The sequence below is a fragment of the Echinops telfairi genome, unplaced genomic scaffold (assembly GCF_000313985.2).
Source record: "Echinops telfairi isolate 266 unplaced genomic scaffold, ASM31398v2 ScPeMD7_19;HRSCAF=73, whole genome shotgun sequence".
Lineage (NCBI taxonomy): Eukaryota > Metazoa > Chordata > Mammalia > Afrosoricida > Tenrecidae > Echinops > Echinops telfairi.
In genome coordinates, this window is record NW_022103916.1 from 4,505,751 (window position 1) to 4,563,460 (window position 57,710).

At 43.5% G+C, this 57,710-nt stretch overlaps 1 protein-coding gene and 1 non-coding gene across 4 annotated transcripts; both read left to right on the top strand.

The window, feature by feature from the left end:
• Positions 1–22,214: 22,214 nt before the first annotated feature.
• TFE3 (transcription factor binding to IGHM enhancer 3) lies at positions 22,215–35,705 on the top strand. 3 transcript variants are annotated; one of them, XM_045288315.1, is made up of 11 exons: positions 22,319–22,405; positions 24,184–24,229; positions 24,837–24,950; positions 26,736–26,974; positions 27,538–27,783; positions 27,872–27,976; positions 29,697–29,814; positions 30,178–30,234; positions 30,397–30,472; positions 33,534–33,681; positions 34,130–35,705. In XM_045288315.1, exons 4-11 carry the CDS (start codon positions 26,756–26,758, stop codon positions 34,568–34,570), a joined length of 1,410 nt encoding a protein of 469 aa, XP_045144250.1. In that variant the 5' UTR covers positions 22,319–22,405; positions 24,184–24,229; positions 24,837–24,950; positions 26,736–26,755; the 3' UTR covers positions 34,571–35,705. The 3 variants fall into 3 exon arrangements, with proteins under 3 accessions (XP_004713209.1, XP_045144250.1, XP_045144251.1); XM_045288316.1 differs by having other exon boundaries at positions 22,369–22,405; positions 26,671–26,974; XM_004713152.2 differs by lacking the exon at positions 24,184–24,229 and having other exon boundaries at positions 22,215–22,405; positions 26,671–26,974.
• Positions 35,706–47,971: 12,266 nt separating this feature from the next.
• LOC115869030 lies at positions 47,972–48,155 on the top strand. Its single transcript, XR_004045948.1, has one exon. It is a non-coding gene; the product is annotated as a U2 spliceosomal RNA (small nuclear RNA).
• The last annotated feature ends 9,555 nt before the right edge of the window (positions 48,156–57,710 follow it).

Genomic DNA, 57,710 nt, shown 5'->3' on the forward strand with positions numbered 1-57,710 from the left:
TGGAATTTTCAGCCAATTGACTTATGGGGTTCTGTCAACAGAAGTTGCTATTAAGTCAAGCTTTTCAGGCTGAACATGAGCAACTGATTTTGTAAACCTACCGGGCATAATTTATGTTTGTTCCTATTAAATTCCATCATGCTTGGCATCACCATTACCTTGGTGGTAATCATTGTGGGGAAAAAATGGAGTTTTAGTTGGTTCGGCTGATAGAACTTCACAACAAATAACACATTGTGGTTTCTCAATTCCTGCTGTAATTATTGAGGTTAAAACCATACTGCAAAAAATCCTCACCATATTTTCTTTTCTTAACGTTCTTCTTTTCTTCTCTACACGATCTATTGTCATGGGATGGTTTGCTAATGAAAATAATATATAGCAATAGCTTTAATAATACAAAAGAGGATATATGGCATAGTTCAGTCAATATAGTTCGTTAAAGTTTCCTATGATTTCCCATTCTCTGTTGTTGTTGTTTTACATACCTGTTACTATCACAAGGAGGCAGTATTCACATCAACCACAGCTGAATGTAAAAAGACCAATCAGCATCCAGATTAAGTTCCCATGGTACAGCTTTTTTGTGTGTGCAGTAGTTGATGATTTTATAGTACATGATTTTACATTCACCCAATAATTATAATTCATGAAGTGTCATTTTACCTCCAATACTGCTGCTTTCAACACAGTAGCTGCTTTTAACACTGCAGCTGCTCTCCACACAGTAGCTGCTCTCTACACATGTGTGACTGGTCCATGTAAGTACATCATGGCGCCAACCCTGTCACATACACCTGTTATTTGTACAGAGCTGTATGTGATGGGGTTAGGGCGATGATGTCATCACTCCAGGTACTTGTATCTGGGTGTATCTGCATGTAGGCAGACCCGCCTGGAGACGGATAGAGGAGCAGTGTCTCGGTTCCTAAGACCATCAGAAATATGTGTTTTCCGATGGTCTTAGGCCACCCCTGTGAAAGGGTCATTTGACCCCAAAAGGGGTTGTGACCCACAGGTTGAGAACCGCTGGCTAGAGGATGACTACATCTTAACTGCCAAACCATTGAGAATCATGATCCCACCAAGTTGATAAACAACCTTAGCCATCACAGCATGGTAGTACTAAGAGACATCCTAAGCTACTTCTTGTATTCCAGATAGTATCTTCTTTACCTCTATTATGTAACATCAGTCTGATTTCCCCCTTTGTAATCAGGATCATTCACACCAGCCAATATAGGGCTGCTAGTACAGGAAGCAAAAACTTTGTGAGTGGGTTCTAGGGGTAACAATGAGTTATACCACTCTCATTTCCAACTATTGGTTCTTGGACCAATGAATCCAGGCTATTAGAGAGACAGAGCTGCTTTAAAGCATAGATAGCCTCCGGGAATAAGGAAGACTGGAGAAGAATTGATGCATTGAGTTATGGTGCTGATAAAGAAGATTGAAAATACCCTAGACTGCCAAAGGAACAAACAGATCTGTCTTGGAAGAGTAGAGCCAGAATGCTCCTTAGAAGTGAGGATGGTGAGACTTCATCTCATGTACTTTGGACATGCTCTCAGGAGAGCCCAGAACGTGGAAGAGGACATCATGCTTGGTAAAGTGGAGAGGCAGTGAAAAAGAGAAAGACCATCGACAAAATGAATTGACATGGTAGCTGCAACGACGGACTTGAATGTGACAATGATTGTGAGGATGGTGCAGGGCAGGGCAGGGTTTCATTCTGCTGTACACAGGGTTGCTGAGAGTTGGAACCAACTTGAGGGGAACTAACAACACCGTCTCCTGGAGAATATTGCCCCAACCTTGCAAGGTATTGTCACTTAGCTGGCACTGTGATTGCATCTTTAGACTTCATCCTTCTGCCAAGCCACCTGCTGCCGGATAATGCAGAACATGATCATACCAGTGAGTTCAATGGGCACTGTGTTAGTCTGGGTACGTTAGAGAAACAAATCCACAGAAACTCATGTATAAGAGAGAGTTTTATATAAAGGGTAAGTGCACATCAAGAAAACATCCCAACCCAGTGCTGCCCAAGCCCACAGGTCCAGCATTAACCCATTAACCCATATGTCCAACACCAATCCACAAAGTCCTCCTCCATCTCACAAAACACACACTATGACGCCAACTGCGGGAGGAAAGCCGAGTCAGTGAATGTGTAAGCATCTCAGCACTGGCAGGGGACTCCACATGGCTGCTCCAGCACTCAGAGCTGCATCAGGGTAGGTCCATGTAGCTTCTCCTGGGGGATGTCTTGCAGGAAGTGAGCCTAGCCAGCTGAAGCTGGAACTGGTGAAGGCAGCTACACCCTGGTCCGACCATCACAAAGCAAGAGAACAGAGAACTAGAAAGGCGAGGCTCACCAAGCCATTATCTTTACGCCCTTCAATTAACCCCACATGTGTTTATTGGCCAGGTTAGCACAATAAACTTTAACTAACTCAGGCACGGAACCTTTACTGTGCTTCAATTGCTGTGAAGTGAGTTTGTTAATTAGAAGGTATGCTGTGTGGGAGAACACAAAGGTAGATAAAGGAGTCTACAAGTCCACAGGAGTTAACAGGAGTATTGCATGCATAGAAGGCAAATGCAAGTCCAGAGTAAGTGTCTATCCCAGTAAGAAAAAAAATGATACCCTCTCCATTATGGAAGTTCACTAATGTAATCGAATCACCACCACGCTGCTGGATGATCATCCCTATGAATGGTGCCATATCAGAAATTCTGGGTTGGTCTTTGGGAACTTGGTCACTCAGCAGTGACTGTAGCTAAGTCAACCTTCATGAGTGGAAGTCCACTGTGTTAGTCTGGGTTGACTAGAGAAACAAATTCATAGACACTCATGTGTATAAGAAAGAACTTTATATCAAAGAGGATTGTATATTAAGAAAACATCCCATCCCAGTCCAGATCAAGTCCATAAGTCCAAGTCCATTAGCCCATATGATCAATACTCGCCCATAAATTCCTCCTTAGACTCCCATAGCCATGCAATAATGCTGAATGCAGGAAGATCACAGGCCGGTGGGTGCAAAGTCTTGCGGATCCAGTAGTGTGGAAGCATTTTAGCACTGGCGTGGGTCTCCATGCGGTTCCTCCAGCTCCAGGGCTCTGGTTCCATCAGTGTGTCTCCATGTGGCTTGTCAACAGGAATGTTTCACAGGGAGTGTATCTGTGCCCCGCCTCCAGCGAGCTATTTATCTCCTTAGTGCTTCCAAATGAGATCATCAAGCTGCGACCTGATTGAAAGGCTAAACTCCACCCACCCCTTCACGCTTAATAGTCTCAAGTTGGCACCAGTTACGTAACTACCACATCCATATTGCTGAACCCATGCATAACTTCTATCCTTGCCATGATGGTCACTTGGTCATGAGTTCATTGGGCAATGGCAAGAATGGCTGGGGAAAGAAGTTGATTGGTTTCCACAGAACATGTCATATTATTCTCTTGATTTTGAAAAAATCCTCCTCTGCCAAGGTAACCCTTTGGTGAGCAATCACATGAGATAAAAATATCTTCATTTCTTTGATCCATTCAGAAAGGTCTATTCATATGCCTCTTCCCCATACCTCTGTATCACCAATTTTGCAATCACGTTCTTTCCAGGTCCTTGATCATGCACACAATTGACCATGATGCATAAATCAATAAACCATTGTGTACAACGGATCTGACCACCCTTCCTTGCAAGCACAATGAACAACCATATCCTCTACTCAAAATTCTGTCCATTGGAAGAATTTTCCTTCACCAATATCCTTCAAGGGGGTCCCAGAAAGGGTGCTGCTGCTGTCCACTTCAGAGTGATGCTGTATATTGTGCATAACCATTTGCAAACCAGGCATGCGTTTTATCTTCCTCAGTCAACTAATCATAAAGCACTCCCCATGAACTCATAGGTGCAGGCTTGGAGAGGGAATATGAGGGAGGAATGTGAGAGATGAATGGAGACAAAGAGCACCCAGTTTGCAGAAGGCCATGGATGATGGTGAAAGCCCCAAATCCGTTTGCAGGGTCCCACGTGGATTAAACCTCTGGTAAGTCCCCTCTAACCATTGACCTTGTTGTTGATAGAGTGCATAGGAAAGTGGACTAATGCAGACTTAGTTAAGTTAAAATTTAGCATCATTTGTTCTCCCTTTTGATCCATTTTACCTTTGTTCCAGTTTTTATTATTTTCTGCTTTCTTTTAGATTTTGTTTGATATTGTTGGGCTTTTTTGTTTTTACTTTGCATATTTTTCTTTGTATGAGACAATAACTGGATTAGTTGCTTGGGGCTGTGGCAATAGAAGGTTGGAGAAATGGGGAACTAATAATAACGAGTACAAAGAAAGGAGAAAAGGACCTAAAGTTGATTGTGGTGATGAACACACCACTTGCTTTACTCTGTTTAAACTATTGAATTATATGCTATGTGAATTATATGCTGATAAAACCGTTTTTAATTTTAATGGAGTCAGGGTATTTGGGTCACTCCATTATGTAACTTACTTATGACTTCAGGTCCTACTAGAACTCAGTTTTGAACATAACAGTTTTATTTAATGATGGAGCTCTGCTGTGCATGTCCAGCTGAGGTTCAGACAACAGCCAGCTCACGATGGGCAGCTCAGGCTTCATGGTGACTTGGTGGCCCATGGATAGGCATTCAGCCTCTACTAAGGCCAAGTCATAAGCAAAAAGCTGTTTCTGCAAAGGAGAGTAGTTATCTGCAAACGATGATAGGGCTTTGTTTCCAAACTCTGAGGGTCTGTGTTGTAATGCACCAATAAGGGCTTGCCAAAGACTCCAAACAACACTGGCCACCGACACTTCAGGCGCCACCGGCTCAGCTAGATCACACGTCCCAGGGGCAAAAGCAGCTTGCATAACCATCTGAACCTGTTGCAGGGCCTTCTCTTCCGACCTCCAACTCCAAATTAGCAGCTTTTCAAGTGCCTTGATCATGAGACCAGTGTAGCACACCCAGCTGAGGACGGGGTTGATTCCCAAATCCCAAAAGGCCCACGAAGCATTGTGCCACCTTTTCAGATACAGGAGAGTCCATATGTAAGAACTTAACCTTCACTTTAGAAGGAATATTTAGATATATCCTGTAACGTTGGACTCCAAGAACTTTTACTGAGGCGGAAGTTGAATTGTTTTCTGGTTAATTTCCCACCCTCTAGCACACACATGCCTTACCAATAACTGTAGAGTCATTGATATTTCCTCCTTACTAAGTCCAATCAGCGTAATGTCATTGGTGTAATAGACCGGTATGCCATCTTGTGGAAGGAAAAGTGATCAAAGTTCCCCGTGAACTAAATTATGACATATGGCTGAAGAATTGAAGTATGTTTGAGGTAATATGGTGAAGGTGTATTGTTGCCCGTAGCAGTTGAAGGCAAATCGCTTCAAAACAGGCATGGAATTGTCTTGTATCTATTAAATCATGAATGTGTAAATATTGTATCAGAGCTCAAATTCTGAGCACTAGGTTTGTGGAAGGCTGGGTTTACAGTGGGAGCTCTCAATCAATTGTTTGACTCCACATAGATTCAGTCTCTACTACATTCTTTCTGAATATTAGGCAGGTATGTGCATAGCTTTGCCCTCAGGCAGTGTTAGAAAGTGGATTACAACACTTCCCTAGCCAGTCCAGAGAGGGGCAGCCTGGCCCCTAGGGACCTGTTTGTATGTACCCTTGATGGAATTTAGGGTACTAGGGTCCACACGGTCATGAGTCATACCCTGACAACCTTGATTGAAAGCTTGAGTAAGTCTTGTAAGCTTTTCTATCTGCCAATAGTGTGCATATCCCAATCATGTGCTTGGGCAACTGCGATTTATTGATCCGCCTCCAATTATGCTTTTGTGAAAATTTCCTTGTATTCTCATGTCCTATTTATGTGGCCATGTTTATACAAATCCTTGGACACCATGAGGGTCTCATGCTGATGGCGTGTCTTTGCCTTTGTCCTATTTAAGACTTATTAAATATGTCTCTATATACTATATTTGAATCTAGGGTCTCTTTCTTCGACAACAATATCAACTAATCATAATTTTCTCCTTGCAAGTTCCTGCATCCTTTGCATTTAAGCTCTGTGAAATTTTCCTTTTGCAGCAGTGTTTTATTGAGTCCTTATAAGGTGGTGCCTGATCCAAAACTTGTTTGGGTCATTCAACACATTGTTTAAAACAAAACAAAACAGGCATGGAAAAAAATGCATTGGCCAGATTGATAGCTGTATACCAGGTACCAGGAGATGTATTAATCTGCTTAAGCAATGAAATACACATGGAGCAGCATCTGCAACTTGGTTTACCACCTGGTTAAGTTTATTATGATCCATTGTCAAGATCCATCTGTTCCTGTACAGTCCTAATAGGCAAGTTCCGAGGGGATGTGGTGGGAATCAGCATCCTTCAAGACCTCGGTAGTGGCACTAATCTCTGCAGTCCCTCCAGGAATGAGATCTTAACTTTTGGATCACAGCTTTTTTTGGTAGGGGTAGTTCTAATGACTTCCACGTGGTTTTTCTTACCTTTTCCTGCTGAATAGGTATTGTTTCTGTTATGCATTCTGGGACTGAGGAAAGCAGTGCAGGATGAGTTCAGGGATATACTAGACCTACTGAGCTAAGATCCCATTAATCACCTGACCTCCATACACCTCTATGCTGACCGGTGGGCTCCAGTGACATTTAGGGTCTTCTGGAATTAGTGTCAGTTCAGAGTCAGTGTCCAATAGACCCTAAAAAGCTTGATTATTTCATTGTCCCCAATGAACAGGAACTCTCATAAAAGGTTATAAATCCCTTTGGGAGAAAGGAAAACAGTATACATTTTTGACGGCGGAGTGGGGTCTTTTCTCAAGCGGCCCTGGTCTCCCCTTCATTGAAGAGTTGTGTAAACCGCCTCAAGTCTGGTATTTGCTTGAGGAGCCTTGACTCTCCATTTTGGTGATTCACGTTCGTTCGACTGTTTTTCACTTGGCCCAGAATTCTTCTGCTTATACAGATCAAGTAAAATTTGAGTATATTCCTCATCTATTTCACACTTAGGGAAACCATGATTAAGTCACCACCGCCTTACCGTCATAGAGCCAGATTATTCTGATTACTACTTTGATTGTGTTATCAATTACAGTAATCACAGTAACCTTGTCTTTGTCAATTAAGTGCTGCCATTAGCCTTCCACCACGACAGGGTCCAATCAGCCCCTATTGTAGTTCGTTGACTTAATTCAGTGTGGGCAGTTCTGACTGTCAAATCTGTTTTGCATCTAATAGCAATCATCAGTTTGCAAGGAGGCTGGTACTTCCTTGACAAATGTGTTCCTCCCTGTTGTGCTAAAAGGTGTCTTCTCTGAGCAGTCCAAGGCTGCGGGTCCAACCTGATAAATCTACTCTAACCTGCCAATTTCCCTAAGCCTTTGGATGCCCTCTTCTACACTATACCAAGAGATGGCTGGCATTTCCGCTTTATCTAGTGTAGACCACGGCTTACATCCATGCTTCAATGAACCAGCTGTGAAAGAGCTCCCTGTGCAGGGGCAAGATGAGCTCAATTTTGTTTCGACCCCTCAAAATAAGAGGCATTCCAATGGAACTCACAGTAATGGGTTAATCAGAGAAGATAAGCAGGAGATACAGAACTGCAATTGGACTCTCTCACCAGTCTTTGCTTCCAAGATGACAAAGAAAAGGCATAAAAACTGTCATGCCAAAACAAGTCGCCGCCATATGCAGCCTATTTGCTGCATGAACTGCATCTGGTGCGTGCCCCAAAACAAGGCCATTAAGAAGTTCATAATAAGAAACAGCCGTCGGAGACATTTCCAGAGCAAGTGTCTTCAACGCCCTACGTGCTTCCCAAGCTGTACATGAAGTCACGTTATCATGTGAGTTGTGCCATTCACAGCAAGATGGTCCAGAACTGGTCATGTGAAGCCCGGAAAGACCGAACCCCCACCCCCTCAATTTAGACCTGCAAGTGCTGCCCCATGACCTGCTTCAAAGCTTATATGTAAACGAGTAGAAGCTGATGAAAAACAAACCTGAAAGGAAACAAAATGGAAATTATTCTTTTTTAAAAGGGGGGGGGAGAGAAAAGACTACAATTGCTCTCAGAAAGAATGCTTTTGCAACAGCTGCCCCTATCCTTGAACGAAAAATCGTTTTTCCAAAATGTTTGTATAGGCTAGCTCCAGTGCAGACTGTCTGTGTTGTTCTATTGTTAGATGGCGTCCAGCCCAACAGAAGGAAACACAGCCGGTCCTGCACCATCCTCACAATGGTCCCCTTGATGCAGCCACTGGGTCAATCAATCTCCTTGAGGGTCTTTCTCTTTTGCGCTGCCCCTCCACTTTACCAAGCATGATGTCCTTCTCCAGGGACTGCTCTCTTCCTTACAAAATGACCAAAGTACATGGACCGAAGTCTCGCCGCCCTCGCCTCTAAAGATCATTCTGCCTGCCCTGCTTCCAAGACAGATGCGTTGGTTGGGTTGGCAGTCCATGGTACGTCCAGCACTCTTCGCCAGCACCGTCATTCAAATGCATCCGTTGTTCTTCTCTCTTCCTTCCTCAACGTCCAACTTCCACATGCAACGGAGACAATGAAAGATACCATGGCTTGGGTAAAGCACACCTTACTCCTTAAGTAACCTCCCTGCTTTTCAACACTCTAAAGAGGTCTTGTGCAGCAGATTTACCCAATGCAATGTGTCATTTGATGTCTTGACTGGTGCTTCCGTGAGCCTTGATTGTGGATCCAAGCAAGACAAAATCCTTGACAACTTCAACCTTTTCTCTACGTATTATGTTGTTACCTATTGGTTCAATTGTAAGCATTTGGGTCTTCTTTACACTGAATTGTAATCCATACTGAAGGATTAGTATGCAATCCTTGATCTTCATCAGCACGTCCTTCAAGTCCTCCTCACTTTCAGCAAGCAAGGATGTGAATATTGTAGGTTGTTAATGAGCCTTCCTCCAATCCTGATGCTGAATTCTTCTTCATATAATGCAGCTTCTCTGATGATTTGCTCAGCGTATAGACCTAATAAGTATGGTGAGAGGATACAGCCCTGACACACACCTTTCCTGATTTTAAACCATGCAGTATGCCCTGTTCAGTTCACACAGCTGCCTCTTGATCCATGTCTAGAGATGAACAGATATATGATATCTAGTTACTCTCAGGCTGGGTTTTCTAGAGAAGCAAATACCGTGAAGCTTAACTGCATAATCAGAATTTGATAGCAAGGAAATGGCTCACACACTTGTAGAAGTGGATAAGTTCCAAGTCAGTGGGTCAGATGTCAGGCCAAAGGTTTCCCCTGACTCACATAGCTGCAGGGGCGGATGGATTCAAGACTGCTAGGCCAAAAGATAAGCTTCTGGCTGCAGCGGCAAATTAATCCAGGGTTGGCAGGTAAGAGGGCAGTCCACTAATGACTCTCAGGATCCACAGACAATATAGCAAATTGCTGATTCAAGTCCCAAGAACCAGAGATCGGTAAGTCAGGGATCCAAATCCAGCAGACCATAGTGCCCACTTATATTGGAAGCAGACCACACCCTTTAAAAATCATTTTACTGAGGGGCTCTTATAAATCTTATAACAATCCATCACAGACCGCACCCTTGAGGAGGTCTCATCAAAAGGATTAGTAGGTCTTAACTCTTGAGCCATTGAGATTTCTAGCCCAGTCAAGCCAATACAAAACATTAATTATCAGTGTTAGTAACACACGACTAATGCTTACTGTTTCCCTGAACTTCTATATAAAAGCCCTTCTCATTTCTTATACTTTGGAGCAATTTATAATTTTTCAGTCGCAATATTCCTTCAATCTCGCTGCCATCGAGTCAATGCTGACTCATAATGACCCCTGTGGTCTTCCAAGACTGTAACTGTTTATGGGAGTAGAAAGCCTTTCTCCCGCAGAGCTACTGGTGGTTTTGAATTGTCCACCATGTGGATCACAGCCCCACATGTAACCACGACAGCACCAGCGCTCCTCATTCCTTCAGGGAATCTCTTTCTTTTTATTGTAAGAGAGAATGTGTCCTTGCCTTTTGGCATTTATGGTGTCAGATACACGGAATTTGAAGGAACATTATCTTTGGTGGCTCCTGGGACATTGAGGACACAGAAACTTTGGTGCCAGCAATGAGACCCTTGAGCACCTTCTGTCTCCAAAGATTCTCAAGAGACATCTCAGGGATAAACAAACAAGCTCCCCGCCATCTACTCAATGCCAACTCATAGCGACCCTACTGGACAGGGTGGATCTGCCCCCATGAGTTTCTGAGACTCTCATAGAGTGGCTGGTGGCCCACTATGACACAAGGGCTCAATTGTTTGTGGGCCTTGAATTCCCAGGTATGGCCTCTCAAATTGCACTCCCCTTCCTTCCATTGACCCTTTTTGAGATTTATTGTTGGATTATTTTCTCTCATTTTTAGTTTTCCTTAAAGTGCAAAATTTACATTTCAGAACCTATTCAGGTTCCAGTGCACATCGAGGTTTTAATATCCCACATGTTTTTTGTAAAATGGGATGCACTACCTCTACGTACTCAGCAGTGCTGTCTTTAGGTACCCTGGCCTATTTATTTATTTATTTATTTTTACCCTGGCCTCTAATATGAACACTTTGATCCTTGTTCCTGTTGATTTTTGGAACACTGGCATGTCTTTAGTAAAGACTGTCTAGAAAATAGGTAGCTATTTTAGTGTTCTTTCAAATTCTAAGTTACTGTACTTAGTATCTTAACTTTTCTGTACTGTAAGTTTGAAAGGGCTTCCAAATTAAACAAGGCAAATATAATGATTATTTTAATTGGTATTTTAAAATTTATAAAAGATATTATGATAATCTGTCAATAAAGTAGATGTATGAACTTTCCTCTAGCTCTTAAATGCTTCCTTCCCCCACCCCCACTATCATGATCCCAATTCTATCTTACAAACCTGGCTAGCCAGAGGATGTACACTGGTGCAGATAGGACCTGGAAACACAGCGAATCCAGGACAGAAGAACCCCTCAAGACCAATGGTGACAGTGGCGATACCGAGAGGGTGGAGGGAAGGTGAGGGAGAAAGGGGGAACCGATTACAAGGATCTACATATAACCTCTTCCCTGGGGGATGGACAACAGAAAAGTGGGTGAAGGGAGATGTCAGGCAGTGTGAGATATGATAAAATAACAATATTTTATAAATTATCAAGGGTTCATGAGGGAGGGGGGAACAAGAAGGGAGAGGAAAAATGAGGAGCTGATACCAAGGGCTCAAGTGGAAATCAATTATTTTGAGAATGATGAGGGCAACAAATGTACAAATGTGCTTGACACAATGGATGTATATATGGATTGTGATAAGAGTTCTATGAGCCCCCAATAAAATGCTTTAAATTTTTTTAAAAAGTAGATGTGTGGATAAAAATGCAGGGTGAATAAGGTATGGGAGGGGGTGTGGGAGAATACCCATGCATTAGGTTGGACAGGGGATTTTTGTATATCTTTATATGGCATTTAACTTTTGTATAGATCAATCTACTTGGAAAATGTATTGTAAGAGATGGATTGTTTCTCTAACGAAACCTTTAAAAAGGGACAAATTATCCTAAATTGTTTCTCAAAAAAGAAATCCTCTTTAAAAAGACAACTCAAAAAACTCACCGTCATTGAGTCCGTTTCGACTCATAAGACCCCTAGGACAGAATAAAACTGCCCCTCCAGGACCAGTAAACCAAGGTTTCTCAGGTGGGAACAGAAAGCCTCATCTTTCTCCTATGGAGCAGCTGGTGGTCTCAAACGGCTGGCCTTGATATTAGCAGCCTAATGAGTGTAACTTGCTACACCACTAGAGCTCCTTTAAAAAAAAGGATTAAAATATAATAACTTTAAAATGATAATCTATAAATTATCAAGGGTACGTGAGGGAGGGAGGGGGAAGAAATGGATATCAGGGGCTCAAGTGGGAAGGAAATGCTTTGAAAATGGTGATGGCGGCATATGTGAAAATGTGCTTGACACACTGGATGAATGTATGGATTGTGATAAGTGATGTAAGAACCCCAAATAAAAGCATTTAATAAAAAATGAATAAATAAAATATGATAATTTATATATATAATATGTTTACCTCCAGATAGTATTATTAGATTGTAATATTTATTTAAGGAACCTGTTCTGGTTGGATTTAATGGCAGGTGAGTGTTTATGAATTAGATAGTCTTGGTATTGTGGAGAATTCATTTTTACAGAGGACTTTGTGTTTATAACAACCTTCAAAGCAAAATCTTGGCAGGGAACTTTAGTTAAACATTACAGAATGTGTTTCATCTAAGGAGAAAGCTAATTTTGAACAGAAAACTCATCATTCCACAATGAAAAAGTGAATGATTTTTTTAAGGTAAGGAAAAAAGGAGACAAGATGGGAAAGAAAAGAAGATTTACATTTATATTGAAAGTCACAGAAAGTTAGAGAAGGCTAGAAGGAAATGAAATAGCATGATAAAAAGAGAAAGTTATTGTTTTAAGAGGGGAAATTAAAGGAGTTTTGTCTTAAGAGGGAATGTCTGGGTATGCCAGAATATGAAAAACAAATTTCAAGGCCATTCACTTGACAAAATAGGGGTAGAGTCTCTGTGGGAACAAATCTAATTACAGGTAAAAGTAGTGAAAGCAGTCCGGAACATGTCTGTTAGAAACCGTTAGTATTGACCTGAGCGCAAATCATGCTGTATTAGAGCTGGCTAATGTATTCTTTAGCATCACTCTAGCCTCATCTGCTCAGGTACCGTAGTGGTATAGTGGTTATGTCATGGGCTTTGATCTGAAAAGATGGGGCTATCTACTTCTATAAACAATTACAGTCTCAGAAATCCATGGGGCAGTGCTACGCTGTCCTTGTAGACACACTATGAATTGGCAGCAACTCGATGACAGTGACTGTGAGTGTGTGAGCCTCCGTCTGAGAGGTCCATCAATGGCCAGTCTTAGTACAAAGCTTAAACTTAAAGTTCACCGAACTTGGTGACCAGAAGTAGACAACTGTACAAGAGGTAGACAGTTCACTACATAATCATGGAACATAACCACAAAAAGAGAGGTAAAAGAATTAGACTTTGTGTGTTGTTTTTTTTATTATATGTACTATTTCATTTCTTTAAAGTTAGTGGACTTATAATCATCCCTGGGTAGATGAGAGTTATTACTTTGTTATTCATGCTTGGGCATTGCTGTGTCTGACTGGTTTTGAAATGATAAGCCAGTGTACCTTAAGCCATTTAGGCGTTTCACCTAACCTAGGTCATTCCTTTTTAAGAGCTTTCCTTTCCTTGGCATGGAGATGGTGATTTAGGACACACTATTAAAAAGGTATCTGCCATGGGGGATACACTGGAAGGCTTGCAAGATTAAAGGTAACAGAGGCAAATATGGTTACATATAGGTGTGAGAGGGCAACTGGAAGTATATCCACAGATATATATAGGCTTGACAGGCAATATTTGCACGTGTGTTTAGCTTTACTGAAAATATCCCTGAGTGTGGGAGAGCACACAGAGGGCAAAGTTGTGAAAACTTATTACACATAACCAAACATCTTGAACGAGTAGCTGGGCCTGATCGATCAGGACCATATTCTCAGAGGACACCAAGGTCAATAGGCATAACATAATTCACAAAGACAGTGTTCCACATCCTACTTTGGGGAATAGCAATTGGAGCCAAATAAGGTACAAATATTGGCCTCTATTGATCTGGCGGAAAGAAGAGTGATGAATATCAAAAGGCACATAAAAACAATTAGGCCAATGGGCTAATGGACCATGTAGGCATGTCTCCACAGCCCTGATAACAGAAGTACTAGAATCTAGATGGTACCCAGCTACCACTGCCAACTGCTCTGAAAAGAATCACATTAGAAGGTCCTTGATAGATCCCGGATAGAGTGGGAGAAAGATGTAGAACAGGATCCAAACTCTCATAAGAGACCAAGCTTTTTGGTCGGATAGGGACTGGTGTGAATCCCAAGATTACAGCCCTTAGTCACCCTTTAGATTTGGAACTGAACCCACCACAAGGTAGAAAAAGCCGCCATTGAAGTTCAAAAGGGCAGCATCTACCCAAGGACAGAAGGTGAAGCAAGAAGGAGTAATGGAAACAGGAAACACAGGGAGGAAGACGGAGAAGTGATGATACATTGAGGCGATCAAACTGGATGAGGTGACCCCAAATGTGTCTGAATTGTTTAATGAAAGCCCGGTGATTGGACTCTGCAAGTAGATTTTGGGCGTTGACCATCATCCATGGCCTTCTGCAAACAGGGTGCTCAGAATGTAAGCTTTAAAACCATCCAGAGAATTTCATTGTATTATACCTAGACCAAATGGCTGCCAAAGCCATGCAGCAGTCATGGCTTATCATGATGTTTGCATTTTCCTTAACATCAAATAAAAACTCTCTCTTTCCCCCACCAAAATGAAAAAGGAAAACTGATGATCTACTCTGTAAACCTTCACCTAAATCACAATAAAAATGTTTGTTGTTGTTGTTGTTAATGGGGTAAGAGAGATAGCAAGTCAAATTAAGTCTGTCGAGGAGCGGAGGAAGCTCAGAAGAGAGAAGGACCTTCTCCAGAGTCAACAGCCTTGAACCCAGACATCTCGTCTCCAGAACTAGGAGAAAATAAATATGTTTGTTATTAAAAAATGTATCTGCCACAATGGAAAGAATAACTGATGACAATTCTTAGCGTCATCATCATTATAATTAGAACAATTCAATGTTGTATAAAGATCACTCCCAATGCTTTCATCCAGAATACTAACAAACTACAAATAAAAGTGGCTCATAGATATTAACGATGCTTCTTCCATCAATGGATTTGAACCCTTGTATTAAAGTCTCCCTAGTTACATAACAGGAGCCCTGATGGTGCAGTGTGCTGCAGGTAGGGTTGCTAACTGCAGGGTCAGCAGTTTGAAACCACCAGCTGCTCTTTGGTAGAAGCTTCCTACTCCTGTAAGGATTCACCATCTGAGAAACCCACAGAGGCAGTTCTACTCTGACCTATAGGGTCACTCTGAGTTGCACTCGACATGATGGCCATAAGTATGAAACAACAAGTAGTTCCCCTAATGTGGCCCTACTCCTTATTATTCCTAAAGGGATCACTGAAGATTAGGAATTACAGGGAGGCATCGTGAAGAAATTAGATAGTTCACTTCTGGCTATCAAAAAGGATAGTGCCTGGGTTCTTAAAGGCTTGTCCTAAACTAAGCAGCCATCTGGGGACTGTTAACCAGTTCGTGCAGAAGAAAGCACACCAATCTAAGCGTGATCAAAAGATTTTAAATAAAATCCATAATCAAGGAGAGAGAAAATCTATCAAAGTCTAAATTCAGAGACACTTGGCGGGGGTGAGGTGAGGGGTGGAGAAGATTTAAAAGTGGCACCTTACCTTTGTTTTAGGGACTTTAGGGACATTGACTTTTAAAGACTAACTTTTCTAACAGTAGTACTCCAGGTTGCCCTACCCCCTTTCCCTTCCCCTGGAAGAGAGCCATAACATTTCATCGCTCAAAATAAATTAGTGAAGCAGTTGATGCCATTCAATTAATGATAGCATCAGTAGCTTCAGCCAAAGGTGGAAGATACACCATGTTCTACAGAGGAATGCACAATATTCTTCCAAAGACTTCCCCAGTGCTCCGGAGATAAAAGAAGCAACTGTAACTTTTTGAGAAAGAACAAAGAGTCAAGAAGTTTACTGATTCCAGAGATAGGTCATTCGCCAGTAATCACTAGAAACGGAGGCACCTGGAATTGACTGCACAGGGCTGAATCCAAACTTTCTTTGTCTTCCATTCCTTTTCCTCTTCTGCTGTCCGAATATGTACACCCCCTTGAGTAAATCAGGCTTACTGAAGACGAAGATAAAAAGGTTCTCTTCTGAGAAAAATGCCTGTAACTGAGGTTTGACAAAGCTATAGTTTGTGGTTAAATAGATGTGTTCCAAGAAGAGAATGATAAGAATGTTCCTTTCAAAAAGTGTTATAAGAGCCCCCAATAAAATAATTCTTAAAAAGGTATTTGTGTATGCAGTTTACTTGTGCAGAGTGTCTGTAATGAAAAAGAAATTAACTTGTGATTTATATGGAGCCCCTAGCCCTCCTGTATAAATCTCTCTCTCCCCCTGTCAGTCTTTGAGACACTTGTTATTTTAAAGTGTCACCTCAGCGTTGGCAGTTGCAAATCCAACAATCAAATTGTGCCCTCTGCTCCTCATTTCCGTGTGTCTTTATAGTTTGTCACAACCGGCAACACACCTGGCAGGTAACATCCTCCGAGATCTGTTGTGAGGATGAAAATGTGTTCATAAAGATTCAGTGCCTGAGAAACAACAAAGCCCACATGGAGGAAGCACACCAGCCTGTGTGATCAGGTATCTGGCATCAAAGTTCAAAAAAATCATATCATTGTGAATGAGGGGGAGTGCAGATTGGGGAACCAGGGTCCATCTGTGGGCAATTGGACATCATCTTGCAGAAGGGTCGCAGGGAGGAGATGAGCCAGTCAGCGTGCTGCGTAGCAACGATGAAACATACAGCTTTCCTCTAATTCTTAAATGCTTCCTCCCCCCACTATCATTATCCTGATTCTACCTTACAAATCCGACTGGACCGGAGGATGTACACTGGTACAGATAGGAACTGGAAACACAGGGAATCCGGGACAGATGAACCCCTCAGGACCAATAGTGAGAGTGGTGATACCAGGAGGTGGAGGGAAGATGAGGTGGAACAGGTTACAAGGATCTACATATAACCTCCTCCCTGGGGGATGGACAGCAGAGAAGCAGTGGGTGAAGGGAGATGTCGGACGGTGTAAGATATGACAAAATAATAATAATTTATAAATTATCAAAGGTTCATAGGGGAGGGGAAGTAGGAAAGGAGGGGGTAAAATGAGGAGCGAATACCAGGGGCTCAAGGAGAAAGCAAATGTTTTGAGAATGATGAGGGAAACAAATGTACACAAGTGCTTGACACAATGGATGTATGTGTGGATTTGTGATAAAAGTTATACAAGCCCCCCCCAAAATGATTTAATTTAAAAAAATTATCCTGGACCTAGGTAAAAAAATTTAATTGATCTAATTGAGACAGTCATCAATCAAACACCAATTGCAAGGAAAGTGTTATTCAATTGGAAAATCTTTCTATAGATTCAATAAAAATTATCTATATATTTTTAAAAAGATAAAATTCCAAGAATATATATCCATCCAGTCGGGAATAAATCTTGTTAAAGTTGTTGTTTGTTCTGTGTGGGAGTGGGGTGAGGTTGTATTTTGTTTGAGAAGGCCTTCCATACCCAGAGTCATTTTAAACTTAAAACAAATTCCAAAAAATTATTATTTTACTTTCAGATCTCTAACCAATGTGAAATACATTTTTCTGACTTGTGCAATTTATGGATGTAATCCCATCAAAAAAGACAATAACTTAGTCCCAAAGCATTTTATTCTCTCTGATAATTTGAAGTGTCATTTTTATAATTTATTAATTTGCATGAATAGCTAAAGCAATTTTTGGAGTCGGTTTTCTGTCCCACTGACATTGTTTTAATTACTAGAGTTTCATAATATATTTTTCATTTGGTAAGATAATGCTCTCTTCTTTCTCATTCTTTTAAAAATTACTCCTGAGATATTGCAGATGCTATCAATTTTTCAATTTAATTTTTGATGCACATATACACAACAAAACATATACCTGTTCAAAAAATTTCACACGTGTGGTTCATTTACAATGGTTACAGTCTTCACGTTCTGTCACTATTCCTCCCATCTCTGCCGATATGGGCCGCAGCCCGCTCAGACTCTGAAGTTCTTGTCCATGTTTTCCAGTTTTGTTGTCCACTTAATCTCATAGGGGTGAGTCTTTTAAAAGGCACACTGCTCAAGATAAAAATTCTTTGTTAAATGAACCACCTAAAAACCCCAAATCCAAACTCGCTGCCCCCCAGTCAATGCTGACTCATAGTGACCCCCTGTGTTTTATCAGAGATTGAAACTGTTCACTGGCGGTTTTGAATGGCTGACCATGCGGATCACAGCCTAAGGTGTTATCACTACACCACCAGGGCCAAATGGTTTAGTATACAGATTATTTCATGTGATAGTTTTGGTTCAAGGCTTAAAAGTTCTTTCCAGACAATAGGTTCAGGGGTTCCTCCAGTGTCCATGAACCCACTAAGTCTAGTTTCCAGTAAGAATTTGAAATTCTGTCTCATATTTTCCCCATTTATTGAATAAATTCTATTATGTCCTTGATCAAAACTCCCGTAAACCACCATGAGAATTTTAGCATCAGATATCTAAGTTCCACTTTGGAATTTATGGGAGCACTATACATTGGGCTGTTAAGTTAGCAGTTTGAAATTGCCAGCCACTCTGTGGGAGAAAAATGTGGCTTTCTACTCTCATAAACTGGGACCATTCTACTCTGTTCTACAGGGTCGCTACGAGTCAGCATCGGCTCAGTGGCAGTGAGTTTGATTGGGATATTTGATTTTTTAAAAACACTGATTTGTGGGAGAAATATCATTTTTATTACTGGAGTCTCACACTTTCCAAGACACTGTTGTGTCTGAGTGTGTGTCGATGAGTGTTTACCAAGCTGATAGACCCAACTCTAAAACCAAACTCACTGCCATCAAGTTGATGCTGGCTCATAGAGACCCTACAGAACAGAGTAGAACTGCCTCTGTGAGTTTCCCAGACTGTAACTTTTTAAAAAATCATTTTATTGGGGACTCATACAGATCTTATCACACTATCCATCCATCTATTGTGTCAAGCACATTTGTACATTTGTTGCCATCATCATTTTCAAAACATTTTCTTTCTGTAGATCTATCTAAATAAGATAGGCTACATGAACAATCTGGAGGAGAAAACAACAGGAACAACAGTTCCAGGGGAACATGGGAGAAAGGGAGATGGGGGGAAAAGGAAGTGGTGTTAATAAACCCAGGGCCAGGGAACAACAAGTGATCCAAATTGGTTGTGAGGAGAGTGTAGGAGGCCTGGTAGGGCGTGATCAAGGGTAATGTAATGGAGAGGAATTACTGTGACCCAAATAAAGGCTAAGCATGATAGTGGGACAAGAAGAAAGTAAAGAGAAATAGGAGTAAAGAGAGCTAGGAGGCAAAGGGCATTTATAGAGGTCTAAATAAAGGCATGTACATATGTAAATATATTTATATGTGAGGATGGGGAAAACAGATTTATGTGCATATATTTATAGGTTTAGTATTAAGGTAGCAGGTGGACATTGGGCCTCCACTCAAGTACGCCCTCAATGCAAGAATACTTTGTTCTATTAAACTGGCATTCCATGATACTCACCTTCCAGACACAATCGCTGAAGACAAAGCGGGTGCATAAGCAAATGTGGCAAAGAAAACTGATGGAGCCTGGCTATCAAAAGATATAGCGTCTGGGGTCTTAAAGGCTTGAAGGTAAACAAGTGGCCATCTAGCTCAGAAGCAACAAAGCCCACATGGTAGAAGCACACCAGCCTGTGTGATCATGAGGTGTCAAAGGGATCAGGTATCAGGCATCAAAGAACAAAAAAATCATATCATTGTGAATGAGGGGAGTGTGGAGTGGGGACCCAAAGGCCATCTGTAGGCAACTGGACATCCTCTTATGGAAGGGTTACGGGGAGTAGTTTAGGCAGTGAGGGTGCAGTGTAGCATTGATGAAACATACAACTTTCTTCTAGTTCCTAAATGCTTCCTCCCCACCCCACTATCATGATCCCAATTCTACCTTATAAATCCGGCTAGACCGGAAGATGTACACTGGTACAGATAAGAACTGGAAACACAGGGAATCTAGGGTGGATGATCCCTTCAGGACCAGTGGTGAGAGTGGGGATACCGGGAGGGTAGAGGGAGGGTGGGGTGGAAAGGGGGAACTGATTACAGGGGTCTACATATAACCTCCTCCCTGGGGGGTGGACAATAGAAAAGTGGGTGAAGGGAGACGTCGGACAGTGTAAGATATGATAAAATAATAATTTATAAATTATCAAGGGCTCATGAGGGAGAGGGAAGCAGGGAGGGAGGGGGAAAATGAGCTGATGCCAAGGGCTTAAGTGGAGAGCAAATGTTTTGAGAATGATGAGGGCAACGAATGTACAAATGTGCTTTACACAATTGATGTATGTATGGATTGTGATAAGAGTTGTATGAGCCCCCAATAAAGTGATTTTTTTTAAAACCATTTTCTTTCTACTTAAGCCCTTGGCGCTCATTTTTTTCCCTCCCTCCACTACCCTCCCTCCCTCCTGAACCCTTGATAATTTATAAATTATTTTTTCATGTCTTACACTGACCGATGTCTCCCTTCACCCGCTTTTCTGTTGTCCATCCCCCTGGGAGGGGGTTATAGGTAGATCATTGTGATCGATTCCCCCTCTCCCCACCCCCACCTTCCCCTTCCCTCCTAATATGGCTACTCTCATTATTGGTCCTGAGGGGTTTATCTGTCCTGGATTCCCTGTGTTTCCAGCTCTTATCTCGGTGTACCTGCTCTTGCCTAGCCGGATTTGTTGAGTAGAATTGGGGTCATGATAGTGTTGGGTGGGGGGGACGACGCATTAAAGAACTAAAGGAAAGTTGTATGTTTCATGGTGACAACTTTATGGGAGTAGAAAGCCTCATCTGCCTCCCACAGAGTGGCTGGTGGTCTGGAACTGCTGACCTTTAGGATCGCAGTACAACGCGGAACCATTATGCCACCTGGGAAACAAAGTTATTATTACATAATGGTGTAAGGCAAATTGGCGTCAGTAACGTTCTTGGAGGTCCAGCCGATGAATGAGTCCTTGGGAAGTTACGGGTGATACCTGCCACTATGTGCAAACCGGCTTCCATGTACCTGGCCCACAGAAGTGCTCAACAAGCATTTGTTTAATCAGTGAAGAAACGAGTGAATTAATGCATTTTTGGAGATAGTATTGTATCCTGACAACCTTCTAGCACTTTTCACTCGTTATCTCTAATCTTTCTAACAGCCCTGCCAGAGAGGTATTCTGACTCCCATTTTATAAGCTTGGAAAACAGAGACCTGTAGAGTGGCTCGGGAAAGTCTTCTGCCCATATCCCAACTCCAGTGACTGCAGAAGTCACTCATGGAAAGAGCCAGCTCTAATTCCCATCTGTGCAGTCATTCATCCGTCAAGGGTTTACTGAGCAGCTACAAAGTGGGTCACTAACCCCCAGGTTAGCAGTTCGAAACTACCAGCCGCTTCACGGGAGAAAAACAGGACTTGAGACTCCCGTGAAGAGTTCCCGTCTCGGAAACTCACAGGGGCAGCTCTATAGGGTCACTGAGTCGGCAGTGAGTTTGGTTTTCTATGTTATTTTACGAAGTTGCTGTAGATGGCAGAGAATAGGCAGAGTCCGTGGGAAGACCCGCTGAGTTGATGGGCAGCAAGTATTGATGGGGCGGGGTTCTTTCGAGCCTTGTAGTGCAGACTCTGGCTGAGGACGGCCGCTGGGTTGGGACGCAGTCTGGAGGCCGAAATTACGAATATTGGCCAAGAGAGGGCGCGGTTCTGCCACTGGAAGCGCGGAGCCCCCGGTCCAGACGAGCCTCCAGTGCGCAGGCACCGAGGCGCCTTACTCTTAGCTTGCCGGGGGGAAAAAAATTGAGAGGAGGCGTGGCTCAGAAAGTTACGCAAACCTGGAGGCGTACCTCGACTCAATTATCCTGAGTGGCTGTGCCTCCGCCTTTGAGGGCGTGGCCCACATGCCCCTTCAGCCTTCTTGGAATGAAGGTGGGAAGAATCTAGTTTTCCCTCGGCTCTGGAGGCGTGGTTTAGGGCGGGGCCTCTAGCACCGGACAGCGATTGGCAACAGCCTACAAGGGTGGAAACAGACGAGCTGTCACTCCAGTGCGGTCACTTCCTGTGGAGTTTCCACAGCGCAGGGAGGGGGAGAGGACAAGGGGGAGGAAGGCGGTCGTCTGGGGTTAGGTGGTGGGGTGGGGGGGTCGGTCAGTCCAGGGCGGGGGATGACTCACGGCCCATCCCATCTCCCCGACGCCGCCGCCCCGCGCAGAGCTCGCTCCATGGCTTAGCTGGGGAGGAGGCGGTAGCGAGCTGGGGGGAGGGGGACTCTTATTTTGTTAGGGGGACCGGGCCGAGGCCCGACCTGCATGGCAGGGCTCGCCCGGTGCCGGGCGTCATGTCTCATGCAGCCGAGCCAACCCGGGACGGTGTAGAGACCAGCGCAGAGGGCCCTCGAGCCGTGTTTGTGCTGTTGGAAGACCGCAGGTCGGCCGACTCCGCTCAGCTGCTCAGGTGCGGGGCCGCCTGGGGCTGGGAGTGCTTGTTGGGGTTCCTCTGGGCCCGATGTAAGGGCTACAGAGCTTCGGCCTAGGCTTGGAGGACGTTGGGCGCCCCGTCTTGGGGTGGGGGTGGGGGGTCACTCAAAGGGATTCGGCGGCGGTGGCTGCTTGGACTGAGGTTTAAAGGAGTCGGGGGAGTGCATTGGAGGGACCTGGGCCACAGTGGGGGGACCCTTGACTGGGTCTGGAGGGATAGATTCTGGTGATTGGCTGCTCTGAAACTGGCCTGGGATAGCCCAACTTGAGGAGATCCTGGTGAGGCTGAATTTGGGTTCCCTGAACCGCCCGGTTGCTAACCTAAAGGTCTGTAGCTTGAATCCACCAACAGCCCCTCAAGGAAAATATGACTTGTATGCTTCTATAAAGATGTAATTCCTTGGAAACCCTATGAAACCGGTCGATTCTGTCCTTATAGGGTCGCTATGAGTCAGAATGGACTCCAGGGCCAGGGGTTTGAGTCAAGGATGCATTTAAGGGGACATTATCAGGTGCGACACTGATTTTAAGGGAGCCCTGGAATCTCTTTCCTATTCTATTCCAAAGGAAAGGGATTCCAGGATTCCCTTAACAGTAGTGGTCCTGGAGCTTGGTGACTGCCGGTGGCTTGTTGTGGCAGGCAGTGTTTGGGGATCATAGTAGTCTGGCCAGATGTGGGGTATCTCCGGTATGCTGCAGAGACCAGCCTTGTGTGTGTTATGTTTGTGTGCACAAGAAAAGCAACAATCACCAGGACATCCCCTAACCCTCTGCCCCCCCCCCCGCCCCCCACAAGCTGGGTTAGATCCCAGAGGTAGTAGAGTAAAGTCCCCTACCAGAAGCTCATTAAAGACAGATTTGGAGGCAGGTACATATAGGGGATGAAGCTAGTGCTGCCTCGGAACTCAGACCTTATTTGGGAACCAGAGGAGGGTCTTTCTTGTTCCTGGCCCCACCAGACCTAGCCTCTTTGGCAGCCCTAGGGCCCTCCCCTCTATCCCTCTCCTCAATCCCTGTTCTTTTTCATTTTGACCTCTCAGTTGACCACTCTCAGCCACTGGCTATAATCTCGAATCTTTCCCTAGAGCAGAAATGAACACTGATTGTACCATCCTTCCTTGGGTGGGTCCTCTTCTTATCCTCACTTCCATCCACCACCCACCGTCTTGGGAGCCCTAGCCCTCCCTGCCTGCATCCTTACCCACACAGCAGCGCCCATCTTTTCCAACGTCTGTGAAAAGAATGTGTGAGCCTGGGAGGGGGCTTTGACTATTTTCTGCTGGGGTTTGTGCTGAACTCAGCAGCTCCTTGGGCTTCCTCTTCCCAACTTCCTGGGTGGTTTTAGGGCCCCATTTGAGGGTAAGAGGAAGGCAGGCAGATCCTTGGGGAGGGGAGAAAGAATTCTTGTCAATTTCTGCAATTTCTCAGGGTTCAAAATCTTTGCATTTAAAGCTGTGTATATCCACATGTGAACGTGTGTGTACATACACTCACAACTAGATTTCTCATGCCCAACATTGAAGGCTAAGTAGGAGCCTTTCTGTATATTGATCATCACAGCCATGGGATAGTTGAAAGGGAGGGATGTATGTGGCTTCTTATTTTGTGTCAGTGGGTCTTGGTGTTGGTGTGTGTGTTGATCTCTCAAAAAAAAAAAAAAAAACCCTGAGAGGGCTGGGAAGACTCCTCCCACTGAGAAAAGAATGCTCCTATAAAGTGGATCACCCATTCAAATTCTCCCTCTTGGCAATGCAGGCACTTGGAGCGAGGGGAGCCTTTGCTATTTCCATTTTGGATTGGGGTATGTGTTGGCGTCCCATACACTCGGGCTGGGGCTGGGGAGGAAAGCATTTTTGCAAAGCAGTTGACCCTTATTTTGAGTGAATCAGCCCTTAGTCCTCTTTGTGATGAATTCCGTTTTTGTTTTTTGAGGGTTTTTTTGGGGGGGGGTTTGTTTGTTGCTACAATAGACTGTTATGCAGGAGGACATCCCTACATGTTGTGTGGGGGGGGGCACAAACGTGGGCTCATGTTGAGCTATCAGGAAAGTGGTAGGATGTGTGGGGGCTGGGAGAGTTCTGAATGCAAAGTCCGGAATCCTGTAAAATGAATCATAGTTCCTAAATTCTGAATTTCTATTGAATTAAAACCTAGGTTCCTATTACATGTGATTGTTAGTATGGGGTGTGTGTGTGTGAGGGGGTGATCCAGATATTCTTTTTTATTTTGAATATTAAGGGGTGATGGGTGATACAGAGCATGTGGGAGTGAAGAGAGAGGATGTGGGAATTCCTGGTGATGGTACCAAGTGGGGTGGCCCACTGTGAGGGTACACTCTGTTCCCTTGTCTCGTCCCTTACTTATCTGTCTCTCTGACCACTGACCATCACTCCTACCTTCCCCATCAGCCTGAACTCTTTGCTTCCGGAATCTGGAATTGTCGCTGACATCGAATTAGAAAACATCCTCGATCCTGACAACTTCTACGAACTCAAAAGCCAGCCCCTACCCCTCCACTCAAGGTAAGCCACTCACTGTCTGTTGGACTCCCTCCAGTTCATCTGCCCACCAGTCCCCTCTTGACAATCACAGGCCCTTAACACCAGTCCAGCCCATTCTCCCACCAGCCTGCCTTTTTCAGCCGGGAAAACAGAAGCTAGAAAGAGCATTTTATGCTGGAAAGCAGGTAGCCAACCTAAGATGCCTTCCCGGGTATCTCTACCAGACCCCTGCCCCAATCTCCTACCTGAGCACACATTCATGTGCAAGTGTTTTCTCACCTAAGGTGTTCAGGGACTGGGCGGGGCCTATTCTAGTACTTGGCCCAGGTGGGCAGAGCCTATACCCACAACATCTGCTCAGTCTCCTCCCACACTCAACAAACACCCCCACCCCCACTCTTGAGGAAGCCCTGCTGCCTTCTTCATTCCCCTTGCTTTGGAAGTCTAAATGTGCTGAGTCATGGGGCCTGAACTCTAAGAGAGGGGAGGGGACCTGGAAGAGGGGCAGGAAAAGAGGATTGTGAAATCTCCGATATTCAAGACTGACTAGCAGCCTCTGGGACTAGAGCCCCAGAGAGGGGAACCAGAGGACCTTAGGGCAGTGGTTCTCAACCTGTGGGTCACGACCCCTTTGGGAGTTGAATAACCCTTTCACAGGGGTCGCCCGATTCATAACAGTGGAAAAATGACAGTTATGAAATAGTAACGAAAATAATTTTATGGTTGGTGGGGGGGTCACCACAACACAAAGAACTGTATTAAAGGGTTGCGGCATTAGGAAGGTTGAGAACCACTGCCCCAGGGCTTCCCCTGATGCCCATTCCAAGAATTCTGGGCATAACAAATGCCCTAAATTGGATTTAAGAACTCTTCGTGCAGGGTAGCAACGATGAAACATGCAACTTTCCTCTAGTTCTTAAATGCTTCCTCCCCCCACTGTCATGATCCCAATTCTACCATACAAATCTGGCTAGACCAGAGGATGTACACTGGTACAGATAGGAACTGGAAACACAGGGAATCCAGGACAGATGACCCCTTCAGGACCAGTGGTGAGAGTGGCGATACCAGGGGGTGGTGGAGGGAAGGTGGGGTAGAAAGGGGGAACAGATTACAAGGATCTACATATAACCTCTTCCCTGGGGGACACACAACAGAAAAGTGGGTGAAGGGAGATGTCGGGCAGTGTAAGATATGACAAAACAATAATAATGTATGAATTATGAAGGGTTCATGAGGGAGGGGGGAACGGGAAGGGAGGGGGGAAAATGAGGAGCTGATATTAAGGGCTCAAGTAGAAAGCAACTGTTTTGAGAATGATGATGGCAACAAATGTACAAATGTGCTTGACACAATGGATGGATGTATGGATGGATTGTGATAAGAACTGTACGAGCCCCCAATAAAATGATTAAAAAAGAACTCTTCGGGACCAACATTCTACAGGTACAGGCCCAATCTTGCTTCCTTCGACTTGTCTTCAAATAGGATAAACCCACTCACCCAGAGCTGAGCAAGGACATCCTCCCTCCGTATGTGAACAGACCAAAATCCGGGGCCCACCTCTAAGAACTGAGGGCTGGGACCTGGTCTGCTCCCTATGTGTCCCCACCACTATACTATAGCCTTCCAAGACAGCAAACAAGCCTGGGTCTTGTCTTTTCCATAACCCTATGTATGACTCCTTAGGCTTGGGCTGAGATTTTTAGCTTACCTGTGGCCCCATATTTCCCATCCACAGCCTCCCAATATCACTACAGGCCACACCAGCCACTCCAGCGACACTCTCTGCATCGTCTTCTGCAGGGGGCTCCAGGACCCCTGCCATGTCATCGTCATCATCTTCAAGGGTCTTGCTGCGTCAGCAGCTAATGCGGGCCCAAGCCCAGGAGCAGGAGAGGCGTGAGCGGCGGGAACAGGCTGCTGCCGCTCCCTTCCCCAGCCCTGCACCTGCCTCTCCTGCCATTTCTGTGGTTGGTGTCTCTGCTGGGGGCCACACATTGAGTCGCCCTCCCCCTGCTCAGGTGCCCAGGGAGGTACTCAAGGTAAGGTGAGATCTGGAGACCATGGGAAGGGTCTCTTGGAGACTGAGTGGCTGGGGGTGGTCTGGGAACTCTCCTGGCTTTGGGGTAAGGCCCTAGGGTCTCTAAGGGCGAGCTGAGGCCCTGCTACAAATGGATTGCGCTCATGTCCTATTGTGGCTAGAATTCCTAAGGGGTTCCTGTCAGGTCCGGAGGGGTTCTTGAGGCCGTGAAGATGTCTTGGGGAACCATGAAGGGTTGTGAACCCTCCGAATGGGTCTGGAGGTCTGTGACGTGGCTGTAGGAAGAGCTGCTTGTACATGGGGCTTCAACAATTGTGCAAGGACTGAATGAAAGGACTTTGAACTTTTCCGTGACTTTGGCGGAAGCCCCTCATGTGTGATATATTAAGAGTTCTTTTGGCACTGAGAGTACTCCATGGATGGTTCTTGGGAGTGAGAGATTTCTGAGAAAGGACTCTAGATCTTAGGAGAAACTGGGGACACGGGAAATGTGGGGGTCAGGTGGAGGCTCAGAGTTGTCCCTCTGAGGTTTGTTCTACTTTGCCCCTCCCCCTGATCCCTCAGGTGCAGACTCATCTGGAAAACCCAACACGCTACCACCTACAGCAGGCACGCCGACAACAAGTGAAACAGTACCTGTCTACCACACTTGGACCCAAGCTGGCCTCCCAGGCCCTCAACCCACCACCCGGGCCCACGAGTGCCCAGCCGCACCCTGCCCCTGAGGCTGTGCATGCTACTGGCCCTGCAGGCAGCGCTCCCAACAGCCCCATGGCACTGCTCACCATAGGCTCCAGCTCAGAGAAGGAAGTGAGTAGCCTTAGAAAACCCTCCTTCCCTCCTTCCTTCCCTACTCTTCCCTCAATATCTTCTAATCCCTATTTCCATTTTCCCCCAGATCGATGATGTCATTGATGAGATCATCAGCCTGGAATCCAGTTACAATGATGAGATGCTCGGTTACTTGCCTGGAGGCACTGCAGCCTTGCAGCTCCCCAGCACGGTGAGCCCCCAAGACACGGGCTTAGTCTGAAAAGTAGGGTATCCTTTTATCACGGAGACCTCATTTACTGCTGCTCATGTATAGATAGACCCTTGCTTTGGATTGTACTGAGGATAAGCCCTTATGAAAAGAATGGGGCCTCCCAGTGCTCTTGGACTTGGCATTGAACTGTATCAAGAGATAGGCCTCCTTATAGAGGGTGATATATACAAGGTGGAGAGTTCATGGAAATATTCAGGTGTCCCAAAGAACTTGGGAGGTACCAAGAAGTGGGAATCCTGTAGCAGTTTGAATGTACTCAAGAATCCAGATCACTTAGACATACTTAGACTATGTAGATGGGAACATTACAAGTCTCAAAACATGGTATGGGATATAACAAGTGGTTGAACTATACTAAGGAACTTGCCATGGCTTGTACCACAAGGTTGGATACTTTTAGAGAGTTGATAAAACTTTGTAGAACAAGGGATGTATCGAGATATAGTTATTGAGAGTAGCGATACCATGAGGGTGGGGGGAAGGAGGAGGGAGAAAGGGGGAATTGATCGCAATGATCAACGTATAACACTCCCCCCGCATGGAGATGAACAACAGAAATGTGGGTGAGGGGAGACAGCAGATATGAAAATAAAAATAATTTCTAAATTATCAAGGGTTCATAGGGATGGGGGAGGGAGGGGGGGAAAGAGGAGCTGATCCCAAGGGCTCAAGTAGCAAGAAAATGTCTTAGAAATGATGATGGCAACATATGTACAAATGTGCTTGATACAATCAACATATCAATTGTTATAAGAGCTGTAAGAGCCCCCACTAAAATGATTCATTAAAAAAATAGCAACATCCTGATTTTAGAACATTCCAAGAAGCTCATAACTTGCTTTGGAACATATGTAGCTGTAACTTTGGTTCCCTCCCCCCCACCCCCAGTTTATCAAGAGGATAGAAGCAGATATGAAAATGGTACCCGTTGATCAGAACTGGGAGGGGGGTTTGCATCCAGAAGTGGGATTAAGTATGCTGAGTCAGTGTGAGGAGCTATCTTGGGAGTATACGCAAGAAAGTACAAAGGAGAGGAAATTCTCCAAGCAGACCTAACAGCAGTTCCACTTGAGTAGGTGGAAAAGAAAACCTCAGCTCAAACTGTGCCCGGAGGCATTAAAGTCTGACCCAGAGTCAGGACAGCATGAGCCCACACACCATACACCTAATGATCACAGCAAAAGACTGGAGGTTGCGTTGGAACACTGCAGGAGGCCAGATTTTGGGTGGAATATTGCTTTGATCAAGGTCTAAGCAGATTGGGTCAAAGTATTCTGAAAACGCTGTATTGTAATGTAGGCCTGGGAGTAGCTAATGTTGCATCGGAGCAAAGACAGACAAACCTAAGAATATTGGTTTTCCAACATTTCTCCACAGAGCCAATCCTGAGGTTTAGGAGAGGACTGTTAGAGGTCGCTGAGAGGTTGTGGTGGGGTGGCGGTGATGAGCAAACCAGACAGGTCCATTCCCTGGAAAATCATAGTAGGTCCACTTTTCCCTGTTGGACTGCCTTGTTTCCCTTGAGGGAAAAAGTAGAGTTTCTTTGCTAAGCCAGCCAATCCCTGGGTTAGTAGGTCCCCTCTTTGGGATTGTGGAGGGTGTCAGGAACCTGGTTCTGAGGAAGGGAGTGACCTGGGGTATGTTCCAACTGATTGTTTCTCTTTCCTCCTATTCCCAGTTGCCTGTGTCAGGGAATCTTCTAGATGTGTACAGTAATCAGAATGTGGCCACACCAGCCATCACTGTCAGCAACTCCTGCCCAGCTGAGCTACCTAACATCAAACGGGAGATCTCTGGTGAGTTCCAGGGTCACGGCACCATAAGCCCACCATGTACCCCGAGGTGAGCGCCATGTCTATCAGGTGTACGAGTGGGCCTGGTTGCATTAGAAGTAGTTTAATCAGACAGAAAGTAGCTGTGAGCGCTCTTTTTCCACATGGCCCTCGGTCCTGCTGTTAAGCCCACTTCCTCTCCTAGCCTCTCATCTTGGTTTTTAACAACTGGCATGTCATCTGGGCTTTGACAAAACAGTAAAGACTAGCACTTTTTTTTTAAGTCACTTCCTCTTGCCTTTGTCCACCAAACCCTACCTCAGCAGCTGTCCACGTTCCCCTCTTTCCTACACCCAGAGGCCCTGACCACCCCGCACTCTCTTCCAGAAACGGAGGCAAAAGCCCTTTTGAAAGAACGGCAGAAGAAAGACAATCACAATCTAAGTAAGTGAGAGAGCTTGTGCAGCCCTGCCTTCCTCGGAACCCCTCCACCCCCTTCTGGAGAGCCCCTTTCCGACAAGAGCCTCCTCAATCCCCCATTTCTCTCCTCCCACCTGCACTTCTTGATGACTCATTCCCACTCTTTTTCTCCCCCCTTCATCAAAGTCGAACGTCGCAGGCGATTCAACATTAACGACAGGATCAAGGAACTGGGCACCCTCATCCCCAAGTCCAGTGACCCGTAAGTCTGGGCTACTGGGAATAGCAGACCAGTGGGGGTGTGGACTAGGGATCTTGTTCCTCCAAATTGTTTCCTAGGTGGGCCTTTCTCACCCAGCTTGCCTCCCCCTCAGCCGAGTTGTAGCCCCTCATTGTCTCCAACTAAAATGTTAAGTGCATGATCATGTGGCTCATGCGGTCCACATTTGATATGATGCACTTGGTTTCTTATTTATTTAGTACGTTCTTTATTGATTGAAAGGAGCCTTAGTGGCGTCGTGGTAAAACAATTGGCTGCTAACCTAAAGATTGGCTATGCAAAGCCACCGTCCCGCTGCGTGGGGGAAACGTGGGACAGTTTGTACTCCGTCCTATAGGGCTGCTGTGAGTTGGAATTGCCTCAGTGACAGTGTATTCGTTTGGGTTGTTTATTTGTTGAAGAATTTATTGAGCTTTTGCTTTGTGTTAAGCCCTATTCTAGACCCTGCAGATAACAAAGGGTGCAAAACAGACCAAAACCCCTGGCCTTGTAAAGGCAAGCCGACAGCAAGAAAGATAAATAAGTAAAATTCATGAGATGTTGAGAGAATTAGTATAGAGAAGAGTCAAGAAAGGAAGTGATACATATTAGGGACATATCGGGGAGGTAAATTAGTTTCCAAAATTTTACAAGGTAGGTGCCTTAAAGAACCGAAATGTATTGTCTCACAGTTCTGGGGAAGTCTCTTCTCAGCTTCTGGTAGCCCCCAAATGTTCTTTGCTGTGGAGATGCATTGTTCACCTCGTGTTAACCGGCAACAATTTCAAGACCCTGTTTCTAAACAAGGTCATGTCCATAGAACCAGAAGTTGGGACAGCAACATATTTTGGGGAGAGGACACTTGATCCCTAACAGTCAGTCTATCCTCTGCCGCACCGCCACCCAAAAAATGTTCAGGTCCTTTCCAAATGCAAACTATATTCATATTCATTCGTAAGTCCAAAATCTTATCATCTGAATCAGTCACGGATGTGCAACTCTGGCTATTAGGGCAAGACTCCTCTCCATCCCATTGGTGGATCTGTGAATCTTAGAGCACAAGTTTATGCTTCCAAAATATCAAAGGGCTTCCAAATTTCATGGGACACTTCCATTGTCTTTTCATTCCATTTTCCACCACTTTTCAAGCCCCTGTGTATCACGATGCTATAAGGATTGTAAATATTACCTTTCCCTTTCCTTGGGCAAGCAGCTGCAGTGGCCATGCATTTGGCTGTGGTCCGCAAGGTCAGCAGCTTGAAACCACCAGCTGCTCCGAGGGAGAAAGTTGAGGGTTGTTACTTCTGTAAAGAGTTGAAGTCTCAGAAACTCACAGGGGTTGTTCTACTCTGCCCCTGTAGGGATAGCATGGACTCCACAGCACTGAGTGTGAGTGGCGTTTTAGGTTTTTCTTTTTTTCTTTTTCTGAGGATCCCAGTAATCTAATAGCGCTGCTTAATTTTGTTCCCTTCAGTCTAAGCTGCCTGAGATGGTTGATTGGAGCTCTTTAGCAAATGTTTGTCCACCCACACCCTTGGTGCTCTTTCCAGAACACGCTTTCTCTAGTTTTACAATACAGATAAGCTGAGAATGTGCTAAATTTTCAGGTTCCGTTTTCCAGAAAACACTCAAACACAAAACAAAGCCCAGTCCTTGCCCACTTTATAACAAAGATCCCCTTTCCTCCATTATCTAATAACATGTCCATTCGTTCCTTTAAGGTTTTACCAGAAGCACATTTAATGTCCATATTTCCAGCGACATTCTGTTCTTGATGACAGAAGCTTTCCCCACAGCCCTCTTCAATTATATCTGATACCTCATTAGAATCAGCTTCCCTGTTCTACCAACAACCTCCAAGCTGTTTAGGCAGTTGCTACCGAGTACTTCAAAATTCTTCTTGCCTCTAACCATTACCCAATTCTAAAGCCACTTCTTTTAGGTATTTGTTATAGCAGCACCTCACTTCGGTACCAAAATCTGTATTCATTTCCTAAGGTTCCTGTAAGAAAATACCACAAACTGGGTAGCTTATACAATTAGACATTTGTCTTCCAGATTTAGAGACTGGTAGTTGAAATTCAGGCTATTAGCATTATCGTGATTTCTGTAAAGGCTCCTCCTTGTCTCTCCGGGTTTCAGGTAGCTCAAGGCATTCCTTGGTGTATCAGTGCATCTTCACCTGGCTGTCTTTCCCCTGTGTCTCTCTGCGCCTTCTCTTTTTATAAAGAGTCGTTCCTATTGAATCAGGACCCAGCGTGGTAACTGATAACACTGTCAAAGACTCTATGTCCAAACAAAGTCATGTTCACAGGAATGGGGGAAAGGACTTCAACAAATCCCTTTTTTGGGGGGTGAGGTGGGGGTGGGTAGACATTGTTCAATCCAGAACAGGAGGGTTATCATTTGGGATGAGGAGCATGGGACAGGGCAAGCCTCAAGTGATGACAAGGAAGCAGTTGAATAAAGGATGAAAGGCAGGGAGCCATAGGAATATCTGGGGAAAGAGTGTTCCAAGTAAAGGGCGGAACCAGAACAGAGACCCTGAGATGAGAATTCTTTTTCATGTTGAAAGAACACTGCGAGACCAGTGTGGCCATCCTGAGGTGAATTAGAGGGAGGGAGGCAAGTGGTGGATTCCGTAGATGGCATAAACAGTTAAAGTGCTCCGCAATCTATCCAAAAGTACCTCCCAAGAAAGGCTTGGTCATCTACTGAAAAAATCAACCATTGAAAACCCCATGGAGCGCAGTTCTACTCTGACACACACGGGATCATCATAAGTTGGAACTGATTCAACGGCCACTGATTTGGGTTTGGTTAGGTAACAGGTGAGCTGTCCGAGGTTGAGGTTAGGGCAGAGGGGGTAATCTTGGGTCTGGGGTATTGTGGGCACCATTGGAAGGTTCCAGGCAGGATATTCCCATCTGCGCATTTTATGTCCTTGATGTACCCCTACCTCAATTCTAGGCATGTAGTGGTGGGGTCTACCTACCTGATGTGGTTCCCTCCCGAGAAAGGCCATGTGCAACACTGCCTCTTTCGTCCCCTTCGGGCTACACAGGGAGATGCGCTGGAACAAGGGCACCATCCTGAAGGCCTCTGTGGATTATATCCGCAAGTTGCAGAAGGAGCAACAGCGTTCCAAGGACCTGGAGAGCCGGCAGCGATCCCTGGAGCAGGCCAATCGGAGCCTGCAGCTCCGAATTCAGGTCTGGAGGGAGGAGATGTTGATCTGGGCAAGGCAGGCAGGCAGAGAAAGACAGACCTGAATTTCTCTTCTAGCATACTGGGGGGATCCCCGGCTTCCCTGACTCATATGCTGCTGCTAAGTAATGATCATAACAGCAACCAGAATAATTAAAAATATTAACTCATTTTAAAGCATTTTTCTTGGGCCGTGCACAGTAACAAGAGTTTTACACGCATTAATTCATTTAGTCCTTACAACCACTTGTGCGAGAAGGTGTATTATCATACCCATTTTACAAATTGGGAAACAGGCTTATGGATATTAAGTGTCTTGCCTAAATTTGGACAAGTAGTGGGTAGCAATGGCAGAATTGAACCCAGGAAGCCTATCTTTAACCATTACACTCCTACCTCTGAGGGATGCCGAATCCCATCTTCTCTGGCTTCGCACCCCTTACTCTTTTGCAGGAGCTAGAACTACAGGCTCAGATCCATGGTCTGCCAGTACCACCCGCTCCAGGGCTACTCTCCATGGCCACAACTTCCGTTTCTGATAGCCTCAAACCAGAGCAGCTGGATGTTGAAGAGGAGGGCCAACCAGGCACATTTCATGTGGCGGGGGCACCTGCCCCGAATGCACCCCATCAGCAGCCCCCCGCGCCACCCTCGGATGCCCTTCTGGACCTGCACTTTTCCAGCGACCACCTGGGGGACCTGGGGGGACCCTTCCACCTCGGGTTGGAGGACATTCTGATGGAGGAGGAGGAGGAAAATATAGTGGGGGGCCTGGCGGGAGGCACACTGTCCCCACTTCGGGCTGCATCTGACCCCCTGCTCTCTTCAGTGTCCCCTGCTGTGTCCAAGGCCAGCAGCCGCCGCAGCAGCTTCAGCATGGAGGAAGAGTCCTGATCAGGCCTCTCCCCTGCCCTGAAGTTTTCCTACCCAGGAAAGGAGGACCAACCAAGCAGGATGAGGCCCTGCCTTTGCCCCCACCCCTTCATGAGACTGCCCTGCCCAGGTTTTCTGGGGGAAGCAGAGAGGAGATCAGGCTCCACCTCTGAGCAGGCCAAGTGGAGGAGTCAGGTGAAGTCCTAGCCCTTCCCCAAAAGGAACAGCCCAGCACCGTTATTTCAGACTTGATGGTGTCCACGTACCCCATCGGATCTGCCCTGGCTGGCCCAGATGAGGGAGGGAGACAGGATGAGATCCTGCCCCTACCCCCCAGGAACAGCCCTAGCCAGGCCTCCTGGGAGATAGTCTCAGGATGCTACTCCGTTGCTTCTCTTGTAATCACCAGTCCAAGAGGAAGAATGAAAAATGATGGAGGTCTACCCCTGGGACTAGCGCTTTCCCCATGACACCTCCACCCCCACCCCCCCACCCCCCCGCTCAGGCAAAGAAAGAAGTAAGGCTGAAGCGCTCTCCTCTTCTCCTGGGAACTCTGTTCCTACCTTCTAGAAATTGAGTCAGACAGGTCTATCCCTTGTATACTGGAACAGCACAGCACAGGTACTTCAGGCAAGAAGGAATCAGTAAGATCAGGCCACCTCACATGTAGGTCACAGCCCTCCCCTCTTTTCTTAGCAACATCCCATCCAAGCATCCCACGTTAAGAAGCAGTGGTCCTTAGAGCTCCCCCACGTTAACCTGGGACCAGCCCAACCTAACCTATTGGAGAAGAGGACAGACCTTGAAATCTCGTGGACTGACATTGCTAGATTATTGTTAGGTCCTGACCCTGGGGCAGATTTCTGCCCCCCTTCCTTGAGGGATATCTTTTTGGAAAATGATAAGGAGTGGGGGAACGATTCCCACCCTTCTCATCCCCAACTTCTGGCCCCCACCCAATTCTCCATTTGGTGGAATCCACCCCCTCAATCAGAGTTATCAAGAAACATACCCCTCCACCCCACTTCTTTCACCACATACACCCAAGGTTATCAGCTGGGCCTAGGCCCCAAGAGGGTATAATGAGAAGTCTGTAGCTTTGTGATTAAAACAATAAATGGTAGGCGTGTTTGATGCGCTTTTTACTTTGGCAAAACGTCTCCTGTCCTTGTTTTCAACTATGCAGTGAGCACCTTACCCCATACAAGAGGCCTTGAGAAAAGCAACTTGTAAAAAGGAGTAGTTGGTACTTTAAAACAAGTCATTAACTACTAAAAGTGTTTCACCAAACTCAGTTAGCTGATGTATATTAATCATGAGGTGGCGAGTTTAATGCCCGTCTTAAGTGTCCAGACGTGGCCTGCGATTGAAGTAAGTTCAGAAAATGCACAGCTAGTAAACAAGGAAAGTGCTAACCTGTAAAGTTAGGTAAGTCAAGGCTCTGATGTGAACAATCGCCACTGCAAAGACGGAGCAGGAGATGTTCGTGAAAGTTTACTTTTAAAACGGATAGATAACAACTGGCAGCAATTGCAGGGGTTCCCAGATGGTGGAAATGGCAGACCTTGTACCTTAAAGGTAGAGGAAGGGGCAAGCAAGTTGCTTGTGGAGCTGTCATCTTCAGGGAACATGTGTGGGAAGTGAACACAGGAAAGAATCTTGAAGGCTGAGAAAAACAATATTCCTGGAACCCTCAATCAGACTGTGACCCCCGAGAAAGGACCAGACACTGACCCCCCTGAGGGCTTGGATCCCATCGACTGCCCATTGCTAACTTGTCACTACTGCTACTTCCCTAAAGCCTGCTGCTCAGGGTCTCCAGCGCTAGACTGGTGGCTTCCTTTTTTCTTTTATTCTCCTCACATTTGCTATGCTCTCTAATAGGTAATGTCCAGTATTATTTATCTTTTTGTTCTCGAGCAATTTTCAATTTACAGAAGAGTTGGACATTTAATGAGTTCCCACACCCATTACCCCAAACAAAAACAAACCCACCTCCATCGGGTACATTCTGCCTCATAAGGGCCCTACACAGGGCTTCCCAAGTTGCACATCTCCACGGGAGCAGCCAGCTTCAGCTTTCTCCAGAGCAACTGGTGAGTTTGAACCACAAACCGCCAACCTTGTGATTAGCAGTCCAGTGCTTACCAGGCAGTGTCACAGGGCTCTGCCCATCAACCAGTTTCCCCTAATGTTCACATCTTACATAAAACATAAAGCCATAGTAGCGTTATCAATGCCAAGAAAATAGCATTTGACACAATATCAACATCAAACTTTATTTGGATTTCACTGTTTTCATTCAGTCTTTTTTGTTGTTCTAGGATTAGTTTACCTGTAACTGATTACCACAAACTTAGTTGCTCACAACATAGGTATCACCCAGGTTTTGAGAATCACAAATAAGACAGTTTAGCTGAGTCCTCTATTTCAGTCCTCTATTTCTCACCAGGGTGCCATCTCTGAAGGTGTGGGCCAAGGTTGAGGACTCATCTGAAAGGGATTGGGAGGGATTGGCTTCCAGGCTCCCAGAACTATGAACAAGATTCCTTTCTTTCTGTAGTCCACTGAGTGGAGAGCCTGGGTTCCTCGTTGGCTATCAGAGGCATGCACCCTCAGTTCTTTGCTGTGTGTTTTCCTGTGAGGTAGCTTTCAGTATGATTGTTTTGCTTCAATAAAGCCAGCAAAAGAGAGACACTTAGCAATGAAAGTTAACAGTTTTCTGTAGGCTAATCATGGAAGTGATATGTTGAGGCTTTTTTTTTAAGTTGGTTAGAATCAAGGTACTTCGAAGCAGGAGAGTACACAGACTATGAATATCAGTAAATGGGGCCATCTTAGCTATGTACCATGGATGCATTCCTTATTAATTGTCATGGCTTCTTAGGTTTACTCTGATAGTTCCTAGAAACTATGATATCCCAAGGCAATGAGAATATCTAATGTTCAGATCTTGGTTGCTAAATACCATTCTCCAATAAAAAGAACCAGGTCTCCTTGGAGAAATGGCCAATTTTAAGCCTGGGGCAGAGAAAATATGAGATAAGTCTGGAACATCTTGTAGTCTTTCAGTGCCATTAAATTTTAAAAGATCTAAAAGAAAGATGGGAGTATGTCATCAGGGGTTAACTGGAATGAGTTCTCCATGGCTAAAGCTGAAACCATTTTAGTAACTAAGAGGGGAAAAAAGACAATTGTGTTATATAGATAGATAGATGAAAAGATAGATAGACAGATAGATAGATAGATAGATAGATAGATAGATAGATAGAGAGATAGATAGATAGATAGATAGAGAGATAGATAGAGAGATAGAGAGATAGAGATATATATGACAACTGGGTCCAAAAAATAAAAAATACTCAACAATGAAACCTACGACTTTCCTCTAGGCCCTAAATGCTTCCTCCCCCCATTATCATGATCCCAATTCTACCTTGCAAATCTGGCTAGACCAAAGGATGTACACTGGTGCAGATAAGAACTGGAAATACAGGGAATCCAAGACGGATGATCCCTTTAGGACCAGTGGTGTGAGTGGCAATACCAGGACGGTGGAGGGAGGGTGGGGTGAAAATGGGGAACCGATTACAAGGATCTACATATAACCTCCTCCCTAGGGCATGGACAACAGAAAAGTGGGTGAAGGGAGACGTCGGACAGTGAGATATGACAAAATAATAATTTATAAATTATCAAGGGTTCATGAGGGAGGGGGGAAGAGGAGGGAGGGGGGAAAGTGAGGCGCTGATACCAAGGGCTCAAGTAGAAAGCAAATGTTTTGAGAATGATGATGGCAACAAATGTACAAATGTGCTTGACACAATGGATGGATGTATGGATTGTGATAAGAGTTGTACGAGCCCTCAATAAAATAATTAATTTTTTTTAAAAAGAAAAGAAAATACTTATGGGTCATACTTGCATAAATAAATTATATGGTGAAATAAATAAATGCTAGAGTCCCTGGATGGTGCAAATGATTAAGTGTTGTAGTATTAACAGGAATTAATGTCAACCCAGAAGTGACAAAACCAAAAAAACAAAACCCAAATCAGTTGCCATGTCAACCCCATGTATTTCAGGGTCAAACTGCTCCAGAGAGTTTATCGCTGTGTCCTTTCAGAAGGCGTTTCTTTCATGGCTGAAACCCGATGGATTCAGACAACCTACCTTTTGGCTAGGAGCCCGTTGCTTAACCACTTGTGCCACCCAGGGACAGTTCACACTTAAATAAAACATCTAGAAGGAATGAGGGCAAGAGAAAAATGCCATCAGAGAGCCACGGTAATCATTGCTGCAGGCAAGAGCCACTGAATGGTAAAAGTCGTGGGCAGAGGTTTAAGGCAAAACATATGAAATATATATTGAAGATTTTATTCTCCTCCCTCCCAGAGGTGGAACTTAATTCCCCTCTTCTTGAATGTGAGTTGAACTTAACAACTTGCATTTTCTCTCCAAGTTTACTGCGGTGAAAATGCACATAATAAAGCATACCATCTCCATCACTCAGACATGTCAAATTCAGTGACATTGATTATATCCTCCCAGTTGTGCCAGCCTTCCACTGAGTGTGGAAAGTGCAAGGTACGTCCTAGGAGCCCTGGCAGGCACCGACGTGAGCAAGAGAGGAGTGCTAGTTGGTCTCACCAGGAAGAAGACCCTGTATTGTGTGTCACTGAGAAGGGCTCTTCCCCACAGCATGGAACCCCATTCTCACCATGAGAAAATATCACACACACCCCAATTGACAGACCTCCTAAAAAAAACCCCACAAAAACCTTGATCAAGACTCTTCAAAAGTGTCTACGTTAAAATTTTCAACAGCCAAAAGACCACGCTGTGAAAAATGGGCAAGGGCCAGTGAGAAAAAGGCCTGGGGGCACATCTAACCTCCTCTGAGGTCCAAGGCCACTCACCACAAAGCAGAGGGCACCTCCATCCCTTTAAATCCTACTCTGACGACAGCCATCCTTCACACAGCACTCTGACTTCTGTGGCTGGATTCAGTCATTCTCTCCAACAGCCACACCGACCTTGATGATGATTCCCACAGCTAGGGAAGCGAACGGGTGAGAAATGTTCAGGATCCAGTTGTTCAGTCAGGACAGTTTCTTCTCTGCTGTGCCCCAGCCCCTTGGCCTGGTCTCTTCCCTGTTCAGACAATATTACAAAGCTCTTTTAGGGCTGTGAAAGAATGCCACTCCTCTGTAAGCCTCAACCCCAAGACCCTCAGCTCTAGCTCTGCGGGTCAGCAAATCCCAACGCCCCTAATTAGTTGCCCAGAGACAGAATTTGACCCAGGTAAATGATGTTGCAAAGAATTGCATAAGACTAGGAGAGGTGTTTGGGGTAAATGCTTTAACATATAGAATTTTGAAACAACAGTAACCGCCACCAAAAGATGTGTGTGTGGTCATATAGGTATGCGTGCATGTATGCATAGGTGGAACTATAGGTATATGTGGATACAAAGATTATGTGTGTTCAAAGAATATAGCAAGAACAGTTCTGGAAACCTCTCCAACATAACCAAACATGTCACAGGATTGGTTGGCTGGGTTTGAAAGCTTAGGATCATGGGACAGCTTGGGAAATTGGCATAATAGAGTTCATAAAGTTTGTGTGCTGTTCTACACCTTAGTTGGAGCACAACAGATGGACTCTGATAGAACAGGAGAAAACTAAAATTATTTAAAACTCCAGACTCGCTAGACCAGGTGCGACTAGAGGAACCCCGGAGACTATGTCTTTGAGAGACTCGTTAACTGTTGAACTGAAATTACTTCTGCATATCACCTTTCAGCTAGATCACACACTTGCGGTTGCTCTTAGGAGCCCTGGTAGTGAAGTGGTTACCCTTGGGCTGCTAACTGCAAAGTCCACAGTTTGAAGCCACTGAGCTGCTCAGCGGGTATAAGAGGAGGCTGCTGTCTACCCCCGTAAAGAGTTAGTCTCCGAAACCCACAGGGGCAGGTCGGCCTTGTCCTAGAGGGTCGCTGTGAGTCAGAATTGACTCAATGGCAGTGACTTTGGTTTGGTTTGGGCTGTTGTTAGGTGCTGTTAAATAGGTTCTGACTCACAGCGACCTTCGAAGGGTTGTGGCTGGTCCTGGGTCATCCTCGCCATCATTATGTTTGAGTCCGCTATTGCAGCCACTGTGTCAATCTATCTTCTTGAGGGGCTTCCTCTGTTTTGCTTCCCTTCTACTTTACCAAGCATGATGTCCTTTTCCAGGGACTGTTCTCTTCCCATGATAACATGACCAAAGTATGTCAAACAAAGTCTCCCCGTCCGTGCTCCAAGGACGAGGCTGGCTATGCTTCTCCCAAGACAGCTTTGTTTGTTCTTTTCACAGTCCACGGGACTTCCCACATTCTTGGCCAGCACCATCATTCAAATGCATTGATTCTTTCCCAGTTTTCCTTATTCATGATCCAATTTTACATGCATATTATACAATTGAATATACCGTGGCTTGAATCAGGTTCACCTTAGTCTTTAAAGTAACATCCTTGCTCTTCAACACTGTAAAGAAATCTTGTACAGTCGATTTTCCCAATGCAGTGCGTCATTTGGTCTCTTGACTGCTGCTTTCATAACCATTGATCGATCAAGTTGTGTGGGTATTGTGGGACAGGGATAGGTGTGTAATACCCACCACTGGGCTGTCAACTTGTTATACCATGGTGGCGCACATGTTGCTCTGATGCTGGAAACTATGGCTCTGATATTCCAGATACCAGCAGCGCCGTTAATGGTGGACAAGTGTCAGCAGAGCTTTCAGGTGAGGGCAGAGAAGGAAGAAAGGTCTGGCAATCTGCTTCTGAAAATTAGCCAATGGAAACTCTATAAAGGACAACAGTTCGAACGAGTGCTGGAGGATGAGCGAGCCCCTAGGTTGAGAGGCAATCAAAAGTCACGGTGGCCATACCAAGAGACTCAACCATACCGTGATTATGAAGCTGGCCCAGGACTGGCAAGGCTTAGTTCTGTTCTTCAAGGAGTCTTAGACTGCCACTCACAACAACAAAACTGTAATATGTGGGGATGAGTTCAAAGGTGTTCCAACTACAGTTCCAGTTTACACGTGCATGGGTTTAGTCCAAACAAAATGTGTTTATCCGACATGGCTTTGTGATCAGTGTCTGGCTGTCAACAAGTTCTCCCAGTAATACATTTAATCTCATTTTACCGGGGAAAAGAAGGTCCGATCAAAACAGTGCTTTGAGGGGATCTGCTAGGCCAGTTAAACTCAAGACAGAAGGGTCAGCTTAGCAAGTTATGGCAACTGTGTTTTGGGATCGCAATGGGGTAAACGTGATCGATTTTTTTTTTCTCAAAGGAAACAGGATGAGCATAGGGACTTATTATGAAGAAAACTGAAAAACCGCATTGTTTAGAAAAAGACCAGGGACATTGTGCCAAGAATGTTTTCCCTCGTCGGCATAATGTACCCCCTCATTCTTTGAGTGTAGTAAGGGCTATGCTATGAGCATTTTCTTAGGAAACTTTAACCGATCCACCCTGCAGCCCTGCTCTGATCCCTTCACACTTCTTTTTGTTCCCAGAACTCAAAGACTATTTAGAACAGTGCTTCTCACCCTTCCTAAGGCCACGACCCTTTCATACAGCTCTGCATGTTGTGGTGAGCCCTAACCATCAAATGATTGTCGTTGCTACTTCATCACTGTCATTTTGCTACTGGTATGAATCGTCATGTAAATATCTGATATGCAGGATGTATTTTCATTGTTACAAATTGAACATGAATAAAGCATAGTGATGAATCACGAAAACAATATGTCATTATATATTGTGAAATAAATGAAATTTTGTTTTGAAGCATGGTGCAGCATGGGTAACAGTCTTCACGCCGGGTACTCGTCTGTGGGCGTATCTGCCTATGGGCGGGCCTGCCTGGTGAAGGATAGAGGAGCGGTGTCTCAGTTCCTAAGACCATCGGAAATATGTGTTTTCCGGTGGTCTTAGGTGACCCCTGTGAAAGGGTCGTTCGACCCACAGGTTGAGAACCGCTGATTTAAAAGCCACCCGATAAGAGGATGCCAAAAGCGTCATTTTATGTGGTCTGAATCAAGGGTTCAGGAAGGATTCGAGATGGAAACGATGCCTTCAGAAGTGTGTACACCTCGATGGAGGAGACGGTGAGAAACAAGGGGTTTGCATTTTGATGGTTTTTTGTTTAATAAAGGTCTTTATTATTTTATAGCATTAAAATACTACAAAGGATAGAATTTGGCAAACGAAGATTATCCTGTCACAAAGGTTTCTTCTATCTTATGTGAAATGGTACAATATTAACTTTCCATACTCACAGACTGGGATAACTTGAGTCTACCTTCTGTGATCACCAAAGCAGCCACTGAGGAAAATCATGAGAAGTTGTATAGCTGAAAAGCCAAGACTGGGATAACATAGTGCATTTCGGTGGCTAATTCCACAGAAGTGGACAGCGGCGCCCTTCTTTGTTGTCTGTTTTTCAGTCTGGAAGCTCTGCTGAAACCTGGTCACTTTGGGTGACCCTGCTGGCGTTTGAAAGACCAGTGATACAGCATCACAGCCACACACTGGCCACCGCAGTACAACGAATGAACAGACAAGTGGTGGCTTAGATGGGCTGACACAGGACTGCAGCAGTGGGCTCAAGCACAGGGACAGTTGTGGGGAGGGCACAGGACAAGCTGCTGTTTTGCTCAGAACAACTGATTTGACAGCACCTACCAACAACAACAATATTTACAAGGCAATTATTTTCAACACGAAAAACGAAAAGCAACACCCAATAAGAGCCAGGATTAGAATTGGATAAAAAATTTAAGGAGTGCCACAAAACTCAATAATCAAGATAAATTATATTTTAATGTGACATTTAAAAAATTAAAGATAATACAAAGCAGTCCATGATGCGCAGCATTTTATATAAAGACAGAATTCAACCTTTTACTTACACAATCCAGAGAATCATGGGGTCAAGGAGTTTCAATGACATTAATAAAAACAACCCACTGCTCGCTTGTAATTCTCCTGACAGCCATTGGTCTATCCTGAAGGAAATTGACAAGTTTGTTCCATTGTTTGTAGCTGCAATTTATAGGATTACAAGGTAAAGGGACAAGTTTCACTTTAATACAAATACTATTTATGTGATTCTAAAACTATTATTAAAATCACTTAGGCAAATAACAACGTTTTATTTATTAATATACTTCACAAATCTTAGCATTGTTTTAAGTGAATACATGCTTTATGGTAGTTTTTCTCCCTGAGGGAAATTTGTTCTTTCAGGAAATGTTTGCTATTTGATCAAATTTCATTTGTGAAAAGTATATTATTATTATTAAAGTATATTATTTTAAGTCATTGAGGCTCCGTGCCCCCATGATCCTCTGGCTGCAGAGTGGAAGGTTGAATACTGTCTTTTAAGGAGGCCTACTGGCACTGTGGGATAAGCATTGGTTATGGTTCAAACCCACCAGCCTCCTAGGAGAAAGATGAGACTGGTCTGCTCCTATAAAGATTGTGACAGCAACTGTACAATACTGCTTGACGTGATTGAACTATGGAATGATATGATATATGTATTAACTCTCAATAATAAAAATGTTTAAAGAATAAAAATAAAGATGTAGTCTCCTAAAGCCGATATAGGGTCGCTATGAGTTGGAATGACTTGACGGCAGTGGAGTTTTGCTTTTATTTATTTATTTTGGTGGCTCACTAATAGGGGCCCTGATGGCACTGTTGGTTAAGCATTGGTTTGTTAACCAAATTAGCCGTTCCCTTATGTCTGCTCCCAAAAGGGCTTGCAGCCTTGGAAACCCTGAGGAGCAGTTCGACTCTGTCCATCCTACAGAGTCGATACAGGTCAAAAGCAGCTAGAATGCAATGGTTCATTTGAGGGTGGGGGTGTGTGTGCAAAGTTTCAGTACTTGCCTGCTAACCAAAAGGTCAGCTGCCGGTTTTAGACCATCAGCTCGCTGCTCCACAGGAGGAAAGATCTGGTGACGTGCCCCTGGGTCACTAGGAGCAGGAATTGCCTCAGTGGCACACACAACATGACATTATTTACTTTTAGAATAAATTATTTTTCACTGCTTATTTTTTAGCAAATTTGACAGGAATCTTTGTGCATCTTTTTTCCCCCACTGTGCATAATGATTGGTTTTTATATCCTATGATACTTGATTATTAAATATTATAATTTCTGAATCTTCAGTTCATTCATATGTGATTACATATAGACTACATGTTATATTTGATCAAATGTTAAGGAAATCTTTTATTAATAAAAATAAATATCTTTATCTGACATGTAGGCTAATATCAGACTTATGGGCTTGATCTGGACTGGGCTGGGATGTTTTCTCAATATTCAATTGCTCTTGTATATAAAGCTCTTTCTTATAAATAAATATCTTTTAAATTTATAATAAAAAAAATCCAGACAAATATGGCATCTAAATAGATAGGTGGTGCAAGGTTCATGGAAAAAGAAAAATATGTGCAGAAATAGATCAAAATTACAGGGAGCACTTACCATTTTTTACATTATTGGAATAGAATTACCAATCTAATTCAAAGTTAAACTAAAGAATCTTCTTTGAATAAAGGTAATGTTAGAGATTTCAGGAACTCATAGCATGACTGTGAACAAGGAATTCAGAACATGCCATTTGAAAAATCTTTTACTAATCCCCATCTTGACGACAACAAATTTCTGACAAAACAATGTTGTTCATAAATGAACCTGACCAAGGACAAGCTGATTCTACAGAATATTTCACATAATGGTCTAAGACAGCGGTACTCAACCTGTGGGTCGCGACCCTGTTGGGAGTTGAATGACCCTTTCACAGCAGTCACCTAAGACCATCGGAAAACTCATATTTCCCATGGTCTTAGGAACCGAGACACCACTCCTCTATCTGTCTCCAGACGGGTTGGCCCACATGCAGATCCGCCCACAGACGAATACCCAGCATGAAGACTGTTACCCATGCTGCACCATGCTTCAAGACAAAATTTCATTTATTTCACAATATATAATGACATATTGTTTTTGTGACTGATCACTATGCTTTAATCATGTTCAATTTGTTACAATGAAAATACATCCTGCGTATCAGATATTTACATGATGATTCATACCAGTAGCAAAATGACAGTGATGAAGTAGCAACGAAAATCATTTTATGGTTGGGGGTCACCACAACATGAGGAACTGTATGAAAGAGTCACGGCATTAGAACCACTGGTCTAAGATTTTCAAATGACTGCTTTAAAAAAAAAAAAAGATGTTTTAATGGCAAGTTGAATAGTCCTGACTGGTTCATTAACTCCACAGAACTCTGGTCTTATTCTTGTCTTGATTTTGTTTGCCATGTATACTTTTTAGCAGTAATACAGTAGAATCAAACATTCACAACAAATAAAAATCTCAACATTTGAAGCATTTGTTACCATGAAACTTCTATTTTTTACTGTGATGTTTTTCTAAAATAAGTGTTTTAAAATATATATCCAAGCATATTTAATAGATGATGTTTTGTAGAAGGCAACAAAATTTGAGAGACAAAAAATGGTCAAGTATTTTGGTAGTAATTTAAATATTGTTGAGTTTTCTGCAATTTTTTTAACCTTTTAGAGGATCTCATGAATTACTGGAAGTCCAAATGATAACATGTTTCTAAGCTTAGTTGAACCTATAGGTCATTATAATGTTGGTAATATAGCCAATAGTGAAAAGGGATCTGGATCTTATTTATCTAAAAAACTCAAAATGAATTTGTTGTTGTTAGCTGTCATTGTGTTGACCCTCAGCGCATGCACAATGGGACCAAATTGTGCATCATAGGGCTTTTCATTGGCTGCTTTTTCAGAAACAGATCACTAGGCTTTTCTTTCTAGTCTACCTCAGTCTGGAAGCTCCGTTAAAACTTGTGCAACATCACAGGAACGTGCAGACAGGTGATAGCTGCACTTGAGGTGCTTTGGCTAGGAATTAAGCCTGGAGTCTCCTATATGAAAGGTTAGAGCTATCCCCAATGCTTTTGGGAAATCATGTTAAATTTGAAATATTGAGAGTAAAAGAAACAAAATATTTTTCTTTTAATGCTAATATATATAATTACATATAAAACAACACTTTTACATGGACAACTCAGTGACATTCATTTTATTAACCAAGTCATGTGACTATCACCATTATCTGTTTCCAAATTATTCTAACATCATCAACAGAAACTCAGGGCCCCTTAAATAAAGACTCCTCCATTTGTCCTCCCTCCCACTCCTGGTAACCCGAATTTATATTAATGGTGAATTATTTGAAAGAGGAGATTGAGAAAGGTGGCACAACTTGGAGAATGTAACCAATGTCATTGAATTGTACAGGTGGAAATGGTTGAACTGGTATATGTTCTGTTGTACATATTTTCACCCCAAAAGTGATAAATTCTACATCATATGTATTTTATCACACACAAAAAGCCATGACTATATAGAAGTAGCTTCTTAGAAGGCCTATCTCTTTGCATATAACATGATAAAGTAGCTTTATAAAAGAATCTATGATGAATGGACATCTTTAGCATAAATTTTGAACATAGTATTTCCTGAATTTGAAAATAAAAGAAAAATATAAGACATTGAAACTGTACTAATTATTGAATCAGTATACCAATTAGTATGGAAAAAGTAGATACCAATAAAAATGCAGGAAATTTTAGACCTACATTTACATTCAAAATGAAGATATGAAAAATTATCCCCCAAAATTATCAAAGTAGCTTCAGGTGTGAAATTTTTAACCAGAAAATAATCACTTACTTCTCAATTTGTCAATTATTTCCAATGTCTTTAATATCCTGTGAAACATTATAAAATATACAAAAGTATGTATACGAGGTGTATATATTTACTTTTGCCTCAGGCTCCAATATGGCTTGGCATGTTGCTGGGCCCAACTATATGCTGTCTGTCCACAGAAGAAATACAGAGAGTTTGAAAGTTAACACAGAAGGAAAAAAAAAAGTGTATATATATATCTATATATATATAGATATATATATATATAGAGAGAGAGAGAGACAAACAAGTACTAAGCTAAAGAAAGTTGAACAAAATACTTAAAGGCAATAGATGTTACCATTTGGTGATGATAAATGTGTGAATTCATCAGGAAGACAAAGCATCACCAGTGCATAAGAAACTTAATAATACATGTCATAAAATACAAAGCACAAAAGGCAACAAAGAGAATTGGGGAAATCTACAATCATAATTGGAAATCTTAACAGCACTTTCTCAGTAGTGGATAGAGCTATTAAATTAAACAAGCAATAAGGAAACTTAGCTTTCAACCAAACGAGACAGATTCATACAAAAGATATGAAGCAACAAAAATCAACATTTGGCTAAGATCAAGGGTATATGGGTTCTTATCAGTTTAATATCTGATGCATCCTCTCTCCAAGGGCAAGATATAAAATGGACTTTTGGAACAGGTAGATGAACTAGGAGCTTGATCTGTCTACCCGCTACAGCAACCTGGTATCACAGAAACAACCGCATGTCAGGAAATCATGGCACAGAGGTTGAGGAGGTCGAGCAAAGGCTTTAGGGAAAGCAACAGCAGTAGAATCACCAGAACTGGTGCCAAGGAGGAGAAAGGGGCAGAGAGAAACCATTTCAGAAAACTTCAAAGGGAATCAGATGAGTGTTCATCAGAGCATGCATGTGAGGGAATAACGTAGGCCAGGAAACAAAACCAACCAACCAAACAAAACACAGCCCACCTGAAATGACTAACGGAGTGCACATGGGTCGGAATTCATAGCTGGTTTCAAAAGCCGCAGAGGACAACTGCATAATTTCGTGGAACACTGGGTTTGCGTCTGGGCTTAATGATTCTCTGGTTCTGCTTAATGCTTAACACCAAGACCTGAAAAGACCCATCTGTAGGCCACTGGGCACCCCCTTACAGAAGGGTCTCAGGGAGGAGATGAGCCAGTCAGGGTGCAGGGTAGCAATGATGAAACATATAACTTTCCTCTAGTTCCTAAATGCTTCCTTCCCTCACCCCACTATTATGATCCGAATTCTACCTTGCAAGTCTGGCTAGACCAGAGGTTGTACACTGGTACATATAGGAACTGGAAACACAGGGAATCCAGGGCAGATGATCCCTTCAGGACCAGTGGTGAGAGTAGTGATACCAAGAGGGTGGGGTAGAAAGGGGAAACCGATACAAGGATCTACATATAACCTCCTCCCTGGGGGACAGACAACAGAAAAGTGGGTGAAGGGAGACGTCGGACAGTGTAAGACATGACAAAACAATAATAATTTATAAATTATCAAGGGTTCATGAGGGAAGGAGGAGGGGGAAGGAGGGGCTGGTGCCAGGGGCTTAAGTAGAGAGCAAATGTTTTGAGAATGATGAGGATAACAAATGAACCAATGTGCTTGACACAATGGATGAATGTATGGATTGTGATAAGAGTTGTACAAGCCCCCAATAAAATTATTAAAAACAAAATGAACAAACAAAAACGTTTCCAGGAGCCACCCCTCATCACCACTTTTTTTATTCCAATTCTGTAATGAAACATGTGTGAACCAGGAGGAGGTCACTACACCTCAAAAGAACAGCTTTATTTTTCTAATAAATACAAACCAAATCCAGAAAAGAAAAAAAAAAAAGACCTGAAAAGATCAAAGTGTTTTCCAGTAACTGAGGTGCATCACAGAAGAAACGTCAAGGATAATGAGAGGAATATAAAAATATCAAGTACCCTACAAGGTAAAATGCACAATGTCTGGCATCGAATGATTTCTTTTTTCTTCTTCACTACCAGGTGCGTGAAGAAGCAGGAAAACACAACCCATAATGAGGGGAAAGGAGGCCTGGTGGTGCGGCTCAAGCACTAATGGGACAGTCAGAGATTGGAACCCACCAGGCACTCCATGGGAGAAAGATGCTCCCTCCGGTAAAGACCATACCTTAGAAACCCTATGGGGCTACTCTATTGTGTCTTAAAAAGTTGTTGTTCTAAGTCAGAACTGAGGTCAGAACTGACTTGATGGAAATAGGAAGGAGAAGCAAACTCAATCGGTGGAAACAGACTCAGAAGTGACAGGGGTAAAAGAATAAATAATCAGGGCTTTAAAGTTATTTCAGTTGTAGTCCATACATTCAAGAAGGTACATGAATGATTGACCATGTTAAAACATGACATATTTTAACAGGGTCCATCTTTATATATATCTTTAAAGACCTAAATTGAGCTTCTGGACATAAAACAGCTATGTCTGAGCTAGCCAGTCCAGTTTAATATGTTCTTTCTTTCCTGGTGGTGCTATTGGGTACGAGCTGAACTGCGGACTACTAGGCTTGTGAGTCAAACCCGCCAGCTGCTGTGTGGGAGAAGGGCGAGGCGATCTGTCCTGGGAGAGATTTACAGCGCTGGAAGCGTCCGAACCAATGCGATGGCAGCCAGTTGCGGTTGGGTTGTCGTGGTGCAGTAGTTAAGCACTAAGCTGCTAGCCAGAGTCCGTGATTGGAACCCACCAGCTGTTCTGCGGGTGAAACGTGAAGGAATCTGCTTCTGAAAGAATCACCGCCTTGGACACCCTCAGGCAGTTCTCGTCTGTTCTGTAGAGTCTCTAGGAGCTAGAATCAACTCGATGGCAGTGAATGAGTGCTTTCTTCATGGATGATGTCTTGGATGTTATCCCACATCAGATCTCTAAATTCAGGTCCTTATTTGGCTCTCAACTCACAGCAATCCCATAGGACAGGGTAGAGCTGCCACTGTGAGTTTCAGAGACTGTAACTCGTCACAGGAGTAGAAAGCCCCATCTTTCTTCTGATAGTTTCGAATAAGTGACCTTGCAGTTAGCAGCCCAACATATAGCCCTTTGCCAACAGGGCGAATAAGTGGTTGATTTTACAAAATTCTACCATGGGAATCTTTGACATCATTTCTATCACCAAGGCCATATTTTCTAACTACCAATCCTTCTTCATTTCTAATTTTCATATTCCAATCACCAATAATTAGCAATGTGTCTTTGTAAATAGCTTGATTGAAATATAATTCACATATCATATAATTCAATAGTTCAATCATATTAAGAAGAGTCGTACAACCAGCACATCTTGATGGTATGCTTGATCAATTTCAGACTTCAGAAGCTGGTAAAAATCTTTAACTTCTTCATCTTTGGCTTTAGTGACTGAGGTGTACATATGAATAATGGCCATATTAACTGGTCTTCCTTGTAAGTAGTATGTATACTACTATAAAAGTAACATTAAAAAATCATTACCACTGAGTCAAATACCATATAACCTAGCAATCCCACTCTTAGTTATATACTCAAAAGAACTGGAAACAGAAACATACACACCAGGGTCACTGTTACACTGTTCAAAATAGCCAAAAGATAGAAATTAAACACCAAAGGTAGAAATAACCTAAATATTCACCAACAAATGAATGAATAAACAAAATGTGATAAATTACTCTGACATAAGAGAAATGATGAATCTTGAAAATATCCCTGGTGAAATAAATCCGTCACAAATTGACAAATATTACATGCTCCCACTTATGTGCAATAGGCAAATGTATAGATAGGAACATTTATTAACGGACACTAGGAGACTGAGTTTCTGTGAATGGCGGTGAAATCATTTGGAAACAGATAGTGGTGATGGTTGTACATGATGAATATAACCACTGTCACCAAATTATACATGTGAAAAATGTTAAATTTGCAAATGTTCTGCATAACTATTTTGACCATAGTAAACAATTTTAAAAACCAAAGAAGGCATAAAATATGTATTACTCTCTTATTAAAAATGCATCTATGACTTTTCATTGCCTTTGAAAGATGTTTTAATGTTAAAAAAAACAGAATTTGCCTTCATGTAAGAAAATTTTTAAAAAGAAAATTAAAAGGAAATGAGCAAGAGGTCAGGGGAAGTTGTGACAACATGATTCGATTTAATTACAAATATATGATATAACCTTAGTGAAAGAGATGGGGGGAGCGGACCCAGGTAATCTGGGAAAATGGTATTTTGAATAGAAACTACAAGACTAAAGAAACTGTCCATAAGCAATATAATCGAGTGGGTGAAGTTGTTTCCCATAGAGGTATGTATTAACAATTCTGAAATGGCTATACACATAGTACACTGGGAATGAACCAATAAGTAAATGCATGACAGATGACAGTAAGTCAGGTTCTTACTGTCAGAAAAGAAGGAAACAGGTAAGCCAGGGAGAGGAGAGGAAGGAAGCTAGAACAAAGTATAGTATATGGTATTGGAACACCAATATGAACCCATATTTATCTTAAAGTATATACAGATAGATACAGAAACATAGGTGCATGTGTGTACATAGGTAAAGGAGCATTGGTGGTGCTGCTAGGTAACCATTGAGCTGCTAACCATGAGTTGGTGGCTCAAATCCAACAGGGGCTCCAGAGGAGAAAGATGAGGCTGTCTGCTCTCATTAAGATGTACAGCCTCAGAAACCCTAGCTAGGGCAATGAATGGACAAATGCGCTTTACACAATTGCTGTGTGTATGGATTGTGATAAGAGTTGTATGAGCCCCTAATAAAAAAGAAAGATAGAAACCCTAGCTAGAGCTGCAGTGAGATAGAATCAACTTGATGGCGATGAGTCTGGTTTGGGGTTGGTGTACACAGGTTAGTACATGTCTATATGTATATTTACTACCAGCTCTATCTACTGAGAAGACCTAGCAGCAACGCCCCTCCCCAAACAATAATTGCACCCATCACCCAGATCTTGGTTTCTAATACTATTCCCCAATTAAAGGACCCAGGACTTCGTAGGGATATGGTTGACTCTAAGGCTGGGGCAAAATTATATAAGAAAGAACTCAAAAAATCGGGTAGGTCAAAGAGACATGAGCCAACCTGAGAGAACTCCTATGAGGCAAAGCTGGAGCAATTTAAGCAAAAAAACAAAAACAAAACACAAAACCTGATATTAAATTATGAGCCAAAGTATAGAATAAATACATGAGTCCATCTGTTGTTAGGGGGTTGGGGGTGGGGAGACAGGTTTTCTACTCCAATAAAGAGTTATAGTCAATGATGAAACATACAATTTTCCTCTAGTTCTTGAATGCTTCCTTCCCCCCACTACCATGATCCCAATTCTACCTTACATATCTGGCTGGACCGGAGGATGTACACTGGCACAGAGAGGAACTGGAGATACAGGGAATCCAGGACAAATGATCCCCTCAGGACCAGTGGTGAGAGTGGCGATATCGGGAGGGTGGGGTAGAAAGGGGAAACAGATTACAAGGTCAGGGGGAAAGGGGCAGCGGGGATGGAGGGGGAAAAATGAGCTGATACCAAGGGCTCAAGTAGAAAGCAGGTGTTTTGAGAATGATGATGGCAGCATATGTACAAATGTGCTTGACACAATGGATGGATGGATGGATTGTGATAAGAGTTGGAGAGCCCCTAATAAACTGATTTTTTAAAAAGAGTTACACTCTCAGAAACTCACAGGGGCAGTTCTACCCTGCCCTATTGGGTCACTGAGTCAGCATCCACTCGATGGCAGTGCGTTCGGTTTGGTTTGTGGTGGTGGTGGTGGTGGTGGTGGTAGTTGCTGTGGCTTCTGACTCATGGGGACCTATACTTACAGAGTAGAAATGCCGTGAGTCAAGGCTGTGACCTTCTGGACTAAGATTGCCAAGCCTGTCTTCCGAGGCACCTCCAATTGAAGGACACTCTATAAGACACCTGCCCAGTACCCCTCAAAACTGCCAAGGTCATCAAAATCAAGGAAAGTCCATGAAACCCACAAGGAAGAGGAGCTTAAGGGGACATGACAATGAAGTAGAATCCGTTCACCTGGATGAGAACCTAGAACCGGAAAAAGCATGAGGGAAAAACCTTTCTGCTATCAGCCAAGCTCGTTAACGAATTGCACTCAGGGACTCAGATGAAGCACGGACTTCAATAAGAAGGTATCACAATTGGGTCCTTAATTACAACAAAGGTACCACAGTAATGTACGATTTTCACAATAGGAAAAATGGGTTGGGGTAGGTGGGAACTCTGCACTACCTTTGAATTTCTGCTGTATATAAAAAGAGTAATTCTAAAAGAAAACACAAACAAAACTGGAAGACACAAATGTAGGTTTGAACAAATTGAAAGCCATGCCATCCTCTTGGAAAGAGACTTCAGCATTACAAGGGGCAGCTCTTCTTGTCAATTTATATGTTTGCCACAGTCTCAACAAAAATATGGAATAGATACGTTGATCACAGGTTCAAAGGGGAAAACATCATATAAGCATAGCCAGAGAAACATTAACAAAGATGAGGGGGTTTGTTTTTGAGGTGTGGAGAGGAAGAGATAGGACTAGTCCTACCCTAGCAAACATGAAAACATATGATAAAACCTCTAGAATTAAAAGAGTGTGATACGGGCACAAGAATAGGCAGAAAGAGCAGCGGAATAAGATGGAAATTTCACAAAATAGATCCAAGTGTGTATGGAAAATAGCATAGCTATTTGAAGCAAAGATAATCTTTTACTAAAAATGCCAGGACAACAGGGTCAAGCCCAAACAAAAACTCATATTGACCCTATAGGACAGAGTACAACTGCTGCCCCTTTGGGTTTCTGATGCTGTAAATCCTTATAGGAGCAGACAGCCTCGTCTTTCTCCCATAGAGCAACTGATGGATTAGAACTGCTGACCTTAAAGCTCAACATGTAGTTCACTATGCCACTGAGGCTCCTTGTATAACTCGTATAACTGTTAGTAATACATGCTGGAAATGTGGCTTGGTTTGAGATCTAGTCTGTTTACCCAAAATATAACAGCCACCCCTACTCTCCCCACCCCTCACCCCCACAGTAAAAATTCCCTTTTAAACTTGAGAATGTTCTAATTCAGCAAGTTTGGACAACCAAAGCCATCTGGAAAAGCAAGGCCTTCTAGATAAGCAATGGGGAGCCTGAGACCTTGAGGAAGTGGCAAGGATGCCTCCGGTTTCTGTAAGCCATGCCTGGTTTGACCCATTGCTAAAGCCCCTCTGCTCATTGGAACAAAGCTGTTGAACATTCCGTCCACTTGCCACATCGTTTGGGGTCTACAACTAGCTTGTTTCTCATTGAATCTCTGAAATAACTGTGGGAGGGCTCCACCTCGAGGCTTCATTTTGTCAAGTGCTCGCAGAAAAAAAACGTGAATGAACCTGGTCTCTGTATTTGGCTAAAACAGCAGTAGGCATCCTGACCCTTCTCAGCTAGCATCACAACCTGGTAGTCATATAGGAAGGAAAAAAAGAGGTTTCACATCTATTCCCTATATCATATGGAAAATCACATTCCAAATTATCTAAATTGGCGGTAAAAGAAATCTATGAGATGAAACTGGTTAGTGGACCCTTTCTGTACTGCTCCCAAGCTAAGTCTGGGCAATTATCAAATTATGAACTGTGAAATCAAGTCAGCAAAGAACCTATATAAAAAAAGAGAGAGCATAGGGAAATTCCTCTTTGACCTCAGTGTAGGGAAACAGTTTTCTAAATATGATACAAAACCCAGATACAGTAGAATAAAATTTTGATACATTTGACTATATATCTATTTTTTCATATATTTTTGATTGCATGGAAAAAAGAACACCATAGACGTGATAATAAGGCAAGTGACACAATGGGGGGAAATATGCAACACTTATCACATGAAAGTGTTTATATCTGTAATATACAAAGGACTCTGGAACGTTGAGGGGGAAAAGATTTTTTTAAGCCAATAGAAAACATGGGGAAAGTTGTGAATAAACAATTCTCACTGTTTTAAGGTACAAAAAAGACCCCATCTTAAATATAGTTTAAAGAGAACATTAATTAAGTCGTACAAGAGACAAAACTAGCACAAAGACAGACATATCATCTGAATGAGGGAGGCCCCTAACACGAGGTTAAAATGGCATCCAAGGGTTTGATGAGAAACCATACTTTAAAAAAGGGCATAGTGGGGCAAAGGAAACTGTCACAGAAGCATGATTGGCGGCAGACCAATACATCACAGTTACAGGTAGGTCTATAGAAGCAGGAACAAGACCACAATTGAGACACGCACATTGTTAGATACAAGAGTTTACAAGATCGGTCCAGGGCCTTCCAAGGCAGTCAGGGTGAGCCCAGGACTTTACTGCCATCAAACACACACCGAAGACAGCCCCTCAGAGCGAGAAACTGCGCCTCCCTGGGCTGGTGGGAGAGGATGAAGGCAATCTATTCTCCCAGGCATTCTGCCTGAGGGCAAGATTATCTGCATCCTGGATTAATGATAACATTTAATGGGGGATTAGAAAGCATTCAGTAAGGAGTCTGCAAATGGATTTTGGATTGTCATTGCCATCCATATATAGCCTTTTGCAAACCCAGGTGTCAGAATTTAAGGTTTAACACAACACAAACATTAAAAAATTGCATTACGATGGCTGAGTAAGAGCACCCCAAATTAAATAAGGTCTGTCAACAGGAAATAGTGAATATGCTAAGATCTGAAGTTAAAATTCCATTTTTAATCAAATGTAACCTCTGGAAGCCTGGTGCTGCAGTGGATTCTGTGTTGGGCTGTTAAGCACTAGGTCAGCAATTTCAACCCACCACGTGCCCACTTTGTGAGAGAGAAAAATGAGGCTTTCTGTTCCTTTAAGATTCACAGCCTTGGCAACCCAAAAGTTCTACTCTGTCCTATAAGGTCACTCATTCACTCACTATGAGTCAGAATGGACTCACTGGTAGTGAGTTTGTTTTTTGGGACTGGGAACCTCTACATCAGGACGATATAACCTGTCATTCCTGAATTCTCCACAGTACCCTGAGAAAATTACTTGGTAAACAATTTCAGAGAACAATGTAATTTTGCTTGCTTAAATGGTCCAAAACAATTCGCTGAACAGATGCTTACTCAAGATAAACTTAAGAATTCTGCATTGTCTTCCTACAGTCAGGTGAGGAGGGTCTCAAATAAAAGGCCAGATGTATTCAATTTAACAATTATTTTGTAACTTAAAAAAGATTTAGAAGCATATGTAATCTTTCCCAATCTGATGTATCCTCGGGCAGTTTTGTAATGATTACCTAAAAGTCAACCCATTTTTACTGAAATTCCTTGTATTCTCCTATAAAAAGTCTGTGAATTATCTCTTTGAATCATTTCGTTCAGAATCCTCTGGACCTTGTAAGTTCCACCTTGCAAGTCATCTTGCCCTGCAATGAGAGCTCTTTGCTTTTCATTCTTACCAGATTCTGCCGTTGTCCCTCAGAATTACAGAAACGCAAGTGAAAACTGAGAGAACATAAAGTATGGCAGCTCCATATGATGGAATTCTATTCATCAATAAAATGGGGAAAATGCTGACAAACCCGCCAACTCAGCCTCTGAAGAGAATGATGCTGAACGCAAGACACCAAATACAAAAGCATGCGTACTAATCCCATCACATGAAACGCTACAAAAGACAAATGTCCTCTGCCTGGGGGAAGGGGCACAATGGGACTTTCTAGAGTGATGGGAATTTTCTATTCCTTGCTTATAGTGATGGTTGCAAGAGTCCATACATCTGTCCATACTGCCCTTAAAATGAATGCATTTTATTACAACGTATACCTCAGTGCCTGGCCTGGGTGGTGCAAACGGTTAAACAATGGACTACTAGCTGAAAGATTGGCCTTTGCAACCCACCCCAGGGTGCCCTGGCAGACAAGCCGGGGTATCTACTTGTGACAGGACACAGCTTTAAAGACTCGGCCGGCCGAGCCCAGCTTGGATCCCAACACACAAATGGTTGTTCTGAGTCAGCATCGGCTGGACAGTAACTAACCAACCAACCAACAACAATAGATGTGACTAATCGTGCTTAGATTACAAAAGAAAAGGAAGAGCCCTCTGGGAGGATGTTTACCACACAGCAGTTAAATCATTTACTCCTAGGAAAATGAAGGGGAGGGGAACAGGAGAAGCACAGTGAGATCCTTTGTTTTTCTAAACCTCTCAGCTGGGTGAAAATTTATGAAACAGGACAGCATATTCTTTTTTTTTTT

Excerpts from the sequence above, each read along its gene's own strand:
- TFE3 (XM_004713152.2), top strand. The coding sequence starts at position 22,290 with ATGTCTCATGCAGCCGAGCCAACCCGGGACGGTGTAGAGACCAGCGCA. Across the intron at positions 27,784-27,871 it reads GCTCCAGCTCAGAGAAGGAA|ATCGATGATGTCATTGATGA; the intron begins GTGAGTAGCCTT and ends ATTTTCCCCCAG. Across the intron at positions 30,235-30,396 it reads GAAAGACAATCACAATCTAA|TCGAACGTCGCAGGCGATTC; the intron begins GTAAGTGAGAGA and ends CCTTCATCAAAG.